This window comes from Lynx canadensis, chromosome B1 (genome assembly GCF_007474595.2).
Source record: "Lynx canadensis isolate LIC74 chromosome B1, mLynCan4.pri.v2, whole genome shotgun sequence".
Classification (NCBI taxonomy): Eukaryota; Metazoa; Chordata; class Mammalia; order Carnivora; family Felidae; genus Lynx; species Lynx canadensis.
Window position 1 is genome coordinate 21653587 of NC_044306.2, and position 72089 is coordinate 21725675.

The window sequence follows — 72089 nt, forward strand, 5'->3', positions numbered from 1 at the left end:
TGTAGTACATATTGTATGTATATGCATATGGAATATAGAATTTTATATCCACCTCCCATTGCTATTGTAGCAAGCTCAAGTGTTGGGACTATGTCATGTGATGCTAACCGTCTCCATATGAGCAGTTTGTCTCTCTGGTAAGTTGCATATCAAAGTGAAAGTAATCTCTTGTGGTTCTCGTGTATTTTCTCCATGTTTAGTACAACACCGTAAGTCTTGAATAACACCATGGGATCCATATGAAGTGCCACTATTGATGCTGGAAGTACACCAAAGAAGAAGCAGAGAAGAGTCATGACATTACAAGAAAAAATACTTGAATTGCTCGATAGACCATAAATTGAGGTCTGCAGCGACGGTTGCCCACCATTTCAGCAAAGATAAATCCAACATAAGGACCATTATAAAAAAAAAGAAAAGAAAAAAAGTCACAAAGTTGGTGCTTCAGCTATACCAGCAGACATTAAAATGTTGTACTTTTTTCAAAACATCTTTTTTTTTTATCTCATATTGAAGATGCAGCTTTTATGTGGGTGCAGTATTGCTATAAAAAAGAAATACTTACAGACCCTAGTGTGATTCAAGAAAAAGTGAAGTCATTACATGACAACTTAAAGTCAAAGGGACTTGAATGATCTAGAGCTAGAGAATTTAATGCCAGAAAATAATGGTTTGATCGTTTTAGAAAGGGGCTTGGCTTAAAAAACCAGCAAGATAACAGGAGAAGCAAATTCTGCCCACCAAGAGGAAACAGGCAAGTTCCTAGACAACATTAAGAAAATTACTGAGGACGGGTGCCTGGGTGGCTCAGTCGGTTAAGCGTCCGACCTCGGCTCAGGTCAGGATCTCGTGGTCTGTGAGTTCGAGCCCCGCGTCGGGCTCTGTGCTGACAGCTCAGAGCCTGGAGCCTGTTTCCGATTCTGTGTCTCCCTCTCTCTCTGACCCTCCCCCGTTCATGTTCTGTCTCTCTCTGTCTCAAAAATAAAATAAAAACGTTAAAAGAAATTTAAAAAAAAAAGAAAATTACTGAGGAGAAAGTATATCTGCCTAAATAGATTTTTCATGTAGATGAAAGTGCCCTATTATGGGGGGCGAAAAAAGCCACAAAAGAAATTTACTAGAAAGGAAGAAAAGCAAACACCAGGATTTAAGGCATGAAGAGAGAGGCTAACTCTACTCTTGGGTCCAAATGTAGTCGGGTTTATGATCAGGACTTTCCTTATTTATGAAGCTGCTAACCCCCAAGCCTTGAAGAGAAAAGACAATCACCAGCTATCAGTCTTATTTTTTTTTTGTCTGGATGGGTTCCATTGATGCCTTGTCCCTGAAGTCAGGAAGTAACTCAACAGTTAGTGACTGCCATTTAAAGTTCTTTGAATATTGGACAATGCCCTTGGCCCCCCGAACTCCATGAGTTCAACAGTGAAGCCATCAAAGTAGTCTACTTGCCCCCAAACACAAGGTATCTCATTCAGTATCTAGAACAGTGGGTCAAAAGGATAGTACCACTGAAGATGCCATCATTGTTAGAGAAAAAGCCATGAAAACTACCAAGCATGAAACAGTAAATTCCTGCTGGAAAAAAGAAGTGTCCACATGTTGTGCATGACTTCACGTGATTTACACCACAGCCAAAAAAGGAAATGATGAAAGAGATTATGGATGTGGCAAAAAAAGGGTGAAGAATTTTGAGATATGGTTCGTGGAGATACTTAAGAGCTAGTAGATGCTACCCCAGAGGAATTAACAGATGGCTTAATGACTTGATTAATCAGACACTGAGGAAGAAAATGTAGAATAAGCAGGGCCAGAAAACAAATCGATGTTAGACAATCCAGCAAAAGCACTCCAGTTTTTCAAGATGACTTTTGACTTCTTTTACAACATGAACCCTTCTATGATATGGGCACTGAAACTAAATCTCATGGTGGAAGAAGGATTAGTATAGAAATAAAAACAGCAAAAAAATGGACACATATTATGATTTATTTCCATAAAGTTACACCGAGTACGCCTGCGTCTCTTACCTGTCATCTACCTGCTCCGCCTTTTCTGCCTCTGCCACCTGAGACAGCAAGACCAGCCCGTCCTCTTCTTCCTTCTCAGCTGACTCAATGGGAAGACAGTAAGGATGAAGAACTTTATGATGTTACACTTCTGTTGAAGAAATAATAAATTATCATCATGCTGTGTAGTTAATAAACGTATCTTTTGGGGCGCCTGGGTGGCGCAGTCGGTTAAGCGTCCGACTTCAGCCAGGTCACGATCTCGCGGTCCGTGAGTTCGAGCCCCGCGTTGGGCTCTGGGCTGATGGCTTAGAGCCTGGAGCCTGTTTCCGATTCTGTGTCTCCCTCTCTCTCTACCTCTCCCCCGTTCATGCTCTGTCTCTCTCTGTCCCCAAAAAATAAATAAACGTTGAAAAAAAAATAAAATAAAAAAAAATAAACATATCTTTTGTGTATGTATATGTATCTTCTTCTAGGAATCTAATAATTCTATGGCAATAACGACATGAGATGTTCTGTGTTGCTACCATCATCATCGTTTAAGAATTCATCATATAGACCATCATGTGCAAGACTTGTACGGAAGTGGATAGCCTGTCCTTCGATAGGCATAAGGTAAATGATATTTAATATAAAATCAATGATATGTTAGTTTTTTACTATTTTATAACTTTGCTTCCCAAAAACTACATTACTGTATACCTCTTTCTCTTATATTTGGAGAAACTGGGTTATCAACCTATGATCACAGGTAAGTGGTTCTTTTAAAAATGTAACATTGCTAGGGCACCTGGGTGGCTCACTTGGCCAAGCGTCTGACTTTGGCTCAGGTCATGATCTTGCCATCCGTGACTTTGAACCCCTTGTCAGACTCTGTGCCAACAGCTCAGAGCCTGGAGTCTTCTTCAGATTCTGTGTCGCCCCTCTCTCTTTGCCCCTCTCCTGCTTGTGCTGTGTCTCACTCTGTCTCTCAAAAATAAACAAATATTAAAAAAAACCTTTAAAAAATGAAAAGGAGAATGTAACATTGTTATGGTACCTGAGTGGCTCAGTCAGTTAAGCGTCAGACTCTTGATTTGGGCTCAGGTCATGATCTCACGGTTCGTGAGGTCAAGCCCTGTGTCAGGCTCTTTGCTGACAGTGCAGAGCCTGCTTGGGATTCTCTCTCTCCTCTCTCTCTCTGCTCCCCCACCCCACTGTCACTCAGTCTCTCTCAAAATCAATAGATAAACTTAAAAATATGTCACATTGTTTCCAATATTGAATTATGAATATGACTGTAATACTATATTCCATAATGATTTTATAACAATTTATGCAATAATGTATACAGGCTAGGCCACTGTGAAACAATCACATTGTTTAAAAATAAGCTACCAAAAAAGCAATTATATTGCTCTTTTCATTATCAATGCATAAATCACCATGCTTGTACATAAATATGAATTTCTCTTTCACTTTGTCTTTTAACTTTTGATGTCTAGTGTTAATAATATGTGTAACATGTACAGTGTTTCATATCCTATAAGACAACATTGATGCAGGTGTTGACAGACAATTCACCTTGTAAACAGATGACATTCACTTATGGTATCAATATAGTATAGTAGAACAAATGTATTTTTCTTGTGATTATCTTAATAACATTTTCTTTTCTCTAACTTATTTTATTTTAATAACACAGTATATAACACACAAAATATTAATTGACTTTATGATATTGGTGAAGGTTCCAGTCAACAGTAGGCTACTAGTAATGTAGTTTGGGGGGAGTTCAAAGCTCTATATGAATATTTGTCTATGTGGGGAATGTTGTTCAAGGGTCAACTATGGTACAGCAGTGACTCCGTCCAGTGAAGGTGATATGAGTCAGAGCAGATTCGTAATGCTTGATGCAGCCTTCTTATTGAATTCTCTAGAAATTAACCATGAGGTCCATGTTAGGAATCACAAAACTCTGCAGTTCTAAGACACTGCAGTGACACTAAGAGATTACTATCCTACTATTCTTAACACAAAGACTCATAAAAATAAAACCCTTTTCTAGTTACATGCATTGATTTTACCATATGTTTGTATATCAGAAGAAATTTTAGGTAAGAAGCCATGAGAAAAACATTTTAATTTTTCAAAACTTTATTTGTTTTTAAGAAGAAGAGATAATCAAGGAAAATCAGCAGAAGGGATCTTCTTTCAATCCACATACCAATTTAGGGACATCCAAAGGTAGATAAGTAAAAAAAAAAAAAAAAAAAAGAAAATTCTTCCCTGTTTACTCATTGTTCTACTGATAATCCAATAATCAAAATTTAGCAAAAAATTAAGCTGGGATTATAGAAGAAGAAGGCAATTATCTAGACTGCTAGTTGCTTTATTTGTTCATTCTGTAAAACTGTCAGTTAATAAAAGGATTCCTCCTGCATTTACCATTTTTTACTCAAGAAATTTCTCTACTGCCTCCCATATAAATTGTTGATTTAGCAGGATTTTTTTTTTCCCTCGATGCTTTGGAGTCTGCAGAGACCCCAAAAGTCATACCTAGGTAACTGAATAGAATGCAAATAATAGTTAAGAGGGTGTCAGAAAACCCGGATTATGTAACACTTATTTCTCTAATTTTTGGGGGTGACTATGGGCAATCATGTAAAATTTCTGGGCTCTAGTATTTGCCATTTATAAAGTGAGAGATTGACAAACTGGATAAATCAGCTTTAAAATTCAGTGTTTATGTTTTTAACATAATATACATTTTATATTTTTAACATGATATTCAATTCTTTTATGTTTTTACTGAAGAATAAGGTTGTTAGTGAAGAAAACGAGTACAAATCTTTCATTTTTGTTTCAGATATTTTATTATTTGATCAACTTCCCATTTTCCAATAGAACCCTTTCCTAAGCTCTCAAAGTTATGATTTCGGAGGAATGATTTCCGTAATTGGGACTCATTGAGATTGCAAATCCAGTGGAGAGTTGAGCAGAAGTTGCTCATAACAAGCTCATACCTTGTTCTCATCCTCAGAGATGACTGGGCAAAGGGCTAACTCAGATCAGGTGTCTGTTTCTGTACAAACACCTGTACAAATTGAAGGGACTTTTCTTAAGCAGTCTCCCAAAAATAACACCTTATTTTGATGGTTACAGAATGTCAATAAAAAGGTTAGGGCTGGGAGGGATATTTTGAGCCCTGATAGGTTGGCCCTATTAGAAATGCTTGACCTTGCAGAGATAGACTGTAAAGCCAATACTTCATATTCTTTTCTTTAAGGCAATTTTTTGAAGGGTGTCTGGGTGGCTCAGTTGGTTAACTGTCCAACTCTTGATCTCGGATCAGGTCATGATCTCACGCTTCATGAGTTCAAGCCCCACGTCGGGCTCTGTGCTGTCAGCACAGAGTCTGATTGGGATTTTCTCTCTCCCTCTCTCTCTGCTCCTACCCTGCTCGCTCGCTCTCTCTCTCTCTCTCTCTCTCTCTCTAAAAAATAAATACACATTAAAAAAATAAGATAATTGCTTGAAATGGAAAACCTGAATGCCTACAAACCAAAGAGTTACGAGCAATGAAGGAAGAATATTTGAAAGCCCCATCCATATACAGAACCCCACTATTTCAGAGCCAAATACATGTAGAAATGAGAGATGGGCCGACAGTTTTTAATACAGCATTTCAGCATGCACAATAGAAATAGTGTGTTTTCTTAAGGAAGTGTTCACGAGGAGGGTCGTTTTGGTCTGAATATGTTTATCTCAATATATAATTTGAATAGAAAGTCAATAGGAACACAACTTTTTGTAACTAATTTGAATCATGCCTTCCTCCCTTAAGATATTACTTCACTAACCTAAGCTTCACAGTGCAAAGATTTGGTTAAAAAAGGAAAGGTAAGCAATTTTTTCTGAATTATTTGAAAAAATAAGAGTCTATGTCATTGTTCCCGAAGGAATTCTAATGTTTCTTTCAGTACTTTTTTTCTCCCACTCCCAAAATATTGTGTGTAACCCAGCATATCCAGCTACTGGATATCTTACCTCATTATCTATGAGCTAAATTTGAGCTAGGGAACATTTCAGATGATTTATATGCTAAGCAGAATTCTCTTGAAAACAAATAAGAAAATATAGAAAAGGTGTGTTAGGGTTGTGTAATAAAATCTTCAATATAAAGATCGTGGGCCTTCTTTTGATGTGCACTAAATAACAGAGCTGGTAAATTAGTGGTTGAAATATTTCTGTCAATAAAATTGATGTTATTTCATACTACTTGTATGAGGCTCACCTCTTTTTACAAACCAGAATAAGCAGTTAATTTGAACTTGTCAATGCAACAGTGTCTGTTGTAGTTCACTCATTCCTCTGATGATAGTAAAAGATGCTTATATTTTTCACAGGTAGACATTTTGTATTTTAAGGTTATAGAAAAACTCTCATAGACCATATTTGTTTAGTTTTGTAGAAATAAAATACGCGTAACATTTTTATAGTGCAATTTTATAACAGCAATTTCTTTAAAACTTCAAAATATAAATATGAACCCATTGTTTAAAAGTTGTTTGCAGAGGTATAATTGTTTGAAGACATTTATCCAGATCTTACAAAGCATTTTAACCTTGAAATCATTACAAAATATAATACGGCTTCAGAATCTAATGATTTTCTACTGAGTGTATCGCTGTGAGGGATAGAAAATGCATTCGTTCTGAATATCATCCGGGCTGCCTCACTGAGAAGTTGCAATATTGTTTGTTTGTCAAACAGCTTGAGAAGCTAGACAATGCTATTAGGAGCAGTATGGAAATAAAAGGTACAGAGATTATTCTTACCTGCTGCTTTGTTATTTGGTAAAGTCACGGCAGTAATGGTTTTCTTATCCTTTCATTCTTAATGAATTGCCATAATAAAATCTGCAGATTACTTTTTAAAAAATCACTGTATAATCACAGCAGTGGAAGAAAATTCATTTCAGAAGCAACATCTAGTCATCTCTTGTGGAAGACATTTGTAAAATGATTTGAGGAATGATGAACTCTCCCTATATTAGACAAATGAGTTTTATACTTTCCTCATGTAACATTTCTTTCAGTGCTTCCTGATTCCCTGTGTAAATGTAGCTTTCTATGAATGATTTTGATGTCCTGTTAAATTGAATGGTTTATTTCTACTTCTTTGCATTTTTTTGTGTTTCCTCATACAAAATAAAAATACTCATATTGGAATTTCAGTGGTTTCATAGACAATCATTACAGTAAACTCTTATTTGGTTTATGGCTGAATAGAGCAAACGTGTAATATCTCATGAATGTAATTAGGTTGAGAAATAATTCAGCTTTACTTTCTTTTTCTATTTTACTACTTTTTTAATTTTTATTAATTAATTTATTTTTTATTTATATCCCAATTGGTTAGCATATAGTACAATAATGATTTCAGGAGTAGAATCGAGTGATTCATCCCCTATTTATAACACCCAGTGCTCATCCCAACAAGTGTCCTTCTTAATGCCCCTTGCCCATTTAGCCCATCTCCCCTCGCCAAACCCCTCTAGCAACCCTCAGTTTGTTCTCTGTATTTAAGAGTTTCTTATGTTTTGTTCCCCTCCCTGCTTTTATATTGTTTTTGCTTCCCTTACCTAACATTCATCTGTTTGAATCTTAAATTCTACATATGAGTGAAGTCATAGGATATTTGTCTTTCTCCAACTACTTATGCTTAGCATAATACACTCTAGTTCCATCCATGCTGTTGTAAATAGCAAGATTTCATTCTTTTTGATTGCTGAGTAATATTCCATTGTATATATACCACATCTTCATTATCCATTCATCCATCGATGGACATGTGGGCTCTTTCCATACTTTGGCTATTGTCGATAGCACTGCTTTAAACATTAGGGTGCGTGTGCCCCTTCAAAACAGCGTATCTTGTATCCTTTGGGCAAATACCTAGTAGTGGTTCAGAGATGATGGCAAATCACAACACACAACTGGCACGAGGTTTCACCACACCTCAGCATCTTTGTTCTAATATTAGCAAATGTGGCTGTTCTCCAGGGTCTACTGAGACCTTTGACTGTGGGGAGGCTGCATGTCCTCTCCCAAATGCCCTCCAAGCAGGGAAAGTGCTTCTCCCCACAGACCTCTTGGATCTTGCTGCCTGCACTTGGGGATACGCCCCTCGTCCCCACCAGAGCACTAGGTATTGAGTTCTGGAATTTCCAACTCTGTGCTCCCCTATTTATAGAGTTCTAATGGTATTGAAACCCTCTCCCTTCTCCCCGTCAGTGGATTTGGGGAACAGATTTCTTGTTCAGTCCCTTGTGTTTCTACTCTTTTTCTTTCTCTCCAGATATTTTCTAGGGGAGTGCTTTTCCTGCCCTCTCCCCCCCCCCTTTCTCTGTCCTCTCTCCACAAAAACAGCTCCCTACCCTCCACAGCTTCTCTCTCCCCCAGTTCACCTCTCCGCACCGTGTACCTGCCAAGTTCTGTGGCTCAAGTTGTGCAGATTGCTGTGTTAATCCTCAGGTCAGTTTTCTAGGTGTGCAAAATGGTTTGGTGCTGATGTAGCTGCATTTCAGGGATGAGAGAAGCCAAAAACTTCCATGCTGCTCCACGATCTTGGCCCCTGTCGAGCACACATACTATTCTCAGCTTTACTTTCTAATTATTCATTGATATCATCCCAGTGTCTCATAACTGCCCTTTTTAGCCAATTGAAAAGTCACAGGATTAGACTTAGACTTTAGAACAGATCTATGTAGGACTCTATTTGGCTAACTTCAAGGATGTGGAGGGAGAAAACAAATGTAATTTAAAATTTTTCAGTATTACAGTTCCATTATATCAGATGAAGTCCACTGTGCCTTAGGAGAGGTTTGAGGTGCGGGTTGTAAAAATAAAATTGGCTGAAGTGCTATCCAGAAAAATGACATTTTGGTATGAGGCTCCATAATGCAAGACCAAGAGAATTCGGAGACATTGATTTGTAAATTTAAAATTTTCTATGTTATATTAATATTTCTCTAGGCCTGAGGTATATCCCTCTCCACAGTGAAATTATCCCAAAACGATGCCAACATAATTAATAGTTTCTGTAGACCAAGCTTACTATTTATTAGTTTACTTTGAAAGCTATTATGAAAAGTTTATTATGAAAATACCTTCCCTTATCCCACACATCACAGCAAAACACCTTCACCTTCATATTCCAAAGAGAAAAACAGTAGTAAGTTTTAACGACAGAATAAAGAAAACAGAACGTGAGAGTATATAAAAACACATAAATATAGAAGTGAAATTCAAGCGACATTTCATTTTGTTTGATGACAGTGTGAATAATGACTTTTCTCCCCCTATTGACAAAACTTATTTTCTAAAATTGTAGAGATATAATACTTTCTTATTCATGTCCTAGTAAGAGCTACCTGCATTATTGCAGATTATCTTTCCCATCATAATGCTTCTTTTACTGATTCTGGATATGTTTTGTAGAGGGAGAAAGGATATTTAGGAACTGAAAATTCAGGTCCAGTTACTCTTAGAAGAACATTGTGGAAAAAACAACAAAGAAACGTTCTGAGGAACACCTACTTAAGTCACCCACAAAGGGATACATATCCTCCTCCCAGTTCCCAAACAGAAAGCCTCTGTTTTACTTTCAAGTGTCTCTTTCAATTTCACTCAGTTAATTTATAGTAAGTAGATCAGCAATACTGAACTGTATCCTAGAGCCAATGAGACTATAATGACACATCCAGAAGGTATTTCTGAACCAGGCTGACCAAAATAGAGGTCACGTGAAGCAAAATGCAGCATCATTTTGTAGCACCCTATCTCTCCAACTAACGTTTTCCCAAAGGAAGGAGAATAGTTGTTTGACTCTTGAAATATGTGGCTCCTCCCTTGTTCTCTCTTCTTCAAGGATTGGCTACACTCATTTGGGCTGAGTTCAGTTCAAGTCCCCACAAGAGAAACAAATCAGGCCAACCCATCTGTTTGCTGTCCTTGTAGCTTCTGTGCCTTCCAAAGTATATGTTAATTCCAAGTTTCATAGTCACTATGGTCTCAGGTTTAGTGCAGGAAGCAAGAAGATCATAATTTTTATTAGTTCTAGTCTGGGTTTCTGTCTGCTTCATCATGGATCCCTGGGATGATGGGACAGGCTTATGTGCAATTTCCTGTGTGTGTGTGTGTGTGTGTTACCACTCCACTGCACTGAAGATAATCATAACTGTGTATATTAGCATTATAATTGAGGATAATTACTTCACTTGAGGATTGTCTTGCATTGATGTGTTCGGCATACTTGGTTATGGGTGACTTTTCCGCTGATACAAGTGAACTTATGCTAGAAAAAATGGGATATAGGTTCTTTAAAAATCAGCCTTTTAATCACACAGAAACGGTATCAGTCCTGGAGTTGTTTATCCAGTGAATAATGAAATTAAGTACGTAAGAGTGTAATTAATTCTAATATAGTTATTTGTTTACTTGCAAATGCCAATATATAACCGACTGTAATAAATTGTGGTACTCAGGAAGCTCAATAAATGTTGAACTAGAAAATTCCAGGAATAAGGTTTGCGTTTGCATATGCGTATGTGCTTGCAGCTTACATTAAATTGGTATAAGGACAGACATTATAGTACAATAATGTAGTTATTGATTTTTAAATGGTTTTAATATTGTAGACCCATAATCAAAGAGGTTAGGAATCCCAAGCTGTAAATATATCCTCAATCCAATTTATAGAAATATATAATGATTTTAAGAAACAATTGGACAAATAAATCATTTCTAATAGTTAACTTTTCAAAAGATTGACTTAATTTATGACCAAACATTCTCTAATTCATCTGTGAACCTTCTAAAAGCTTGAGGTGTTTTGAGAGGAGAGGGAAGATGGCGGCACAGGAGGACGCCGGACTCACCACTCGTCCTGCTGATCACTTAGATTCCACCCCCAACTGCCTAAATAACCCAGAAAACCGCCAGAGGATTAGCAGAACGGAGTCGCCGGAGCCAAGCGCAGACGAGAGGCCCACGGAAGAGGGTAGGAAGGGCGGCGAGGCGGTGCGCGCTCCACGGACTGGCGGGAGGGAGCCGGGGCGGAGGGGCAGCTCGCCGGCCAAGCAGAGCCCCCGAGTCTGGCTGGCAAAAGCGGAGGGGCCGGACGGACGGACTGTGTTCCGACAGCAAGCGCGATTTAGCGTCTGGGAGGTCATAAGTTAACAGCTCTGCTCAGAAAGCGGGAAGGCTGGAGGACAAAGGGAGGGTGAGCTGCGGAGCCCCCGGACGACAGAGCTCAGTTTGGCGGGGAACAAAGGCGCTCGCCAGCGCCATCTCCCCCGCCCATCCCCTGGCCAAAATCCCAAAGGGAACCGGTTCCTGCCAGGGAACTTGCTCGCTCCGCGCAAACACCCAACTCTGTGCTTCTGCAGAGCCAAACCTCCGGCAGCGGATCTGACTCCCTCCCGCTGCCACAGGGCCCCTCCTGAAGTGGATCACCTAAGGAGAAGCGAGCTAAGCCTGCCCCTCCTGCCCCCGTGCAGCTTGCCTACCCACCCCAGCCAATACGCCAGATTCCCAGCACCACAAGCCTGGCAGTGTGCAAGTAGCCCAGACGGGCCACGCCACCCCACAGTGAATCCCGCCCCTAGGAGAGGGGAAGAGAAGGCACACACCAGTCTGACTGTGGCCCCAGCGGTGGGTTGGGGGCAGACATCAGGTCTGACTGCGGCTCCGCCCACCAACTCCAGTTATACACCACAGCACAGGGGAAGTGCCCTGCAGGTCCTCACCACACCAGGGACTATCCAAAATGACCAAGCGGAAGAATTCCCCTCAGAAGAATCTCCAGGAAATAACAACAGCTAATGAGCTGATCAAAAAGGACTTAAATAATATAACAGAAAGTGAATTTAGAATAATAGTCATAAAATTAATCGCTGGGCTTGAAAACAGTATAGAGGACAGCAGAGAATCTCTTGCTACAGAGATCAAGGGACTAAGGAACAGTCACGAGGAGCTGAAAAGCGCTTTAAACGAAATGCATAACAAAATGGAAACCACCACAGCTCGGATGGAAGAGGCAGAGGAGAGAATAGGTGAACTAGAAGATAAAGTTATGGAAAAAGAGGAAGCTGAGAGAAAGAGAGATAAAAAAAATCCAGGAGTATGAGGGGAAAATTAGAGAACTAAGTGATACACTAAAAAGAAATAATATACGCATAATTGGTATCCCAGAGGAGGAAGAGAGAGGGAAAGGTGCTGAAGGGGTACTTGAAGAAATTATAGCTGAGAACTTCCCTGAACTGGGGAAGGAAAAAGGAACTGAAATCCAAGAGGCACAGAGAACTCCCTGCAGATGTAACTTGAATCGATCTTCTGCACGACATATCATAGTGAAACTGGCAAAATACAAGGATAAAGAGAAAATTCTGAAAGCAGCAAGGGGTAAACGTGCCCTCACATATAAAGGGAGACCTATAAGACTCGTGACTGATCTCTCTTTTGAAACTTGGCAGGCCAGAAAGAATTGGCACGATATCTTCAGTGTGCTAAACAGGAAAAATATGCAGCCGAGAATCCTTTATCCAGCAAGTCTGTCATTTAGAATAGAAGGAGAGATAAAGGTCTTCCCAAACAAACAAAAACTGAAGGAATTTGTCACCACTAAACCAGCCCTACAAGAGATCCTAAGGGGGACCCTGTGAGACAAAGTACCAGAGACATCACTACAAGCATAAAACATACAGACATCACAATGACTCTAAACCCGAATCTTTCTATAACAACACTGAATGTAAATGCATTAAATGCGCCAACCAAAAGACATAGGGTATCAGAATGGATAAAAAAACAAGACCCATCTATTTGCTGTCTACAAGAGACTCATTTTAGACCTGAGGACACCTTTAGATTGAGAGTGAGGGGATGGAGAACTATTTATCATGCTACTGGAAGTCAAAAGAAAGCTGGAGTAGCCATACTTATATCAGACAAACTAGACTTTATATTAAAGTCTGTAACAAGAGATGAAGAAGGACATTATATAATAGTTACAGGGTCTATCCGTCAGGAAGAGCTAACAATTATAAATGTCTATGTGCCGAATACTGGAGCCCCCAAATATATAAAACAATTACTCATAAACATAAGCAACCTTATTGATAAGAATGTGGTAATTGCAGGGGACTTTAACACCCCACTTACAGAAACGGATAGATCATCTAGACACATGGTCAATAAAGAAACAAGGGCCCTGAATGATACATTGGATCAGATGGACTTGACAGATATATTTAGAACTCTGCATCCCAAAGCAACAGAATATACTTTCTTCTCGAGTGCACATGGAACATTCTCCAAGATAGATCATATACTGGGTCACAAAACAGCCCTTCATACGTTTACAAGAATTGAAATTATACCATGCATACTTTCAGACCACAATGCTATGAAACTTGAAATCAACCACAGGAAAAAGTCTGGAAAACCTCCAAAAGCATGGAGGTTAAAGAACACCCTACTAACGAATGAGTGGGTCAACCAGGCAATTAGAGAAGAAATAAAAAAATATATGGAAACAAACGAAAATGAAAATACAACAATCCAAACGCTTTGGGATGGAGTGAAGGCAGTCCTGAGAGGAAAATACATTACAATCCAGGCCTATCTCAAGAAACAAGAAAAATCCCAAATACAAAATCTAACAGCACACCTAAAGGAAATAGAAGCAGAACAGCAAAGGCAGCCTAAACCCAGCAGAAGAAGAGAAATAATAAAGATCAGAGCAGAAATAAACAATATAGAATCTAAAAAAACCGTAGAGCAGATCAACGAAACCAAGAGTTGGTTTTTTGAAAAAATAAACAAAATTGATAAACTTCTAGCCAGGCTTCTCAAAAATAAAAGGGAGATGACCCAAATAGATAAAATCATGAATGAAAATGGAATTATTACAACCAATCCCTCAGAGATACAAACAATTATCAGGGAATACTATGAAAAATTATATGCCAACAAATTGGACAACCTGGAAGAAATGGACAAATTCCTAAACACCCACACTCTTCCAAAACTCAATCAGGAGGAAATAGAAAGCTTGAACAGACCCATAACCAGCGAAGAAATTGAATCGGTTATCAAAAATCTCCCAACAAATAAGAGTCCAGGACCAGATGGCTTCCCAGGGGAGTTCTACCAGACGTTTAAAGCAGAGATAATACCTATCCTTCTCAAGCTATTCCAAGAAATAGAAAGGGAAGGAAAACTTCCAGACTCATTCTATGAAGCCAGTATTACTTTGATTCCTAAACCAGACAGAGACCCAGTGAAAAAAAGAACTACAGGCCAATATCCCTGATGAATATGGATGCAAAAATTCTCAATAAGATACTAGCAAATCGAATTCAATGACATATAAAAAGAATTATTCACCATGATCAAGTGGGATTCATTCCTGGGATGCAGGGCTGGTTCAACATTCGCAAATCAATCAACGTGATACATCACATTAACAAAAAAAAAAAGAGAAGAACCATATGATCCTGTCAATCGATGCAGAAAAGGCCTTTGACAAAATCCAGCACCCTTTCTTAATAAAAACCCTTGAGAAAGTCGGGATAGAAGGAACATACTTAAAGATCATAAAAGCCATTTATGAAAAGCCCACAGCTAACATCATCCTCGATGGGGAAAAACTGAGAGCTTTTTCCCTGAGATCAGGAACACGACAACGATGCCCACTCTCACCGCTGTTGTTTAACATAGTGCTGGAAGTTCTAGCATCAGCAATCAGACAACAAAGGGAAATCAAAGGCATCAAAATTGGCAAAGATGAAGTCAAGCTTTCGCTTTTTGCAGATGACATGATATTATACATGGAAAATCCGATAGACTCCACCAAAAGTCTGCTAGAACTGATACATGAATTCAGCAAACTCGCAGGATACAAAATCAATGTACAGAAATCAGTTGCATTCTTATACACTAACAATGAAGCAACAGAAAGACAAAGAAACTGATCCCATTCACAATTGCACCAAGAAGCATAAAATACCTAGGAATAAATCTAACCAAAGATGTAAAAGATCTGTATGCTGAAAACTATAGAAAGCTTATGCAGGTAATTGAAGAAGATTTAAAGAAATGGAAAGACATTCCCTGCTCATGGATTGGAAGAATAAATATTGTCAAAATGTCAATACTACCCAAAGCAATCTACACATTCAATGCAATCCCAATCAAAATTGCACCAGCATTCTTCTCGAAATTAGAACAAGCAATCCTAAAATTCATATGGAACCACAAAAGGCCCCGAATAGCCAAAGTAATTTTGAAGAAGAAGACCAAAGCAGGAGGCATCACAATCCCAGACTTTAGCCTCTACTACAAAGCTGTAATCATCAAGACAGCATGATATTGGCACAAAAACAGACACATAGACCAAGGGAATAGAATAGAAACCCCAGAACTAGACCCACAAACGTATGGCCAACTCATCTTTGACAAAGCAGGAAAGAACATCCAATGGAAAAAAGACAGTCTCTTTAACAAATGGTGCTGGGAGAACTGGACAGCAACATGCAGAAGGTTGAAACTAGACCACTTTCTGACACCATTCACAAAAATAAACTCAAAATGCATAAAGGACCTGAATGTGAGACAGGAAACCATCAAAACCTTAGAGGAGAAAGCAGGAAAAGACCTCTCTGACCTCAGTCGTAGCAATCTCTTACTCGACACATCCCCAAACGCAAGGGAATTAAAAGCAAAAGTGAATTACTGGGACCTCATGAAGATAAAAAGCTTCTGCACAGCAAAGGAAACAACCAACAAAACTACAAGGCAACCAACGGAATGGGAAAAGATATTTGCAAATGACATATCGGACAAAGGGCTAGTATCCAAAATCTATAAAGAGCTCACCAAACTCCACACCCAAAAAACAAATAACCCAGTGAAGAAATGGGCAGAAAACATGAATAGAAGACTTCTCTAAAGAAGACATCCGGATGGCCAACAGGCACATGAAAAGATGTTCAACGTTGCTCCTTATCAGGGAAATACAAATCAAAACCACACTCAGATATCACCTCACGCCAGTCAGAGTGGCCAAAATGAACAAATCAGGAGACTATAGATGCTGGAGAGGATGTGGAGAAACGGGAACCCTCTTGCACTGTTGGTGGGAATGCAAACTGGTGCAGCCACTCTGGAAAGCAGTGTGGAGGTTCCTCAGAAAATTAAAAATAGACCTACCCTATGACCCAGCAATAGCACTGGTAGGAATTTACCCAAGGGATACAGGAGTACTGATGCATAGGGGCACTTGTACCCCAATGTTCATAGCAGCACTCTCAACAATAGCCAAATTATGGAAAAGCCTAAATGTCCATCAACTGATGAATGGATAACGAAATTGTGGTTTATATACACAATGGAATACTACGTGGCAATGAGAAAAAATGAAATATGGCCTTTTGTAGCAACGTGGATGGAACAGGAGAGTGTGATGCTAAGTGAAATAAGCCATACAGAGAAAGATAGATACCATATGTTTTCACTCTTAGGTGGATCCTGAGAAACTTAACAGAAACCCATGGGGGAGGGGAAGGAAAAAAAAAAGAGTTTAGAGTGGGAGAGAGCCAAAGCATAAGAGACTGTTAAAAACTGAGAACAAACTGAGGGTTGAATGGGGGCGGGAGGGAGGGGAGGGTGGGTGATGGGTATTGAGGAGGACACCTTTTGGGATGAGCACTGGGTGTTGTATGGAAACCAATTTGACAATAAATTTCATATATTGAAAAAAAAATTAAAGCTTGAGGTGTTTTATTATTATTCATTACCTTTTTCTGGCGGTGTTTATTTTTTTGTTTGTTTTCATAGCTACCAAATGCCAGTTTTAAAGTAAATTTATTTAGCTCAGACTAAATGAATATTACCAATTAGTCAACAGTCTCACATTAAACAATTTTGTCTTATTTCCCCACCTTGTTTGATTTTCTAATTTTTGATTCTTTAAAAATTGTGTATATACTTTGTATTAATTTTATTGGTACAGTATTCTAAATATACTAATCTTGTTTTCATCCTAATTAGACTGTCAGCAAAGGGAATTAGTATTAGCTCATTTGTAGGATCAACTTAGCATTTACATATCTCAAAAACAAAACCAAGAAGTTATGAGTATACGGCAAGGATAAGGAATGAGAGGGTTAGTCAAGGCAACTAAGAAAACAGAAGTTAGCAGAATTGAGAATAAAACTTAGGTTGAAGCTTGCGGACATCCACTGTAAAAGGGAACACATGATCCTTTGTTTTGCTCTTGCCAAGTAATCAAGTGGAACTTAATCATTCAAAAGGTAGGAAAACATTACTGTGATGCTTTCTAAAAGATACTGCACAAGATTTTAAAATTTTCGCTAAAAAAGCATATCCCTGCAATAGCTAAGAATGAATTGTTTCAGCATAGTTATGCATTAAATGAATTTCCGAGATTACTGGTAATCGTCCTTTATTTCTTCTTATCTTTCATACTTAATATCATTTAATTCACCAAATACTATTCCATATATTCATCAAACCACCATTATATCATACTGCCACATAATTATCTTTCAAATTATTATCACCTGTATCCACGTACAACACCCTCCTAAAGTATCCCCTTTCTGCTTACTGTTGCCCTCCAATTTATTCTTCCCATTGCAACCAAAGTGAATTTTCTTAATATACAAATCTGAAAATAGTTTCCCTTATACCTATTACCTATTGTAATTAACAAAACTCTGAATTTGCATACAAACATACAAAATACCATCAACATTTACTCTTTAAGTCTGATGGCTTTACTTCTCCCGGTTGTGATTACAGATGCAATGTAAGTTACTAAACTTAAAGTTCCTCATGACTCCTCCTATTCCTGGTGTTCTCTTATATTTGGACCTTTACCATTGTATCTTTTCTTCTTACATCTTCCCAGCTTCCTAAAAGAGTCCACTATCTCTCATCAAGAGTCTCCTTTCAGATAACTATCCTTGTTAAAATGTAGGTTAGAAGTCCCATCAATGTGTTCTTCTAGTATCATGTGCTTATCCCTAAAACTGCACTAATTTGATGTAATTGGAACTGCCACATTAATGCTGTCTCCTTTTCTAAGCTCCAGGTGAAACACTGAATGTTTTCACTGATGCTTTTTGGAACTAGAGTCAGATTGTGTAGGCTCATATACTGGCTCAAGCTCGGAAGAACTGTTAAATGCTCTACGATTATAATCGAGTTATTTACTCTCTTTATGACTCAATATTATCATCTGTTGAATGGAAATAACAATAACGTTTACTTCTTAAGGGGCTTGAAAGTTTCAATAAATTAACATATGCTGGTTATAACAGTGTTTGGCACATAGTATATTCTAGTGCTTATAAATACTACATGTTTTACTTTATGTCTAGCACAGAATACATATGTAATAAGTGATTGTTGAATGAGCAATTATTCCCATTGTAAAGTATCCTGATTCTGATTTGATAGAGTTTGCAAGTCCCGAGAAGCTAAATAGATGAATTAATATGCCATTTGGACAACCACTCTGGAATAGATGGTCTCATTCCACTTTTTAAAAGGGCTGTAGAGCAGAAAATTAAAAATTTATGTAAGTGCTAAAGACTAAGCAATAAGTCTATTTGAAATACACTGTTTCAACAGAACCAATAATATATAAAATACTTGTGGTAGACTTTTGCCAATGAATTGATCGTTAAACATTAAAATACAGTTGGTTTGATTTAGTAATAGACACAAATGTTCTTTCTTTCCATTGCTCTAGGAATGGTGAATAGGCATAGTATACTTTTTTGTTCTAGACGATTTTAGAAATTCAGTAGGAAAATATTCATGCAGTTAATACTTGAAATTACCATTTTAACTTAAGAGCATTTTCATCACGTTTCTAAACTTTTCAGTTATTATTTTTTCAGTTATTTTTCTGCCCCTTTCTCTCTCCCCCTCTTCTTCTGGGTCTCTTATTATCAATATGTTAGTATGCTTGGCAATATCCTACACATGTCTGATGCTCTATTCATTTTTATTCATTCTTTTTTTTTTCTTTCTGTACTTCAGATAGGGTAATCTTAATTGACTTATGTTCAAGTTCACTATTTTCTCTTTCTACCTCCTCAAATCTGCCGTGGAATCCTTCTAGGAAATTTTTCATTTCAGTTATTCTTCAACTCAAGAATGTCTATTTAGGTCTTTTTTTCCTTCAAGTTTTTATTTAAATTCCAGTTAATTAACATACAGTCTAATATTAGTTTCGAGCGTAGAATTTAGAACTTACAACACTCAGTGCTCTTCACATGCATGGGGCTTTCTCAATTCTCAAGAATATGTTGGAGCTTTTCTTTAATTAAAAAAAATTTTTAATGTTTTTATTTATTTTTGTGTGTATGTGTGATAGAAACCGAGAGTGCGCGCGCACGACAACAAACACGAGCAGGGGAGGGGCAGAGAGAGAGGGAGACACAGAATTTGAAGCAGAGTCCAGGCTCTGAGCTGTCAGCACAGAGTCGGACACAGGGCTCAAACTTGTTGTGACCCTCGAGATTTTGACCTGAGCTGGTCAGACGCTTAACTGGGCCACCCAGGTGCTCCTGTTGGAGCTTTTCAAAACGAAGTATGGAATGCCATTCTCCAGATCTTCCTTTTATCTTTTAGACTAGCCTTTTGTTTGCTTCAACTATTATCACTGCCTTAGGTGGTTGTGATGTTAAGCAATTATTTTCAACAAATGTCTTGGGAATAAGGCTTTTTTTTTTTTTTAGTGAATATACTCTATCAGGTCAAATAATGAGAAGCTCTGTTAAGCTTTTGCAGGGAGCTACCAGACAGATCAAATATATGGGGATGGGCATTCTGAAAGGCTTCAAACCCAGTTTGTCACCTCTAGGGGCTGCTAGGCTGCTTGTTTTCACAGTTAACCTTAGTTGCAAAGCTGCTGGTTTTCATGGTTTTGTGGAGAGTGATAGGGATAGAGCAAGCCAGAATGCCACATGGCTCTTGCTGTTCTTACTGAGATTTAACTCATTGCCTTGAATAAATGCTCCTGAGATTGTTGGAGGTCTTTGGTTCAGTTTTGAAGTTTTGAAAGAGTGAATTTTGGCAATCTTTACTAGAGTTCTTATTGTTTTCATGGAATAGCAGATTTTGGAGGTCCTTTCTCTGCCATTCTTAAAATTGTCCCCCTCAAATTGTGTTTCATAACTTTTTTTTTCCACTTTGCTACTGTGACGTGGCATAGACGTTGAACCTGTAAACTTTTGGAAGCAGGTATTTAGTCACTTACTGAAAGTCATCTTGTCTACTCCTGGATAATCTTTCCTTTAAACTCTATCCTCAAATAGCTCAACTACCATCAGTGTTTTGAAGTCTTTAGAAACTGTGTAGATGTTTTAATTTGAGCTGCTTTTCCCCCTAAGATGCCGGAATAAAGCCCTGGGATCCTATTTCCTCTTGAGTAGCCTTTCTAGCTTCATCTGGAGTCATTTGGTGCTGGTACAATAGATCTTTTGAAAATCTGGGTCAATGTGTTTAGCTTTTCCAACAAAATCATTTTTTTCTAAATTCTTTTATGGTTACAAGGATTAAAAGATAATATATATTGCATAGCAATATGCATATTCTTTGTGTAAGCCTGTTAAGCACATTAAGAAGGCTGATGGGTTTACCCAGGATTTCTCCAACCTAGCAACTTCAAGTTCCGGTACCTACAATATTATCATCATAGTTCAATAATTAATGGGAAGTAGATCTTTTCAGTGGAACTGACTCTTTCAGAGCAATAATTATCATTGGGATGCAGGCATGTGAGAGTCATTTGTATCTGAAAGTGGAAAAGTATGAATTAGTAGTTAAGTGATTGTTTAAAGCGGAGTAAGCATCACCATGAAATAGATGAATAATATCAAGTGAATAAAGCATGAGCTCTCATTTGATTTCATAATCCGATTTAGCTTATCTTTTCTTGTAGAGTGAACTCATGGGGAGAAATACACATTTGTTTTACTATGCCATCTTTTTGGACGTTCAGTTAAAACACAAAAAGAAGCCAGACCAACACGTGTGCCTGTGGGCATTTTACAGAGTTCCCTTAACCTACAGAAACTCTTCTGATAAAAGTTACTGCATCAAGGCTGAGTCACTCACTCACTCACTTTCTCAATTACTTTCTTGGCAAGACAAATATGTTTTTGCATGCAAAACCTGGTGTTGTATTTAATTATCTCTGCAGATACAATACATCAATACAATTTTAATTAAGTTCTTCGTGTATCTTGGAAGTAATCTGTTCAGATGACTCTTGGAACTTTTAGGTAACAAAGATACCTCCAGGCAATGTCTCAAATTTCTTTTTCCTTCTTTCTTCTTCTCTTCAATCAAATAGAACACTATATTTTGATAATGCATTGTGATTCTATTTTATACAAAAATTGCATATGTTAATCATTTAGCCCTACATATCTATAACAGTGCTGTCTATACTTGAGAACTCCTTTTTCTGTTCTTATAATAAAGTAATAAATTCCAGTTAAAAAAATCAACATTAGAATTATTCTAATTCACTCACACTCTTGATCACATTTATTTCTGTCATGTGTATACAAATCTGCTAGTATTTGAGGCATGATTTGCAACCACAGAACATAGTAAAATGACTGGAAATAACTCAGAATCATGATTTTGCTATTTTAGGATAATATTATAATACACTGAATTAGTTCTTTATATATTCATAATATCAAGATAAATAATATGTTGAAATAGTTTAGAAATTATCAAGCACAATTCAAACAGAAGGTAAAATGACTAAGTTTAATATTAAACTCAGTATTTTTACTAAAGCCTATAGGTTTCTTTGTAGAAAAATGGTACAATGCTGTGCAGGTAGCTATAATAGCAGTAGAGATTTTAGAAAATAATATAAGATCTAAGTTTTGCTTTTATTTCTGAGATAAGCTGAAAGAAGTATTACATTGTGCTAAGACTAGGTAAAGTTCCCCAATATAAGAAATTAATTGCTCAATTACAATTATTAAGGTAATGAGATTTTCATTAAAAAGTACATTTGTCAATACCTTTGTTAATATACATATTAATTGCGTATATTTGTGGCTATTCACTTTCAAAGGGAAGAATTATTGCCAATTTCACTGCTTTTAGGGAGAAAATGAGAATCTGTTTTGGTCCCTTAAAATATCCTAGGAAAAATAAAAACTTTTATAAGTAACAGTACAGCATGAAAGCTAAACTAATGTCAAAGAAACGACCACTTTAGTAACAAACTAAGTGACAATTTAAGCTCATTTATTTTATAAGATGATCAATGTCTTTCTTATACGCTATCATATCTTTACTACTAACATTATATCATTCTTATGAGGTCTCAGCTGAATACATATTTCTATTTCTTAGATTTTGTTTGCTTCCCAAAAAGCTACACCTGACCTAATCTTTTGGCCTATTGTGACCTCATTTTTCAAAATACACATGAAAACTGCTCATCTCATCACCCATTGAAAAAGCTCCTGCTGGGGCGCCTGGGTGGCGCAGTCGGTTAAGCGTCCGACTTCAGCCAGGTCACGATCTCGCGGTCCATGAGTTCGAGCCCCGCGTCGGGCTCTGGGCTGATGGCTCAGAGCCTGGAGCCTGTTTCCGATTCTGTGTTTCCCTCTCTCTCTGCCCCTCCCCCGTTTATGCTCTGTCTCTCTCTGTCCCAAAAATAAATAAACGTTGAAAAAAAAAATTAAAAAAAAAAAAAAAAGAAAAAGCTCCTGCTTTTACTTCCCATAAAATCTAGAGACTAGACAGCTCTAACTTGGGAGAATTGATTCGGAAGCTTAAGTACATGTTGTTAGATTGCCATTCCCTTCTTGATCTACCATCACGATTTTGATGAAATTTACTAACCATGCCTAGAAGGTGAGAAAAACAGGAGAAAAAAAAAAAAGATGATTGTCCTATATAACAGAATTCTATATTCTGGTCTATATCCTTGTTCACTAAACTCAAAGCAAATATATCACCAACACAGCTTTGCCTAAGCCACCCAGAATTTCTACATTATTATGTAGGAGAGGAGGATTTGGGTGCAGATGGGGGTTGGCAGGGAGGAGGGGGACTGAAATAGAAAGGAATGTGGTCATAGTTGAATTTAACATATCTCGTTTTAGAAAGTGTACAAACTTTGGATCATGTGGAAACATTGTTAGGTCCTCTCCAGGGACCTGAAAAAGGCCTGTGAAACTGAAGGTAGGTTCAAGGGAAACTGAAGGTAACTCTGCATGGTGAATCTGGCCTTCTTAAACTACAGAATTAAAACAAATAGTTTTAAAAACAAAGCTGCTTCATACTGAAATCCCCAATGCCAAAATGGTAAATGTCAGAATTTCTCATAGTACCTCTGTAGGCAGAGTTCAAGATCATGTGAGATTATACTTGTAATTAGTTCTATCTACTTATTATATTATTAGTAGTCATCCATTAATGCCAATAATACTAGTGCTGTTAATATCATTAATATAATACTAAAATACTAATAATATCAGTGTACTAATAATGTTAGCATTATTAGTGCCATTCTCACACAGGCATTCCTTGCAAAAGAACAGTTCTGGAATAAACTATGCCACTACACTGCAAGTATTTTCTCCTGTGAAACAGACTTAACAGGTATTTTCTTTTACAAGGCTTAAAATTATGGGTATAGGAGTTCAGAGAGGCGTTTTCTAAACCTTTATCCTTAATACTATATGGGCTGCAATTTCATCTCCAAAAAAAATTATGGAACAATGTATTTTAAATAGGTACGTTTACATATATTGGAGGCTGAATTCCCTAGAAGAAAAGTGAAATGGTTATGTGGAAAGTACTATAGTATACTAGAAACATTGCAGACTTTGGAGGTAGGGAAAAATTTAAATTCCATTGTGAATTTAACAGACTAGCTATAAGTAGTTGCTGTTGACAAAATAAAGAAAATAATGCCACCTTCAAGCTTTATTGAGAAGATTAAAAAGGTAATGCTCGTAAAGCACCTGGCTCAATGCGACAGAATAGATGGAAAACAAATGTAACTTCTCTTTGCTTTCTTCACATTAACAGTTAAAACTATCCAGCATTGTTTTTCTAATCCAGAAATACTTTCAATGTATGGTGCATGAAGATTTTAATCCACTCGGTCTTTAATAATTTCTTATTTTTTCATTAATTGTAAAAGAGCAATAATACAAAACACTATGCTGTTTTAAAGTAAAGCAAACAAAATTGCAGATATCAAAAGGGAAGCCTTCTTCTGATGTGCTGTGAATTAAGTTGTTACCCAGGCAGTCGTGAGTGTGCATTCAGAAAATAATGTTTTGAAAAACTCAAGGCTAATCCTTTAGGAGGAAAAAAATCAGTGATGTATTGTAGACATAGCTACTTCAGTTATCATTCATAGGAGACAGGAAACCATGCGGAAGAAGTAAACACTAGTTCAATAGCTCAAATCTTAGAAATAAAATGTACTGATGGAAATGACACCCATGAGAGTTAATAAAACACTAGAATACCTTTTTTTGTGGAAAACTGTAGAAAAGAAATGGAATTGAATATCATACTTGTAACATCAAAATGTAATTTTCAAAACAGTCAGCAGACCACGTACTTGAATTTTGTTCTGAAGTTTTGGCAAGAACACTAATCAGAACACAAGATTCTCAGAAACAATTTCTTACCGGCATATAGACCACTGTTGTGAAAACAGGAAATCCAGATAAGCCCAGTTGAACACAGTGGCAGATTCTTTAACTTCAACAATTAATACTGATTGAGAATGGCTGTTACAGTGGACTCTCGAAAGTTGCCCGAGACGTAGCCTCAAATACCATGTAGTTTCCCCCAAAAAGTATTGATGGGAGCATTTACTGATGTCTTACAAACTTTGTTTGTTTCTGTACAGATCAGAAAGAATGACAGGTTCATTTAGGATGTTCATGTAAAATTAAAATTTCAATTTCAATTTAAATGAAATGTAAAATTTCATTGTTTTAGCCAAAATATGTTTCCTGCTTTAACATTATCACTTTCTTAGACTTCTTAACCTTTCCCTTATTTTGGTCATCAGCACTTGGAAGGAATTGGCTTTTTTTTTTAAGCTCAAGGACATATGTTTTATAAAAAGAGCAAATATTTAAAAAAATTTTTTTTCAACGTTTATTTATTTTTGGGACAGAGAGAGACAGAGCATGAACGGGGGAGGGGCAGAGAGAGAGGGAGACACAGAATCGGAAACAGGCTCCAGGCTCTGAGCCATCAGCCCAGAGCCCGACGCGGGGCTCGAACTCCCGGACCGCGAGATCGTGACCTGGCTGAAGTCGGACGCTTAACCGACTGCGCCACCCAGGCGCCCCAAAAGAGCAAATATTTTAATTAAACAATTTTTTCACAAATGTTAGTGCATATGGAACAAAGAGTACATACATGGCCCAAGTGAGATGCAAGTGTAGGTGATTTGGGGGTTAACATTATAGCCAAGGGTCTGTATACTACATGAGATATAAACTTTATCTCAGCTCTACATGTCTGCATATCATGGGCCTTTAGATTTTCTTTCAAGAAGGTAAAACCCTAAGTAATATACCACTATTTACTTTTGGTTTAATGGCAGCATATTAGTCAAATTCAATGGAATAATGATCAGCAGATTTGCAAATTTAGAACCAAAGCATTTTTCTGTACTTGTCCAAATTCATTAAGAAACCAATGAACGGTTGTTATTATCATTATTACATATTCTGTTTTCACATACAAAAAAGCACTCTGTTACCACTTTTATTTCTAAAATTGTTTAAAGAAAATATTTTATCCCCCGTGTGAAAAAGAACACTGTGACAGAATGTAAGGGGGATATGATTTAACCCACAGTATCCCTTCCATGTGCTAGTTCTTCCACCTTGGCAATGTAAACATAAGATTCTGAGATGGTCAGAGCCTTCATTTACTATTATTTTATTTTATTTGTTTCATTTATTTTATTTTAATATTTTTGGCGATGAAAACTGCCACTTGGCCATAATCTTTAAAGATAAGCTTTCTGCCAAGACAACTGTTGCCTTATTTCAATGTCTTGATTATTGGATATATTGGATGTACTCCTGCTGTCACTGTGAATGCCTCAATTTTATCCACTGCTGTAGTTATTCTGATTTCATTGTACTTTGCTCTCCTATAACTCGTTTGTTTTCATCCTGTAGTTCATATTTTTTTCTTCTTCTGTATGCTTTTTGCTTTTCCATTAGTTTCTACTTATACTCATCCCTAATTCCTGGGGTTTCCTGGTCTTCTTCCCATTGTTTTCAGTAATAATGAATTGCAAAATAGTTTACTTGCTTACAATTGGTTAGAAAGTAATTTATCTATTTCTTTTATACTCTTTAAGACAGTATACCAATTAAAATACTCTTGATATACAGTTGGATTTGCTGCCAGATTAAAATTATAAAACACTCAGAGTTCCATATACAACTGTGAAGATTTCTGTAGCAGTCTACATGGCATATATTTTTATTGACTATAATAACATAGGAGATCTCTAAGGGTACAATTACTTATGGTTCACCCACGTCTGTTCCAAGATGTTTCCTACAGTTTGAAGTTACAAAGAAATAACGACTGTGAATATCTCTGATTTCAAAGATTCAGAGTTTGCTGAGGGTTCAGTAAGGTTATGCCAAGCATAGGTCTGCTCTTTTACTCTCTTTTAATTCACTCCAGTTAGGCTTTTGCTCCCATTACTCAATCAGAAATGCTCTTATAATTAACATCAGTGACCTTCATATTGTTAAATCCATTGTTATAGGCAGTCTTCCTTACTTAGCAGAAATATTTGGCAGAAATATTTGATCCCTACCCCTAATACTCTGCCATCATTTATCTCCCTGGACATCACACCCATTTTGTTTTCCTCCTTCTTTATAGTCTCAATTATTGATTTCTCCTTTCCCCCCGATCTCTTCAAGTGTAAGTGCCCCAGATCTCAATTCATGAGTCTCTCCTCCTCTTCCTTTCCTTCCCCTTGTCCATTTCTCTTGTTTCTCTATTTATCTGTATCCCCTTGGTGATCTTATGTAATCTCATGGTTGTTTATATCAATCATGTGTAGGTGACTCTCAAATTCATGTTTCTGACCCAGATTATTCCCTTGAAATGCAGACTCTTATAGCCAACTGACAAGTTAACATCTTTAGCTTGATGTCTAATAGACACCTGACACTTATTGCTGAATAGAATTCCTGAATTTTCTCCTAAAGCCCCTTCACCTATAGCCTTCTCCATCTCTAGCAAGTCCAATCTTTACACTTTGGGGGGCCCAAAATTTTGGAGTCATCTGTGATTTGTCTTTTTCTCACATCCATGACAATGTTCCAGGAAATCTGATGACTCCAGAATCTGACTACTTCTCATCACCTGCACTCCTGTCGTCTTGATCTGAACAACCACTGTGCTATTTCTGCCCGTTATCCCATGGTCTGTTCTGAACACATAAGAAAGAATGTTTTGTAAAATAAAGTTAAATTTCATGTTAATTCAGTGTCATGGTTATGGTTAGGGTTAGGGTTAGGGGTTAGGGGTTAGGGTTAAGTTTAAGGGTTACGGTTAAGTTTATGTGTTAGGTGTTAGGGTTAGGGTCAGGATTTATGGGAGGTTTATGGGAATGCTATTAATATCTAGTGGATATAAACCAAGGATGTTGCTAAATATCTTAATATTGCAATATAGGCTCTGGCTATTCGTGTATAAAGAAATAATGGGTCTAGGATGAGCATTTGAGAAATGTAGATGTAGATCCTCATTTCCAAATGTTCTTCTCTTTTTTAAATCCAACCCTGGCATTTAGCTAACTTCTGGAGACATAAGTCTTCGAAAACCTCACAGCCCTTTCACTTTCTGGAACATCTACCTCCTAGAAATTTGCATGGTTTGTTCCTGTGCTCCACCCTATTTCTGTTCAAATGTTGTATCTCACTGAGACTCTCTCTGATCACCCAGTACAAACTCCAATGCCCAGATACTTCTTCTTCCCTAAGCAATTTGTATAGGACTGATTACCATCTGACGTTGTCTAAATTATATTTTTGTCTACTGTGTGTTTCTCCTCACTGGAATGTAAACTCCAATTGGGTAGGTATTTTGTCTGTTTTGTTTGCTGCTTTTGCCTTTAGAGCAGTGACTGGCACAGAGAAGAAAACTTAATAAATATTTGTAGAAATATAAGATAGCACATGAAAGCCGATGACGTCAGCAGGGTCTTCTGATAATGAAAGATGAGCACTAAATCCAGTCATTGTCTGAAGCAATCTGAGAACAGAAGAATCAGTGTGAGCTGTCTGGTGAAAAGGGTTGTGCTTGTCTCTTGTGTATTTCAGACAGCACAACATGCTCAGAGGCCATGGAGTTAGAGGAAATGTGTTCCCTTGGAGAAATCACAGGAATAAAGCCTCAGAGGGCATACTGTGAAATAATGACAAAGACATAATGACTGTGAAAGAAATCAAGTGGGAGAGTTAAGTAGGAAAAGGAACATGCCGGGCATCCAAGCTACTTAAGTCTGGGCATTCATTGCATGCAGTGGGAACAAGGGAATCAGCCAAGCAAACATTTTCAGCCAATGAGTAGCCTTATCACATATAAAGTTTTGAGTGACCAGAAATGCTGTGCAATCAAAGATGAGCTGGAGGAGAGGCAGGTTTGAAAGGAAGATCTTCTAGGGACCAGCTCTTGTACTTAGGAGAAGGGATGATCATGTTTTTAAATATTTTATTTCTATACAAATGCACGTTTTTAAAAGTTTTCTTAAATAGACCTATATAACTTTTGATAAGAAAATAGAATGCTTTATGGGGCAACTGGGTGGCTCAGTCAGTTAAGCATCCAACTTTTGATCTTGGCTCAGGTCATGATCTCATGGGTCGTGAGCTCCAGTCCCACATGGGGCTCTGTGCTGACAGCACAGATCCTGTTTGGGATTCTCTCTCGCTGCCTCTTCCCCGATCATACTCTCTCTTTCTCTCTCTCAAAATAAATAAATAAACATTAAAAAAAAGAAAATAGATACTTTAGTTTTAAATAATGCACAGGTTTAAATTTTAAAAAAATTCCTAGAAATAAGGAAAACATGAAAATGGTGCTATATAAGTAAATATCTTGGAGGAATACTAAAATAGTAAAACATTTTCTTGAAATGAGATAGTCTCATTAGTCTCAGATTAATGACAATCAAGGCTTCTTATAGCATTTCTTGTGGGTTGAGTTTCTTCATGTTACATTTACTTTCCTTTGCTTGTTTGCTGATTGGTGTGTGTGTGCAAGAGACAAGAGAGACAGAAAGGGAGAGTAAGCAAGAGGGGATGTTCTGCTTTAAGTTAAGGTTATTTTTCTCCTGTTCTTATTTCATTGGCTCCTATGCTGCTGGTAACACTTTGGTGCTTAAAAAAATGAACTCACCAATCTGTGCTACCAGGGAAGAGTCCATAAATTGTTGTCCTGAATTCCCGTGGTAACTTACAGGAAAATTTTTCATGTCCAGTGCCCTTGATGTCCTGCAAATGGTGGAAAAGAATATTTTCAAATCACTTGCATCAGGAATCCATTTAGATGGTACCTACTCTACAAAAGGAAAATTGATAGCATCTACATGACAAATCTGAAGAGAACCTGGGAGAAGCTTCTGCGGGGAGGCAACACTGTTGCCATTGAAACCCCAGCTGATGTCAGGGTCATATGCTTTAGGGATACTGGTTGGTGAGCTGTGCTGCATTTGGCTGCTGCCCTGTGGCCGCTCCTATTGCTGGAAACTTCTCTAGCTCGATCTAGGCAGTTCACTTCTGGAACCTTAAGTACCCTCATCCAGGGAGCCTTCAGAGAGCCGAGACTTCCGGTGGTTACTGATCCCAGGGCTGACCGCTAGCCTCTCCTAAATTAACCAGCCTGTCATTATTCCGTGTGATACAAACTCTCCTCTGCGCTCCGTGGTCATTGCCATTGCCACCCCCTGCAACTTGTTAGCAAAGGAAGCTCACTCAGTGGCCTTGATGAGGGGCAGCCGGGCAGGGAGTTTCTGCACCTGCGTGCTCCAGATCTCGCGGGAACACCGACGGGAGATCACACCTGATCCCTATTTCTGCAGACGTCTTGGGGAGATTGAGAAGCAAGAACCAGCTGCTGCTGCAAAGGCTGTGACCGAGGAGGAAGGTCGGGTAGGTGGACTGCTCCAGTTCCCGAGGTTCCTGCTGCTCAACCTTAGGTTGCAGACTGGCCTGAAGGTAGGCGGTTCCCGTCTGTGCCCAGGAAACAGTGCCCTGCTCCGGCCCGGGGCCGGTGGGGGGCGGGGGGGACGTCTGCAGCTCCCCCTGCGGGGGCCTCTGCACGGGTAGGGACGGCCGGCTAGTATCTTATGCTGTTTTTCCACTGACTCTTAAAACAGAAAATAGAAATGAGGTTGAAGAAAAGTGCACGATTTCTAAAACAAACAAACAAAAAAAAAAAACAATGACAAAACACCCCACAAAACACAACATACACACACACACACACACACACACACAGTCTCTCTCTCTCTCTCTCTCTCTCTCTCTCTCTCTCTCTCTCTCTCTCTCTCACAAACCATATGGCCCCTCTAGCAATTTTCAGTGGTCAGTATGAATTGTTAGAGAAATCCCCCTTCCCCAAACTCCCTGTTTATCGGGCCGCTTCTCAGCGAAGCGTTTTACAGCTGTGAAATCATTCCGATTAGAAAAAAGTCTCCCTCAACATTTGGGTTTAGAATTTTAGGCCCAGCATGTATGAGTACTTGAAATGATTGTGTGTATTTATTCGCTCTATTGCTTGGCGGTTAGGTTTCAGGTCATCCCGTCTCCCTTTTCTAGAATAGGCGACGCTTTCAGGCTTTGTTTTACCCTTGTCCGTAGAAGAGCGCCTGGTATGAAGTACCTGTTCCCGTGAGTAGGTTTTGGCTGCCTGCATTACTATTTTGATATTGGAAAATGGCCTTTGAAAATAGTTGTTTTGAAACAAAGCTGTGAGTTTATTATGTGGGCCTCAAAGTGTAGAAAAGTAATAGTAACTGCCAGAAAAGAGATTCCTCAAGGAATATAGATTAAGGCAGTGCTTTCTCCTTACGTGTGGAAGCTTAGAAAGCATTTCCAGGGTTTCAGGTCTTCTATTTAACAAACCCCGTGAATAACCTTCCTCCCTTAAGCAAACCTGGTAACCATTGTAATCCCGTGTGCTCATCTATACAATAAAGGGATTGAATTAAATCATCTTTCTGTGCTTGTAGGACCAGCTGGACAATAATGTGAGCTTGCAATCATGTATTTATGTTCTGGTTAAAATTTTATTTTTGCGTCTATAACTTGGGGCCCAGTCTTTACCTTTTGGGGGTCTTTAGTTCCCTCATGGAGAAAGTGAGAGTATTTAAATACATGATGCAGTTCAGGTATCTATGAAATTCTGTAACATTTATACTTCTTGAGTTATAGCAGTGTTTAAAGCCTTGAAAATGAATTAGTTGCACTGTCTTGCGTTTCAGTTTTTGTGGGATGAAAAAGTTAGGGAGCTAAACAATTTTGCAGTGCACATGTTCTCAGATCGTTGTAAATTTGGTTCATAATTCAAGAAACAGGGTGGTTTATGAGGTAAGAGGATGGTTTGAGGACAGTGATAATTCAGAAGCCCTAAGAGGTTGGAAACTAAAAATTAGTACTGTTAAACCTTGGGTTCTTGTGTTTCTATTCCAGATACTCTGGTTTTCTCATTTTGAGACTATTAACAAAAGCACTTGTATTGATTTTTACTTGTCATGTAAATTGCAGGAGTTAAGACTTGAGAAGTTTTACTGTGAAAGTCAGGAATTTAATCCATTGTAAAACCCCACTGATAAACTGTTTAGAAAAGAAGGTGATAGACACCAGGACTACTTTATTATAAGTCACAGATGGTTAATTTGATCTTGATTAACATTATAGTACAACCAAAACCCACAACTTTTTATTAGAGAACCTTTGGGATTATGAGAAGCTATGAGTCACAAATGCTTGTGAAAATTCAAAGCCCAAGGTTAGCAGGTATTTATTTCCCAGTTACAACAAATTATCTCCCCGTAGTATTGAAGAAAAATTTATACTTCTATCTTTTTAAAGTTGAGTTTCTGGTTAAATCTCTTCACCAAAATGGACAGTGTACCTTTCTCTTACATTCAAAGGTTTGTTTAGTGATGACTGTGGAATTATAAACTGGAGGATGTGAACATTCATCATTGGAAACAGCATTTTAAAATAATGGTTTTTATAGGAAACTGTTTACATACTTTTGGATATCATGCCTGCCATTGAGACTTTTTATAATCACAAAAATTTGAGGTAACTCAGTGTCATTTTGCTATCATAGCTCTAATAATTTAGTGTTGGACTGTGCAGAGTCCTTAAAATTAGGAATAAATAAAGGCATCTCTCTTTATATAAAGCTATCATAGAAGTAAGACAAGTAGTTCTTGATTAAAATACAATGCAGAATTTTGATTATATCTGTAACAACCAGTTTTAGGAACAGATTTTTGCATCAAAACACAGTGAATGTAGATAGAAAAACTTGAAAGAAAAAGTTGAACATTTGAAAAAAAGAGAAACTTAAATCTGAATATGGTGTCAAGACATTTTTTTGCTCGTTATGGCCCCCCAATTTCTTTCTAAGAGTTGGAATAGTATTTATTTCTTTAGAAATATTTCAAAATTTATTGGAATTAGAAATTCATTTTATTACTTTCATTTTACCAGTGCTAAATAATATTTCCTTACATTATAACAATTATAATCAGCTAATCGTTCATTAATGGATGTCTCTGTAGCATAATGGCAAAATACTATGGTAACTAAAACAATGATCCAAATACTTCATTCCAGATATATAAGGTTTACATGTTGACATCAATAGTTTAACTGAACTATATTATTTAAGTTTATAAATGGTGTATTTGTAATGCCTTCCTCAGGTCAACATGTTCTTGGCTCCCAAAAAATCTTCTGTGGTGTCTGTAAAGAATAGAGGTGCTTTATGTGAAGAAAACAAGTAACGATTACAGTAAATTCTTGTTTTATTGCCCTCACCAGAGGCCATTAGAAAAATTACCAGCTATAGCTGCCTCCCTTTGCTCAGAGGGTTCTTCCAGCCTGTACCTCTCACCTTCAAATTTACAAATTTATTTTTCATTCCTCACTCCTTTTCAATACCTTTGTTGGCTGATGTTCTATTCTCTTTAACCCCTTTAGATTGCCTTGGGTATTGGATTTTCTGCCTGGCTTTGATTTCTTCATAGGATGCTGTTCCTCAAATTAGTTCTTTGCACAAATGCTCTGATAGGTGACACCTAAATCTGCCCCACACTCTCTGGATACTTCACCCCTGTTGATGACATTCACTTTTCTGGGAGTGAGCACCATGCATTATTATGAATTATGCTTGCCATCAGTGATAAATTTAACCCTGAGTAAAGTTTAATAGAAAGAAAGCTCTTAGGCAAAAGAATATATTTTAAAGAAAGGGTGAATTTTGTGCATTATTTTCTCCTTAAATAAATGTATCAGAAAAAGAAGGTAAAGTCAGTATATTTTTAATTGTCGATGAAATGTTAAACCATTACTTGCTACATACAGCTTGTTTTATTTTCTTCATTTCATAATCACAAAGTTAAATCAAAAGAGTAGAATCTTTTGAGTGATATGTATAGAAAATATTTATTTAAGAAATTGACCTTATGCATTTGTGGGAGCTGGTTAAACAGTCTTTATGAAGCTGTTTTGTGTCTGGTATAAGGTCAACAGGGCTGGCAGTCAGAAAAAGAAGATGATAGTAAATAGGGTAGAGAACGGACAAACCGGGACCCATGAGGACAAACTAAAACCTTACTCTATTTCTAGGCCTACAACTTTGGTGATGAGAAGATCTTCTAGGAGCACATGGTGTTCTTCACAGGACTAAAAACCATGCGGCCCAGTGAGGATCCTACAGGACCCGGAGAAGCCACAGGAGCTGTGGACTCGCTGGTGCCTCACAGTACCCTGGTGAGTCGGCAGATAGTGACAGTGTGTGCAAACTGCATCAGTGCTGGGTATTCTGAACTTTCAAGCATGAAGAACATAGCTACCGCTTTACTTCTGTCCACCGGTCTTGCATAAATTAGCTCTCGTGGCCTGCGTTAACTTGCAACCGTGCGTGGAGGCAATGTTGCGAAACATAATCCAGTTTAGCTAAGTTGACAGTCCACATCCACCCACTGTATGCACAGTTTGCTGTATAAATTTACATGGCCACAGACTGTGTGTGATCGTTTTTAGTGCGCTCCCCATTCTCGCCAATATTTGGTATTGTTCATTGGTTGTATCTATTTAGTGTAAAATTGTATCTCATTATTCATTGTGGTTTTAACTTGTATTTCCCCGATTAATGAGAAGTGAACATACATTCATATACTTACTGACCACTTGTGTTTCCTCTTCTGTGGAAATGCCCATTCTTATCTCTTGGCTCATCTTTTATTAGATAATCTTCTGTTCACTGATATGGTAAAAAACTTCATGTAATCCTATTATTAACTCTTTGTTGATATTTTATTTGCGAGTATCTTCTCCTAATTTGTGGTTTGTCTTTTCATTTTTAAAAGGTGTCCTTTAATGAATGTATGTCTTTCTTGATTTTGCAGTGGTGAATTTTTTGAGTTGTTAATATCATTATTTTCTGTGTTTTGTTTAGGAAATCCTTCCCTATTCCAAGGCTATAAAACATTCTAAAAGTTTCACACATTTATTTCATATTTCTTGTTTAACTACTTGCTGAGAGAATTCAATTACCATTGCCGTTGTTTATCCTGTATGGATAACCAGTTGTCCTAACACTAAATATTGAAAAGTTGTTCCCTTCTCACTAATCTACAAATGTTATATATTAAGTTTCCATATAGGTTAGATCTGTTTGGAGAGCTTTATGTAAATTACTCTTAGCTTTATAGTAAGCCTTGATAATACTTGTTTGGCAGTACTTTGGTTATTAGTGGATGTAAGGTCTTTCAAATAAATTTTCAAGTTAGGAGTAACTAAAGGATTGTATTATATTGTTTTATTCAAGTTACAGTAAATGCGTAAGTCGGTTTGAGTTGAACAAATATATTTTTTACAGTGTCTGATTTTCACACATGAAATGTCTTCTCCAGTTTTAATCTTTTAATATCTTATGCAAAATCTTATAATCTGTTGGTAGAAAGTTCTTGTCTAATTTTCTTAGGGTTATTTCTAGGTAGCAAATAGACCTTTTTTATTAAAGACGGCTGCATCAAATAATTAAAGAATTTATCAAGTATTTTTTTAATATTTTTTTCTCTAGATATTTTTGGTTTATAACAATTATGTATCTCAAATAATGATATATATTTTTTATTTCCATTTATTATGTCTTTTTTTCTGGCCTAATTATACTGTCTCGGGCCTTTACTACAATTTTTAAAATTATTTTTTTATTGTGGTAAAACACATAAAATTTATCATCTTAACCATTTTTAAGTATAAAGTACACTAGTGTTAATTACAGCCATTGTTGTGTAGCAAATCTCTATAAATTTGTCATCTTGTAAAACTGAAATTCTATATGTATATAGCAACTTTCTGTTTTTCTTCTTTCCCCTACAGTCCCTGGCAAACACCATTCTACTTTCTGTTTCTAAGGGCTTGACTCTTTTACATATTTCATATAAGTGGAATCATGTAGTGTTAGTCTTCTTGGAATTGGTTGCTTTTACTTGGCAAGTGTCCTCAAGGTTTATCCATGTTGTAACATATGATAAGATTTCCTTCTGTTTCAAGGCTGAATAATATTTCATTGGATGTACGTACTACATCTTATTCATTCATTTGTTGATGGACATTTGGTTCGCTTCTACGTCTTGGCTGTTGTGGATAAGGCTGCAATAAACGTGGGTGTGCAAATATCTCAGATCCTGTTTTTAATTGAGGAATGGAGTTGCTAGATCATATGATAGTTCCATTTTTAATATTTTGGGGAGCCTCCGTACTATTTTCCATAAGAGCTGCACCGTATTACACCCCCATCAACAGTAATTCTAAATTCTCCACTACCTTGCCAATGGTTGTTAATTAATTAATTAATTTATTTATTTATTGACAGCAGCCATCCTATTGGGTGTTAGGTGATATGTAATTGTGGTTGTGTTTTCCTGGTGATCAGGGATACCAAACATCTTTTCATATACATGGTGGTCATTTTGATACCTTCTTTGGAAAAATGTCTGTTCAAGTCCTTTGCCTATTTTCAAATTGGATAATTTGTGGGTTTATGTTAATTTATATGAAATTTTTATATATTCTAGATAAAAAACAACATATTAACATATGATTGCAAATATTTTCTATAGTTCCACAGGTTATTTTTCATTCTGCTGATTATTTCTTTTGTTGCACAGAAGTTAAGTTTGATCTATTCCATTTATGTATTTTTTCTTTTGTGGCCTGTGTTTTTGGTGTCATTTACAAGAAATTGTTGCCAAATTCAGTGTCCTGCAGGTGTTTCTGTGTTTTCTTATAGAAGTTTTGTAGTGTCAGGTCTTATGTTTAAGTCTATAAATGATTTTGGGTTAATTTTTGTATATGGTGTAAGACAAGGGTCCAATTTCATTCTTTTGCATGTAGATATCTAAGTTCTCCATCACCATTTGTAGAATAGACTATCCTTTTTCCATGTATAGTTTGTCACACTTCTCAATGATCGTTTAACCATAAATGTGAGAATTTATTTCTGGACTTTCTATTCTGTTCTATTGATCAGTGTGGCTTTTTTAATGCTAGTACCATTCTGTTTTGATTACCATAGCTGTGTAGTACATTTTGAAATTAGGATGTGTGAGGTTTCCAGTTTTTCTTAAGAGTTTTTTTTTTAATTTTCTTGGCTATTCATGGTCTTTTGTGGTTCCATATGAATTTTAGAATTTTTTCAGTTTCTGCAAAAAGATGCCATAAAGTTTTGATAGTTGTATTGAATGTGTAGATCATTTTAGGTAGTGTGGATAATTTAACAATATTAAGTCTTCTGATCCATAATGTGGAATATCTTTCCATTTATTTGTGTATTTAATGACTTTCAGTAATGTTTTTTTTAGTTTTCAACATACTGGTCTTTCATCTTCTTGGTTAAGTTCATTCTTAAGTATTGTATTGGCACTTTTAATGGAATTTAAACAAAAAATTCTTCCATAAAATGTTTTTTGTTAGTGTGTAGAAATGTAATTAATTTTTGCTTGAGTTTGTTAATTAGTTTTAACTGTGTGTGTGTGTGTGTGTGTGTGTGTGTGTGTGTGTGTGTAATCTTTAGGATATTCTACAATATCATGTTTTCTGTGAACACAAATAATTTTACTTCTTCCTTTCTGATTTAGATCCATTTATTCCTTTTATTGCCTAAGTATTTGGGCTAGGACTTCCATCACTATGTTGAAGAGAAGTGGTAATTTATTCAAGAAATAAATTCCTCTTGTTCACGGTGATTAATACTTCTGATGTGTGGTTGAATTGAGTTTTCTAGTATTTTACTGAAGATTTTTGTGTCCTTATTCATCAGGGATATTGTAGTTATCTTTTTCTTATAATATCTTTGTTTGACTTTGGTATCAGAGTAACGTTGGCCTAGTAAAATGATTTTTGAAGTGTTATATTCCCTTTAAGTTTTTAAAGGATTGATGTTAATTCCTCTTTAAATGTTTTGTAGAATTCTCTAGGGAAGCCATCTGGTCCTGGGCTTTTCATTAATTTTTTCTCTCCCTTTTGATTTATATGGACATCCATAACTGGAAAAAAAAAGTGTCTCTGTACAGCCTCCCGAGACACATGAGAGATTCATCCATCTGTGCACTTACTAGAGAGTGGACTGGACTGTGGAGGAGGTGGTGGAATTAGGAGCAGCAGAGGCAGTGATGACAGAAAAGGCAGTGAACCGACACAACTACACAAGGAGGTGTAGAGGAAAGGCACTGAGTGGGGGTCTGCCTGACTGTAGGTGCTGCAGTTGCAGCTGGAGACCATAGTGAGGAGGGGGAAGGAAAGGAAAGGGAAGTAGACAGACAGAGAAGACTGCAGAAGGGCATCTCCTGCTGTCTGCTCTGGGAGGCAAGAGGATGAGCCATAGTTCTTAGGGACCCCCTTTCCCACCTGAGGATACCCGCTAATGGGCCTTGGGAACAGCCAATGCCTCAAGCCATTGGTACACATACCTCCCCCACTCTGCCATCATGTCTCCCCCCCCCCTTTTTTTTCTTTTAAATGTGAGTATGTACTGTCCACTCAGTAAGAGGAAGCAGAGACTTCTGTGATAGGTCACCTTCTGGAAAACAAAAGGAAGGCTCTTAACTACCAACTTGTTGAACTGTTAGAATCAAAGTAAACAAAAACTTGACTAAGTAAGAAAGGTGTTTGCTTCTTGAAATGCAGTGGCAGAGGCACTTCTCATCAAACACCATGAAAAATCATAATACGGATCACAAAAATAAAATTTCCAGCAGTTGAACCCAAAGGCGCAGAATATTATGCTCTAACATAAAAAAATTTTAAATTGTTGTTAAGAAAAAAATTAACGAGATGCAAGGAAAGTCCTAAAGGCAATACAGTGATCTCAGGAATAAAACTGATGAACAGAAGGAGTATTTTACCAAAGAGATTAAAATCCTAAGAAAGAACTAAAGAAACTCGACAGCTGAAGAACTTGATAAATGAGATAAAGAATGTGTTAGAATGCATTGGAAATAGAGCAGATCATATGGAAGAAAGATAGCAAGCTCAAGCATAGAAACAGAAAAATAGTTGAAGTGAAAAAGGAGAGAACTAAGATTTAAAAAAAAAATATTTTTAAATGTTTATTTTTCAGAGAGAGACAGAATACAAGTGGGGGAGGGGCAGAGAGAGAGGGGGACACAGAATCTGAAACAGGCTCCAGGCTCTGAGCTGTCAGCACAGAGCCTGACGTGGGGCTCGAACTCACGGGCGATGAGACCATGACTTGAGCTGAAGTTGGACACTCAACCGACTGAGCCACCCAGGCACCCTGAGAACTAAGATTTTTTAAAAGTGAAGGAACATTAGAATTGTCTGGCTCCATTAGAAAAGCCAATATAGGAGTAATGGGTATCCCAGAAGAAGATGGGAGGGCAAAGGGAGCAGAGATCATATTTAAAGAAATAATGGTTGAGAACTTCCCAAACCTGGAGAAGATACGTAAGTCCATGACGCTAATGGAACACCTTATTGTCTCAATGTAAAAAGACTTTTACACTATAACTGTCAGAATTCCAAGATAAATAATTTTAAAATCAGCCTAGGAAAAAAAGACAGTAACCTACAAAGGTGTGCCTATTAGGCTATTAGCAGGTTTCTCGACCAAAACTCTAGAGGCCAGGAGGGAATAGAATGATATCTTAAAAGTATTAAAAGATCAAAACTGCTAGCCAAGAATATTCTATTTGGCAAAGTTATCCTTCATATATGAAGGAGAAATAAAGGCTTTACCAGACAAAAAAAAAAAAACAAAAAAACAAAAAAGCTGAGGAGTTCACCATTACTAGACCTGCCTTTGAACAAATGTTGAAAGGAGCTCTGTAAGCTGAAATACGAGAGAAGTACACAAAACTTTGATTAAAGTGATTAGTAGTCAGAATTAGAATATTTCGACTCTTTAACTCTTTTTTTTTTATTTTTTATTTTTGGGACAGAGAGAGACAGAGCATGAACGGGGGAGGGGCAGAGAGAGAGGGAGACACAGAATCGGAAACAGGCTCCAGGCTCTGAGCCATCAGCCCAGAGCCCGACGCGGGGCTCGAACTCGCGGACCGCGAGATCTCGACCTGGCTGAAGTCGGATGCTTAACCGACTGCGCCACCCAGGCGCCTCTAACTCTTTTTTAAAAATAGTTTATTAGCGGCGGGGTGCCTGAGAGGCTCAGTTGGTTAAACCTCTGGTTTGGGCTCAGGTCATGATCTTGTGGTTGGTGGGTTAGAACCCTACATGGGGCTCTGTGTTGACAGCTCAGAGCCTGGAGCCTGCTTTGGATTCTGTATATCTCTCTCTGCCCCTCCCCCGCTCGCAATCTGTCTCTCGGTCTCCATCTCTCTCAAAAGTAAATAATAAACGTTACAAATATTTAAAAAAAATTAAAAATAAAGGAGGGGCACCTGGGTGGCTCAGTCGTTGAGTATCTGACTTTTGATTTTAGCTTAGATCATGATCTCACAGTGCCATCTGACTGAGCCCTGTGTCAGGATCCACACTTGCATGGAGCCTGCTTGGGGTTGTCTCTGTCCCTCTCTCCCCCTCCCTCTCCCCCTCCCTCTCCCCCTCCCTCTCCCCCTCCCCTCCCCCTCCCCCTCCTCCCCCTTCTCTCAAAAGGAGAAAACAAAGGAAGAAAAAAACGGAGAAAAAAAAGGAGAGAAAACAAAGGAGCGAAACACGGGAACAAAAAACGGATAGCAAAAAGAGAGAAAAAAGGGAAAAAAACCTCCCCCCCGAGAAAAAAAGCCCCCCATACGCCCTCTCACCAAAAACTCCCTCTCCCCCTCCCCTCTCCCATCCCTCCTCCTACCTACTCTTCTCCCTCTCTCTCCCTCTCCCTCCCCCCCTCCCCCTCTGCCTCTTCTCCACTCATGCACACACACACTGTCTCACAAAATAAATGAACATAAATACATAAATATTAAAAAATAAGACATCAGAAATAACTACAACTTCCTTACAGAATCACAGCATAAAAGAGGTAACTTGTGACATCAAAAATATGAAAAGAGAAGAGTAGAAGGATAGGATCTTTATAGGTGAGTGAAGATTAAATTTGTATCAGAATAAAAAAGACTTTTATCTATAAGATGTTTTATGTAAAATTCAGGGTAACCATGAAGCAAAAATCTAGAGCAGAGACAGGAGACTTTTTTTTTTTTTTTTTTTTTTTTTTGGTGCAAAAGTGATATTATTGAAGCACAGGGACAGGACCTGTGGGTAAAAAGAGCTGTATTGGAGTTGTGAAGAGTGTTTATATACTGTGGGGTTGGGGGAGGTAAAGGCCAAAGGGAGGCCTCTGAGAGGACTTTCATATGCTAAGGAAGATTCATAAAATACTGGAGGCCTTATTATTCTCAAGCTAAGGTTGTTTTCTCTCTAGAAAGCTTTAACAGTAAGACCTTAAAAAAAAAAAAAAAAAAAAAAAAAAAGCCTGAGCAAATCACCACGGAAAACCTCCAATGTACACAAGCTAGGCTGAGATAGAGGGGAAATGACAATGGAACAAAATAGCCAAAGGAAAAAGATAAAATGGCACTAGTAAACCTTTACATATTAATAATCACTATAAATGTAAAAAGATTGAACTCACCAATCAAAAGGCACAGAGAGCCTGGATGGATTAAAACAACAACAACAAAACAACCCTAAACAACCAAAAAACAAACAAAAAAATAAGACCCAAATATATGCTGCCTACAGGAGACTCATTTCATTTCTAAAGACTCATATGCTGAAAGTAAAAGGATGGACGATGAATTTCCAAGCAAACAGAAATGGAAAGAACGCGGCCAAAGCTACTTCCATTAGACAAAAGAGACTTCAAGCCAAGAAGTGTAAAAAGAGACAAAGAAGGTCATTATATAAAGATGAAAGGAGTCAGTATATCAGGAAAATATAACAATTATAAATACTCCCAACACCCAAGTACCAAAATATATTAAGCAGTTAATAACAGGTCTTAAGGGAGAAGTGGACAACAATACAAGAGATTTCGATACCCTACTATCAGTAATGGATAGATTGTCCAGACCAAAAATCAACAAGTAAAGTTTGGAATTGAGCCACATTTTAGAAAATGGACACACACTTCTAAACCACCATTGACTCAATAATTCAAAAGGGAAATAAAAAAGTATCTCAAATGAAAATGAAAGTGCAATATATCAAATACTGTGGTGCAGCAGAAGCAGTTCTGAGAGGAAAGTTTATGGCAATAAACACATATATTAGGAAATTAGAAAGATCTCAAAGAATTTAACTTTACCTTTCAAGGAACTAGAAAAAGCAGAATAAGTACAAAGTTAGCAGAAGGAAGGAAATAATAAGGCCAAGAGCAGGAATAAATAAGATAGAGACCAGAAAACCAATATAAAGGATCAAAAAAACTAAACTCTGGTTCTTTGAACAAATAAACAAAATGGGTAAACCTTTAATTAGAAAAAGAAAAACGGAAGACTTAAATAAAATTAGAAATGAAAAAGGAGACGTTACAACTGATACTGTAGAAATACATAAAGCCATAAGAGATTACTATGAACATTTACATGCCAACAAATTACATAAGTTAAATGGATACATTCTAGAAACATACAACCTACCAAGACTGAATCAGGAAGAAATAGAAAATCCAAACAGACCAGTAATGGTTGAACCAGTGGTCAGTAAAAGATTGAATCAGTGTTTAAAAAAAAAACCTCCCAACACAGACACTCCAAGACCAGCTTCACTGAAGAATTCTACCAAATACATTTGAAGGATTAACACCAGTTCATTGTCAAAGTCTTCCAAAATATTGAGGAGGAAAGAATACTCTCAAACTCATTTTGTGAAGCCAGCATTGCTTTGCTCCCCAAATCAGATAAGAGCACCACAAGAAAAGAAAACTGTAGATTAATATCCCTGGTGGATATAGATGCAGACTGAACTCAGGAACATGTTAAAAGGATAATATACCATGACCAAGTGGGTTTTATCCCTGGGATGCAAATATTGTTCAACATATGCAAAGCAATGAATTTAATACACCACATCAATAAAATGAAAAATCAAAATCACATGATCATTTCAATAGTTACAGGAAAAGCATTTCACAAAATACCTTTCCCTGATAAAAACCCTTAATAGAGTGGTTATAGGGGGAACGCCCCTCAACATAATAAAGTACATTTGTGACAAAGCCATAGATAACATTAAACTTAACGGAGAGAAATTGAAAGTATTTTCTCTCAGATCAGTAACAAAGCAAGAATGCCCACTCTCAGTATTCTATTCAATATAGTGCTGAAAGTCCTAGCTAGAGCAATTTGGCAAGATAAAGATATAAAAGGCATCCAAATCAGAGAGAAAGAAGCAAAATTGTCCTTATTTGCTGATATGATCCAATATACAGAAAATCCCAAAAGAATCAGGCAATAAACTATTGTAATTAATCAATTTCTGTAAAGTGTCAGGATACAAAACCAATATACAGAAATCGATTGCATTCCTTTACACGAATAATGAAGCATCCGTAAAAGAAAGAAAACCACCCCATTCATGATAGCATCAAAAACAATAAAATACATATGAATGAATTTAACAAAATAAGTGAAAGATTAGTACAATGAAAAGTATAAAACTTTGCTGAAAGAAATTGAAGACCTAAATAAATGGAAAAACATCCCATGTTTATGGATCATAAGAATGAATATAATTAAAGTGGCTATATTACTCAAAACTGTCTACATATTTAGTTCAGTCCCCATCAAAATACCAAAGATATTCTTCACCAAACTGGAAGCAATCCAAAGATTTGTATGGAACCACAAAAGCCCCCAAATAGTCCAAGCAATTCTGAGAAAAAAGAACAAAGCTAGAGGTATTACACTTCCAGATTTCAAACTGTACTATAAAGCCATAGTACCAAACGCAGTGTGATGCTAGCACAAAAGTAGACACATTTACCAGTGGAACAGAAGAGGGAACCTAGGATTAAAGCCCAGCATATACAGTCAGCTATTTGACAAGGGAGTCAAGAGCATCCAATGGGGAAAGCATAGTCTCTTCAGTAAATGTATTGAGGAAACTGGAGAAACACATGTAGAACGTGAAATTGGACCCTTATCTCATACCACTCACAAAAATTAAAATGGATCAAAGATTTAAACTTATGACCTGATACCATAAAACTAAAAAATAAAGAAGTTCATTCATACTGATTTTGGCAATAATTTTTTTGGACATGATGCTAAACACAAACAACAAAAGAAAAAAATCAATAAATGGGACTACAGTAAATTTAAAACTTTTGCACAGCAAATTAAACACCACCATGAAAAGACAATCTATAGGAGAAAATGTTTGTATATCTTGTATTAGAAAAGGGACTAACATCCAAAATATATAGAGGAGTCATGTAACTCAAAAACAATAAACAGTCGAAATAAAAATTGGGCAGAAGTACTAAATAGACATTTCTCCAAAGAGGACATCAAAATGGCCAACTTAAGGAGTGAGATAGTGCTTAGCGATCAGGACTAAACCTTCTGTTGGCATAGATTGAATGTGTGGAATTAATTTAACAGACAACTTTGAAGAGTTTCTTTGTAGCAGACTGTGCTGAGAGTTGGAAATACCTCAGTAGCTGCAATTGACAAAAACCTGCCTGATAACTCAGAGATCTGGCCCACTCAGTGCTGGGTTTGGGGATTGTCAAGGATTAGCTTTCTAATCAGAAAGAAAACAACACGTTTTCACATTGTACTTCCTTTTAAAAATCATCTTGGCAATGTTATGGACATCATGTAGAACATAATATTCTAAAAGTTTATTCTGATTGTAAAAACAATGCATGCTGGCTGAAGAAGTACAGGGAAAAGAAAATAAATATGACCAAATAATGTAACTATCTAATATTAACTTTTATAGGCTAACATTTTGCCCCCCAAATTAACATAATTTTGAACATGTTGTCTTGCTGTCTTTTTCTATTTTATATTTGAATAAATACAAAATTATTAAACACCTACTGTGGAAATACTTAAAATATCCACAAGTATAAAAGATCCATTGGTTACAAGGTTACCATCCAAAGTTTAGCACTATTAATGTCTTATACATGTTTTTTGGTAACATTTATACACATAGTGTTTTAAAATTTGCCATGTCTAGAAGTGAATGTCTTTATTTTCTCATTTAAGTTTCCATCCTTTGGTTATTCACTTATGCATTTCCCTAATTGAGGCTGGTATAATTTATAAAGTTGATTGTATAGATCTTGCTCTATAGTTCTGTTTTTCAAATGATAGATTTGTTGAACTGGAATATATTTGGGTGAATGAATCTGAGTTTTTGGTGCGTAAGTACACAATGTCTAACGGCTTTTCATAATATTCTTAAATTCTCGAAAGTAGTTTCTTGAGAGATTTGCATGCCTATATTGTGCTAATAGTGGGTTGTAAAATCTTTTAGAATAATATTTCAGGCAAAATGGTTCTCTTTTTCTTATACTGAATGTCCTGTTTCTATTCGTAGTCTAAATCTTTTCCAGTCTCTTAAGTGGCTATTAGAATTCTTCACTAGGATGAGGCTTTAAGGGAGCATTCTTTTCCCAGCATAAATGTCTAGCTTTGGGGTTGGCCAGTGCAGGTTATGGAATCAAAGCAAACCTGATAGTCAGTGGACTCTGATGTGCACTCAGGTTGACGGGACGGGTAGACCATGAGTTCTACCCACATTTGAATTTTGGCGTTACGTCCTACCAGATGTGTAACCTTGGCTCTCTGTGTATCAGTTTCCTCATAGGATATTACACTTATTGTACTTTTCACCTATAAAATTTCTATTTGATTTTTTTTTATATTTTTTCTTTCTTCAGATTGTTTATTTTTTGAGACATCGTTCTCCTGGTTTCCTTCAGTTGTTTGTCTATGGTGTCCTTTGGCTCTTTGAGCATCTTCATAGGTCATGAGGAGATGTTTTACAGATGATGTTAAGAGAAAAAAATGATAATATATGTGAAGCATTTACAGTAATTCTTGGCTCATCTATAGTAAGCTCTCAGTAAATACCAGCTTATTATTATGTTGGTTGCTCTGACCCACTCTTGGCTTCGGTAACATAAAATTTTTTTAAGTAATAGCCTGAGGAATGTTCTTGCAAAATTCCTGTCAATGAGGTTACCATTGTTATATTTAGTTTTATGTTTTTCTGTCACTGATGCTTATAAAATGACTCAGTAGCATATAAAACTCCTTACAGAAACCAGTAAAAACTCTTCTCATAATGGTGAGGCAAGGCCAGTCTTTTTACAATGCCATGGTAAAGGAAATTGATACTGGCACAAGATGAGAGATGGAACAACAAAAACAAACTTAGAATCACTCAAAGAGTCATAAATCAATGGAGAAGAGAATCCTTCTTCTGTCATTCTCTTGGATACTTGTTAACCAAATGACAAAGCTTCCTACCCAGTCAAAACAATTTAAATTCTTACCTTGAAGGAGAGGGAGTTAAGATGACAGAGAAGTAGTGGGACCCTGGGCTCTCCTCACCCCTCAAACACAGCTGTGTTGAGGTCAGATCACTTGGAATTCCCAGGAAACTGATGGGAGGACTGGCAGAATGATCTTCATGGTTGTCAGGTGACCGCATAACAGGTATGAGAGGTTCTATTCTGGAGGAATGGAGCAAGTCCAAGTGGTGCTAGATGATTTAAGATTTTGAGTTTTAAATCCTAGTCATGTGCCAAAGATAAAATGTAGGAGGACTGTGGCATAGGGCATGCTGACTGCTCTCACTATTCTTTGAGGGCTTCCTGAACAGTAGAGGGTAAGAGATCCCCTGTCTGGGGGAGGGGGGGAGAGGGGCGGTGCCTTTTCCCCCCAGTACCAATATGGTGGGACTTCAGAGAGCAACACAGTGGCCCCCAGTGGAGGCGGGACCCGCCTACACCAAACCCACCCCACTGTGCCTGGCAACTGCATGTTTACTGGGCCAGGTCTGACTGACGATGAGTCAGTGCAGCGGGCCTGTCCTCCAGAAGACCAGCCCACGCAGCACCCCACGTACACCAAGTGTACTGATAATCGAGTTCTTCAGAAAAACATCTGCAGTTCTGATGGATATAGGACCAGGCTTACTTGTTCTTCTTTTTTTCCTCCTTTGGAATCAAGCTTATGGTTTTTTGTTGGTTTGATAATTTGCTTTTTCATTTCCTTTTCTCTTGTTTTTTGGATCAGGCTGCTTCTTTTCCCTTTTAGATTTTATCTTTTCTTTTTCTTTGGATTCAGGCTTACAGTTTTTTTATTGTTTTGTTTTTTTTGTTCCTTTTCCGTTTCTCTCTCTCTTTTTTTTCTTTTGATCAGGCTTTTTTTGTCTCTTTTTTTTCCTCCCCCCACCCACCTTCATTTCCAGGCTTATTTTAACAAATAAATCAAAGCACACCTAATTAAAGATCCAAACGCTCCCCACTGCAAGCAAGGAGGAGCTCTGCAGAAGACTGACCAGTGGAAAAGAGTAGCCAAAATGCAACAGCAGAGGGCACACAACATATACTAGAAACACTTATGGAAATACCAGACCCTGGACGGTGTATGATCCCTTTTTACCATAGCAGTACTCTCAAGTGCAGGAAACATGACAAGCTTTCAAAACATGCAAAAGAAAGAAACTTAGCCAAAATGACAAGATGAAGGATTTCTCCACCAAAAGAAAGGTCAGGAAGAAATCACTGCCAGGGACTAGTTCAAAACAGATAGAAGCAATATATCTGAACAAGAATTTAGAACAATAGTCATAAGACTACTAGCTGAGCTTGAAAAGAGCATAGAAGACACCAGAGAAACCCTTTCTGTAGAGATCAAAGACCTAAAAACTAGTCAGGCTGAAATAAAAAAATGCTACAAATGAGATGTAAAACCAACCGGATATAGTTACAACAAGGATTGAAGAAATAGAGAGAATAGGTGATACAGAAAATAAAATTCTATAAAATAATGAAGCTGAAAACAAGAGAGAAAGAAAACTAGCAGATCATGAAGGTAGACTTAGGGAACTCAGTGATTCTATAAAACAAAACAATATCCATATATAGAAATTCCAGGAGAAAAAGGCTGGGGAAAAGGGGCAGAGGGTTTATTTGCACAAATTATAGCTGAGAACTTTCCTAATGTAGGGAAAGGAACAGGCATTCAAGTCCAAGAGGCACAAAGAACTCCCCTCAAAATCACAAAAACAAGTCAACACCACAACATATCGTATTGAAACTTGCAAAATACAAAGATAATGTATTCTGAAAGCAGCTAGGGACAAATGGGGCTTAACCTGCAAGGGTACACACATAAGGTTAGCACCAGATCTGTCCACTGAAACCTAGCAGGCCAGAAGGGAGTTGCAGAAAATATTTAACGTGCTGAATGGGAAAAATATGCAGCTAAGAATTCTTTATCCAGCAAGACTGTCATTCAGAATAGAAGGAGAGATAAAGTTTCCCAGACAAAAACGAAAGGATTTCATGAGCACTAAACCACTAAAGAAATTTTAATCAGCGCTCTTTGAGTGGAGGAAACAAAGAAGTAAAAGCAACAGAGACTAGAAGGGACCAGAGAACATCCCCAGAAATACCAATTCTACAGGTAACGTTAATTTTCAGATCACAACGCTATGATACTTGAAGTCAAACACAAGAAAAAATTTGGAAAGATCTCAAATGTTAAAGAACATCCTACTAAAGAGTGAATGAGTTAACCAGGAAATTCAAGAAGATATTTACAGAATACATGGAAATGAAAATGAAAACACGACAGTCCAAAACCTTTGGGATGCAGCAAAGGCAGTCCTAAGGGGGAAGTTTATTGTAATTCAGGCCTATTTCAAGAAGTAAGAAAGCTCCCAAATACATAACTTAACATTACACCTAAAGGACCTAGAAAAGGAACAGCAAATAAAGCCTAATGCTAGCAGAAGAAGGGATATAATAAAGAGGAGAGAAGAAATAAATGATACAGAAACAAACAAAAAAACCCAAGAGAACAGATCAATGAAACTAAGAACTGGTTCTTTGAAAGAATTAACAAATTGATAACCCCTAGCCATACTTACAAAAAGAAAAGAGAAAGGACCCAAATAGATAAATTAACAAAGGAAAGAGGAGAGATCACAACCAGCACCATAGAGATACAAACAATTACAAGAGAATACTATGAAAAATTATATGCCAACAAACTGGGTAATGTGGAAGAAATGGACAAATTCAAAGATACTCATGAAACAGGAAGAAATAGAAAATTTGAACAGACCCATAACCAGGAAAGAAATTGAATGAATAATCAAATATCTCCCAACAAATAGGAGTCCTGGGCCAGATAGCTTCCCAGGGGAATTCTACCAGACATTTAAAGAAGAGTTAATGCCTATTCTTTTGAAGCTGTTCCAAAAAATAGATATGGAAGGAAAACTTCCAGGCCAATATCCCTAATGAACATGGATGCAGAAATTCTCAGCAAGGCACTAGTAAATCGAATTCAACGGTACTTTGAAAGAATTATTCACCATGATCAAGTGTGACTTATTCCTGGGCTGCAGGGCCCATTCAGTATTTACAAACCATTGTGACGCAGTACTTTAATAAAAGAAAGTATAAGAATCATAGGGTCTTGTCAATAGATGCAGAACAAGCATTTGACAAAATACAGCATCCATTCTTGATAAAAACCTTTAATGAAGTAGGGATAGATGGGACATACCTCAATTTTGTAAAGGCCATATATGAAAGACCCACAGCTAATATCATCCTCAGGAAAAACTGAGAGCCTTTCCCCTACAGTCAGGGACAAGACAAGGATGTCCATTCTCACAATTACTATTTACCATAGTATTGGAAGTCTTAGCCTTAGGAATCCGAAAACAAAAAGAAATAAAGAGCATACAAATTGGCAAGGGAAAAGTGAAACTTTCACTATTTGCAGATGATGTGATACTCTATGTAGAAAACCCAAAAAACTCCATCAAAAATTTGCTAGAACTAATACATGAATTCATCAAAGTCACAGGATAGAAATGTGCAGAAATCTGTTGCATTTGTATACACCAGTCATGAAGAAGCAGAAAAAGAAATCAAAGAATCAATTCTTTACAAAGAATAAGATACCTAGGAATAAACCTAACTAAAGAGCTAAAAGATCTGTACCCTGAAAACTATAGAATGTCTATGAAAGAAAGTGAAGAGAACACAGAGAAATGGAAAAATATTCCATGCTCATGGATTAGAAGAACGGACATTGTTAAAATGTCTGTACTACCCAAAGCAATCTACACATTTAATGTAATCTCTCTCAAAATACCACTTCACTTTTCTCAGAGCTACGACAAACAATCCTAAAATCTGTACTGAACCACAAAAGACCCTGGATAGCCAAAGCAATCCTGGAAAAGAAAACGAAACTGGAGGCATCACGATTCCACATTTCAAGATATATTACCAAGCTGTAGTCATCAAGACAGTATGGTATTAGCACAGCAATAGATACATATATCAATGGAACAGAATAGAAAACCCAGAAATGGACCCACAATCAAATGGTCAACTAATCTTTGACAAAGCAGGAAAGAATATCGAATGGAAAAAAGACAGTCTCTTAAACAAATGGCATTGGGAAAACTGAAGAGTGACATGAAGAAGAATGAAACTGGACCGCTTTTTTACACTATACACAAAAATAAACTCACAATGGATGAAAGACCTAAATGTGAGATAGGAAACCATCAAAATCCTACAAGAGAAAACTTGCAGCAACCTCTTTGACCTTTTTGAGAAGGTGACTTCTTGACATGTTGCTGAAGGCAAGGGAAACAAAAACAAACATGAACTGTTGGGACTTCAAGACAAAAAGCTTCTGCATAGTGAAGGAAACAGTCAACAGAACTAAAAGGAAGGCTATGGAATGGGAGAAGATATTTGCAAACAGCATATCTGATAAAGGGATAGTATCCAAAATCTATGAAGAACTTATCAAGCTCAACTTCCAAAAAACAAAGAACCTAGTTAAGAAACAGGCAGAAGACATGAATAGAGGCTTTTCTAAAGAAGACATCCAAATGGCTAACAGACCCATGAAAAGATGTTCAACATCACTTATCATCAGGGAAATACAAATCAGAACCACGTTGAGATGTTTCCTCATCCCTGTCAGAATGGCTAAAATTAATAACACGAGAAACAGGTTTCTTGTGGCGAGGATGCAAAAAACAGGGGAACCCCCTTGCACTGTTGATGGGAATGCAAACTAGTATAGCCACTCTGGAGAATGTTATGGAGGTTCCTCAAAAAAACTAAAAATAGAATTACTCTATGACCCTGCAATTGCACTATGAGGTATTTACCCAAAGGATACAAAGATAGATATTTGAAGGGGTACATGCACCCCAGTGTTTATAGCCAAACAATAGCCAAACTATGGAGAGAGCCTGAATGTCCATTGACTGATGAATGGATAAAGAAGAGGTCATGTGTGTGTGTGTGTGTGTGTGTGTATCTACACACACACACACACACACACACACACACGCGCGCGCGCGCGCGCAGAGGAATATTACTCAGCCATCAAGAAGAATGAAATCTTGCCAGTTTCAGTGACATGGATGGAGCTAGAATGTATTATGCTAAGTGAAAAAAGTCAATCAGAGAAAGAAAAATATTGTATAAGCTCATTAATAAGTAGAGTTTAATAAACAGAACAGATCAGTGTGCCTGGGTGGCTCTGTCGGTTAAGCATCTGACTTTGGCTCAGGTCATGATGTCACGGTTCGTGAGTTTGAGACCCACATCGGGCTCTGTGCTGTAAGCTCAGAGCCTGGAGCCTGCTTTGGAGTCTGTGTTTCCCTTTGTCTCTGCACCTCCCCTGCTTGCTCTCTGTCTCTCTCTCAAAAAGAAAGAAAGGGAGAGAGAGAAAGAAAGAGAAAAAGAGAGAGAGAAAGAAAGAAACAAACAGATGAATATATGGGAAGGGGTGGTATAAAAAAGAGGAGAGAGGGAAACAGACCACAAGAGATTCTTCACAATAGAAAACAAATTGACGGGGGGCGCCTGGGTGGCTCAGTCGGTTGAGCATCCGACTTCAGCTCAGGTCACGATCTCACGATCCGTGAGTTCGAGCCCCGCGTCGGGCTCTGGGCTGATGGCTCAGAGCCTGGAGCCTGCTTCCGATTCTGTGTCTCCCTCTCTCTCTGCCCCTCCTCTGTTCATGCTCTGTCTCTCTCTGTCCCAAAAATAAATAAACGTTGGAAAAAAATAAATAAAAAAAATAAATGTTAAAAAAAAAAAAAACAAATTGACGGGTGATAGAGGGCAGTGGGAGATGGGTTAGATGGTTGATGGGTATTAAGGAAGGTACTTGTGATGAGCACTGGGTTTTGAATGTAAGTGATGAATCACTGAATTATGCTTCTGAAACCAATATTGTACTGTATGTTAACTTACTAAAATTTAAGTAAAAAAGATAATTTTTTACTTGAATTTATAAATTTATTTAAATTTCTTAATGATCAAAGGGTTATATTTTTAAGTCTGCCAAAATTTAGAATAAAGTTAAAGCAAATTTTATCAAAATTTTCAAATGGATATTTTCTCAAGTTATAAAAAAAAATGTATTTTAAACTGTTTACATTTAACATAAACATAAAAAGTTTAACATTGAAAAACATTCGCTACAGATATGACCTATAATTAATGTCATTATTATATGCAAAACTCATAGAAATACATAAAGTATTTCTCTGTGATCAGCCAATTCTCAAAGAGAACTCACTCTAAATGGAAATAGTAGGTTAAACAGGAGATGAATTAGCTTCCAGATGTTGGGGTTTGCACATAGTCTAATTTAAGCTTCACAAAAACCGTGTGAAGTACAAATAGGTTTCCATTGAATTGGTGAAGAGACTGAAACTAAGAGAGGTTCAGTACCTTGCCCACATCTTCACTTTGGTAATAATAGCTAAGGCCACAGTCCTTCCCTATAAATGTATGCCAAATTCAGTCTCATTAATAATCTTATTAACACAAAGTTAAATAATTGTATGATACTTCTGTCTATTATAGAGTGTCAGCTTAAAAATATCAAAACTTGTATAGGTATGATAATGTCATTCATGAGTTAAAAAAGGAATACAAATATAAATAAACATGAGATATACTTTTGAGTCCTTTTGCGCTATTAATGATTGTGAAGTTGACAACATGAAAAATTCTTCGATATAAATGTTAAGTTAAAAATAAGATATTAGGGGTGCCTGGGTGGCTCAGTTGGTTAAACGCCTTCCTCTTGATTTCATTTCAGGTCATGATCTCATGGTTTGTGGGTTCAAGCCCTATTTTGGGCTTTGCTTGGGATTCTCTGTGTCTCTGTCTCTGCTCTTCCCCCACTTTCTTGCTGTCTGAAAACTAAATAAACATTAAAAAATAAGATATATAGAATTTATCCTGTAATCCCATCTAGCTTCAAAAAGAGTAGTGAACAAAAAATATTATAAAACAAACCATGTAGACGGTTATTCTTCATTCGTCTAATTCTCCAATTTCCCTGTCAGGCATTTGTTTTTTCCAAAGTGAAACTCTAAGTGTCAGTTTGAAAAAAGAATGTAAAAGCATGGGATGTATTTCTTAGATTAAAAAATAAATCTGTTAGTATTAATTTCTTTCCATCCCTTCCTTACCAAGGCAACGGGCTCTCTTTTCCAACTTGAAGTGTAATAAAGGCCACCTGGGTTATTTTCATATTCTCTGCCAACTGGCACAACAAGAATGTAGATTCGTATTTTCACTGGGGAATTGGGGGCAAGTGGTGACAATACTCCTTTATACCAGAGACAGTTTGCTGCTGTAACTCATGATTGTTTAAATTACTTCAACAGTGTAAATGTTGAAGTTACAAATTTTGACAACTCAGAATCCTTTGATATATAATTTGAATGTCATCAAGACTTACTAGCCAGTGAGTATAAATGACATATTAATAAGATCCTCAGTTTTATTGATTTACTCACACCTATATTAAGCGGAAACTTAGTCTTCAGATGATTCTGAACGTGTCCAAGGAGTGCTCAGTAGTAACATGTGTGACCCAATTAAAGTGCTCTTGGAAAATTATATGGGAATTAAATATTTGTAGATTCATATAGAATACTAATGTTATTCTTTATAGGGTCCTAAATATGACTGCCTCATCCTTTTCATCCCTCATTTATTAAAACAGCCAGTATGGAAATATAAATTCTTCTTAGACAATTCTGTAATGTATAATTATCTTCTCTTTTTTTGCTAGCTATTTTTTCTTGGAGGAACTTGCCCTTTTTAAAAGGTGTTTTCATCTACAGTGTTATGTTGTCAGATTGCCGGTTGTCATCTTTTATGAATGCTGTTCTATGACAACATACTTGTTTTTAAAAATGAATATGTCTTTCTGGACGCATACTTTGCCATTGAATTTTGATTATCTAAGTTTATAACACAACGGTGAAATTTGCTGCTAAGAGAAGTCCAAAGATTTATATAAAGAAAAAGTTGAGACTCATTTTATTGCAAAAAAGATTTAGACCATAATCAACTCTACATATTGAATACATGAAAATAAGTGCCAATCCAAAGAAAAGAAATGCAATTATTTTAAAAGAACAGACAAAAATAGTGCCTTAGTATTTAAAAAAAAAAACAAAAAACTTGACCCTCCAGTTATACCCTACTCACCAAAAATGTGACCACTTATAGGTGGATTTTGATGCTCTTATCATTTTTTCTGAAAAAGAGATATTCAACCATATAGGAATGGGGGCCATTTTAGAGTCTATTTATCATGGTTTTTATTGTAAGAACTATCATATGGATAATAAACAGCTGTATTTATGTAATTATACAAGTGAAAAGGACACATAATTAATTATCTTTTTTAAAATTGCTTTTTGGTTACCTGCTATTTATTCAATGGGAAATGTGGGGATTTTAATTAATAATTACAGTAATAACAAGTATTGAAGGTATATCATAGGACAGACTTTTTAAGATAGAGTACTTCTAATTTTAATGAAAATATTATGAATAAGAAAATTGAAGCTTAGGATTAAAAAAAATTGACCGTGGTCAAAACGCAAATACTGTATTTCATCCAACTTAAGATGCATTGATTAGAAGACATACCATTTTCTCACATACCACTAAAAATGTTGATAGTAGTTATTTTGTGACATAATACTCTTTTCTGACTTGAAATTTCATACATACTGAAGGATCTCCTTTACGCCTAATTTGGCATATATATCTTCATATAAATATGTTTTACATATTTAAAAGGAAAATACAGGTCAATGGATTAGTTAAGATATTCTTAATATTTGTTCATATTCAGAGCCTGATTTTTCTGAATCAACATTTTGATGCTAATAAACCACGTTTTTTGCACACATAGTCCTCTGCGGCTCTGTCATACCAGAAAGTTAGTGGAACAGCATTTTTTTAAGGAATCCATAAAATAATTTAAATCTTTTTGCATCAAAATTAAATCCGGCTTTGCAAGTAGGTAGAACTGTTCTACTCCATTATCACCACTAGCTCACAATCACTTGCTTCTAGAATTAAAATGTATTTTACCACTGTGTCCAAGTTTGTTTTCCCAGTCACAGACACACGTTTTGCTACTTTGCCCCAAACCTCTGGTGTTTACTCATATACAGGCAATGACAACTGCATCATGACTGGCTGAATGTTTCTTGTCTTCAAGAATTGTGAAATGTGAAAAACAAATGTGCTTCACAGAAAAATGAAGTGCAGTAATGGTTAGACCCACAATTTAGACTCTGATCCATATTATTTCAAAGCATATTTTTCCTTCATCTTACTGACTCTTTAAAAATGGCAGTCTACATAATTAAAGACTGCTAGATTAGACTGTGGGCCTCTTTAGATATGTTTAGCTATTTTTTTCCCCTTGTGACAGCAAAAACAACTGAAAATATGTTATTTCTTGTATTTTGCAAATGGTCTAAAGGACGTGTTCTTTCTCAAAACAAACTTATTTTTATAGGTTATATTTAGGAGACTGTACAGGTATTCTGAACTCAATACTATCTTATCTCCAAAGTGGCTTTGATTGCAGATTTCTGTCAAGATATAGGATTTAATAAAAAACAACCAAAACAAATACAAAGCTGCTATTTATGAGAAAATCAGTTCAGAATATTAAAGCTATTTGTTTTTAAGACCTCTCCTAAATTTGAGTTTCTAACTTAAAAACAAGTCTTACTCTTGTTACTTTGTATTTTATTCATAGATTATAAATGATGGATTGCTACCATAAAAAGTTCTGGACTTAATATAATAAAATTAATATATTGCAATAAATTAACACTTGGAGTCATTTAATATTTACATGGTTATCTGCTGTAAAAAATAAGCTGAAGTACCTGTGTTATCTTAAAAGAGAATGTAGACAGTGGAAGAAAAATGTGGACTTTTCAAAATGAAATATTTCACTTACACAGGGAAATATGCTGGTATGGAATATACAAGCTGGTTTTCATGACTCTATAACATAAAGTTACCTTTTTTTCTAGTCACTAGAACTTTGTGACTAGTAATCACACTTCTCTGGGTCCATTAGTAGCTAGACTTTGAGTACATACTGGCTAACTTGGCCTTATATTGGCTCCCAATGACTATAGATACTGAGACTGTGTGTCTTCTGTCCTGTGATAGTCTAGTGACTCAAGTCCAGGTTTCTGCTAGGGAACCACTCAAGTTGCTTTGACAGAGCCCATGGGTGGCCTCGTGGCTCATCAAATAATTCATTGCATCACAGGACACTGAACAGCTAACCTCCACTGCCTGACTCACTGCACATGACCACACTGGGTTACCTAGTTTATTTGATGTAGGCATGCTTCTTAGTGGTAACACAGTAAAATCTGTCCTTGTTGCTGTCCTCAGTTTATTTAATGTACTCCCTTGCTGTATGAGCTCAATTGTAAAAAAGAGAAATAGGGAGTTATATGTATAGATAGCTCTTGTACTTTGATATCATGTTTCTGTGATCACATTTATCTGAAAATATAAAAAGTTCCCTACCTCATATTAAAATTTTCTCCTTCTTTCCAACTCTAATATCTGTTTAAGCCTTACTGAAAAAAAAAAAGACCTACTGTAATTAAACAATAAATGAAGCTATGAGCTATCAAACTCCATTATGATAGAATTTGGAAGTATTTTTTCAATAGAGTAACTTGGCTTATAAAGCTATATAATCCTATTTTTGTGAATGACTGAATCTGAATTTACACCTTTGTTTATCTTGGTCTACCGAATTCCTTTCTCCTGTGCCTGTGGTTCTGGAGGATTTTGTAACCACATCACCAGATACAAAGAAACCACGTTACAAAAGCTTATGTTTCCTTTTATGGAGATATGATTAAATGCTAACAGCATATACAGTACCCATGTACTCTGGCAAAGCATTGAGCTGGATGTAGGTCTTTTCCCAATGAAATTTTAAGCTCTTGATAGTCCTGCCTTCAGAGAGGTATAAGAGTAGGAGTAAACATCTGCTTCTGGGCATGGTGGTACAAAGCAAGGAACATCTAAGGTCTATCAGTATACTTGTTGGTTCTAATAATAGAGCAGCAGTATTTTGTTCCCTGTTAGTATGGATCAATCACTTCTAACACCAAAATATCTTTTTCTGTATACTTACTTGGTTTCAATCTAAGTGTTCACGCTGCTGGAAACATTATTGTGTTGCTTGGTAGAGATTGTTTTTCTTGAATACCAAAATATCTAAACAATATGATCCAGGGTCATGGGAATTAGAAGCAAATAATGGAGAACAAACAGGCTTAATGGAAGGGTTCTGGGAGGGGGGATGGGCTAAATGGGTAAGGGGCACTAAGGAATCTACTCCTGAAATCATTGTTGCACTACATGCTAACTAATTTGGATATAAATTTTAAAAAATAAAAAAATAAAATTAAAAAAGCAAATATTTTGCTACTGAGTCATGAACTGCCCTTCCATTGAGTTCTAGACTATGAGAGAAACAGTAACAAATCTGGGATGCTTATACTGCAACCAGGACCTGCCAGGAATCTTTATTGTTTTAGATCCCACTAATGCTTTTTTTCTGGCCATCTTGATATGTCAGTAGAAGTACAAAAAAGAAATTGGTATAGGTTGCTTTAAAAATTGAAACAATTCACTAAATATGGTACTTCTCTCTTAAGAGTACAAGGTGCAGCAATTCTCTTCTCACTTTCTCAGTTGAAACTTGATTGATGAGGCCGTCTTCTATTTTCAGATAATGTATATATGTACATTGTATGTATGGACCATATTTATTCATTCATCAGTGGGCACTTAGGTGGTATCCATGTCTTGGTGGTTGTCATTGATGCTGCAGTGAAAATGGAGGTGTGGATATCTCTAGTAGATATCTAGTAGTGGGAACACTGGATCGTATGGTATTGATTGCTATTTTTAATTTTTTGAGGAATTTCTATACTGTTTTCCACACTGGCTACAGCAGTTTACATTCCCACCAACAGTACATAAGGACTTCCTTTACTCCACATTCATGGCAGCATTTGTAATCTTTTTTTTCTTTTTGATTATGACCATTCTCACAGGTGTGAGGTGAAGTCTCATTGTGATTTTTGATTTGTGTTTCCCTGATGATCAGTGATGTTGAACATCTTCTCATACACCACTTGGCCATTTGTATGTCTTCTTATGAAAAAAAAAGTTTCATGAGTTTTTTATGTGTTTTGGAAATTAATCTCTTACCAGATAAATGACTTGCAAACATTTTTCCTATTCTGTAGGTTTTCCCTTTCATTTTATTGATTGACAGGCAGATGGTTTTTAGTTTAATATGGTCCCGCTTGTTTATTTTGTTTTAATTGCTTGTGCTTTTGTTTAAGCCTTACTGAAATATTTTGGTGTCATATGCAAAAAAAAATACTGCCAAGACCAATGTCTAGGAGCTCCTTCCATACATTTTTTCCTAGGTATTTTATTGTTTCAGGTCTTGCATCTAAGTCTTTAATTCATTTTGTGTTAATTTTTGTGAGTACTGTAATATAGGGGTCCAGTTTCTTTTACATAGGAACATCCATTTCCCTAGCAACATTTCTTAAAGACTATCCTTTCCCCTTTAAGTATTCATGGCACCCTTCTTGAAAATTACTTGACCATATATGTGTAGGTATATTTCTGGGTTGTCAATTCTGTTTCTTTTGCCTATATGTTTATTTTTATGCCAGTACTTTATGATTTGGATTATTACAGCTTTGTAATATAGTTGGAAATTCAGAAGTGTGGTGCTTCCAATTTGGTTTTCTTTTGCAAGATTGCTTTGGCTATTCAGGGTTAAGTGCCATATAAATTTTCGGATTATTCTATTTCTGTGAGAAATGTCATTGGAATTTTGATTGGAATTGCGTTAAATCTGCAGATGGCTTTGAGTAGTATGGACATTTTAACAATACTGATTCTCTGATCCATGAACAGCGGATATCTTTGCATTTATTTGTTTCTTCTTCTGTTTGTCTCATCAGCGTCTTACAGTTTTCATTGTACAAGCCTTTCACATCCTGGTTGAATTTAATCCTAAATATTTGATTGTTTTTGATGCTATTGTAAATGGGATTGTTTATTTTGTTTTTAGATAGTTTTGTGTTAGTTTATAGAAATGCAACTGAAGTTTGTATGTTGATTTTGTATTCTGCAACTTTACTGAATTTATTAGTTGTAACAATTTTTGGTGGCGTATTTGTGAGTTTCTATATATGAGATCATATCATCTGCAAACAGATAATTTTACTTTTTTCTTTCTGATTTGGATGCCTTTTGTTTCTTTTTCTTGCCTAATTGCTTGCTAGGACTTCCAGTTTCACGTTGAACAGGAGTGAACAGTGGGCACCATTGCCTCATTCCAGGTCTTACAAGAAAATCTTTCACCCCTTTACCATTGAGTAGGATGTTAACTGTGGGCCTGTCCTATATGGCCTCTGTTCTGTTGATGTGTGTTCCTTATATAATTATTTTTTTGAGAGTTAACATAAAAGGATGCTAAATTTTGTAAAATCATTTTTTGTTTTTAGTGTTTATTTTGAGGGAGAGAGCGAAGCAAGTGCACATGAGTGGAGGAGGTGCAGAGAGAGAGGGGGATGGAGAGAGAATCCCAAGAGGCTCTGCTGTCAGAGCTGACAGCACAGAGCCTGATGCGGGGCTTGATCTCATGAACCATGAGATCATGACCTGAGCAGAAATCATGAGTCGGATGCTCAGATGACTGGGCCACCGAGGTGCCCCTGTCAAACACCTTTTCTGCATGTATTGACATAATCATATGATTTTTATCCTTTATTCTACTAATGTGTCACATTCATTCATTTGTGTCTGTTGAACCATTCAGCATCCCAGGAATAAAGCCCACTTTACCATGCTGTATGATTTTTTTAAATTATCTGTTGAGTTCAGTTGGCTAGTATTTTGTTGAGAATTTTTTCATCTCTATTCATCAGGGATATTGGCCAATAGTATCAGGAAACACTGGTGTCATAAAATGATTTTGAAAGTGCTTCTTTCTTAGTAATTCTTTGGAAGAGTCTAAGAAGTGTTGGTGTTCATTCTTTAAATATTTAATAAAATTCACCTATAAAACCATCTGGTCCTGGGCTTTTCTTTGTTGGGAGCTTTTTGATTAATAGTTTAATTTCATTCTTTATTGATCTGTTCAGATTTCCTATTCCTTCATGATTCACTCTTTAGTACCTTATATATGTGGAAAACTTTATACATTTCTTCTAAGTTATCCATTTTTTGCATGTAATTGTTCATAGTGGCCTCTTATCATCCTTTGATTTTTTTTTGATTTAATAAAGTTTTATTTTCCAAAATGTACAGTTGGTGGGATCTGTTCTTGCATATTCACCAGCAACTGGGGCATCTCCCTCCTTGGTGTTTCTGGTATAACTTACTTGAATTCTCTGCTTTGAAACCAGTTTAGTAAGGGGCGCCTGGGTGGCGCAGTCGGTTAAGCGTCCGACTTCAGCCAGGTCACGATCTCGCGGTCTGTGAGTTCGAGCCCCGCGTCAGGCTCTGGGCTGATGGCTCGGAGCCTGGAGCCTGTTTCTGATTCTGTGTCTCCCTCTCTCTCTGCCCCTCCCCCGTTCATGCTCTGTCTCTCTCTGTCCCAAAAATAAATAAATGTTAAAAAAAAAAAAAATTAAAAAAAAAAAAAAAAAAAGAAACCAGTTTAGTAAGTCTTTTACTGAGGTGCTCCTGAAGGGCTGCCCTGGCCAGGGAACCTCAAATCTTCAGTCTCTCAGAGACAATAAGCTGTAGTTATAAGCTTATAGTTCGAAGTTTCCTTACAGAGTTTGTCATGTGTTACTTTGTCAAACAAGACCAAGTTGTTGAGACTGTCTTGAAATTTGCCTTTGGATCACTTCTTTTTGGCCTTGTCCCAAGATTTGTTCACTGGATCTTTATCTTCTTTAGCTGACCATCCAGCATCTTTCTTCTTCTTGTAGTGTTTGGGTGGCATGTAAAACTTGGAGATTAGCAGCTACCTCTGCAGCCTTGCTAAAATGTTGGATGAAAAACCATCCTTTGAATTTTTGTAATATCAATTGTAATATCTTCTCTTTTAGGTCTCATTTTATATATTTGAAACTTCTCTCTTTTTTTCTAACTAAAGGTTTGTCAGTATTGTTTAAATTTTTAAAAAATCAGGTCATAGTTTGATATTTTCTATTGGTTTTCTGGTCTCTGTTTCATTTATTTATGCTTTAATCATTGTTATTTCCTTCCTTCTGCTAAATTTGACTTAGTTCTGTTTCTCTTGTCCTTGATGTGTAAAGTTAGGTTGTCTTTGTTTTTTTTTTAATTCCCTCTTAAACTACTTTTTGCTGCATTCCATAGGTTTTGGCATGTTATGTTACACTTTGTTTCAAGATGTTTTTCCCTTTTCATTTCTTCTTTGACCTGTTGGTCAGAATGTATTGTTTAATTTGTACATATTTGTGCATTTTTCAATTTTCCTCCTGTTACTGATGTCTCGTCATACTTTGTGGTCAGTAAAGATACTTGTTCTTAACGTTGCTATGACTCGTTTTGTGATATAATGTATCATCTATTTTGGACAATATTTCATGTACATCTAAGAGGAATGTATATTCTGTTGCTATTGGGTGGAATTTCTTTATATATCTCTTAGGTCCATTTGATTTAATTGTAATTTAAGTCCAATGTTTCCTTATTGATTTTCTGTCTGGGTTACTTACCTTTTGTTGAAAGTGCTGTATTGACATTGTCCGCTATTATTGTGTTGTCTATTTCTCCCTTTAGATTTCTCAGTATTTGCTTTTAAAATATTTAGGTGCTTCAAAGTTGTGTGCATGTGTATTTGTGACTGTATATCCTCTTGATGAATTGTTCCCTTTATCTTACAGAATGACCTTCTTTCTCTCATTACAGCTTTGTATTGAAGTCTCTTTTGTCTAATATAAATGTAGCTTCCTCTGCTCTCTTGGTTTTTCCTTGCATGGAGTATCTTTTCTAACCCATTCCTTTTAGTCCTTATGTATCCTTAAAGCTGAAGTGAGTCTTTTGTAGGCAACATATAGTTGGTCTTTTTTTTATTCATACACTAACCCACTGCATGACTTTAAATGGAGAATTTAGTCTATTTACATTCTAAGTAATTACTTATAGGTAAGGACTTAGTAACGATATCTTACTGTTTTTTTTTTCGCTGTTTTAAAGTTTCATTGTTCTGTCTTCCTCTCCTAGTGCCTTGCTTTGTGAATTAATAATTTCCCACAATGATATTGATTCTCTTCTTTTTATCTTTTGCATATCTACTGTAGGTTTTTGCTTTGTGGTTGCTATGAGTCTTACATAAAACATCCTACAGATATAACAGTCTATTTTACGCTACTTTCAATTGCATACAAAAACTTTAATCCTTCACATTTTATATTTTTGATGTCACAATTTACTACTACTTACATTAGGTGTCCTTTAACAAATTATTATAGCTCTTTTTAATACTTTTGCTTTTTAACTTTTATACTTGAGTTAAGTGATTAACACACCACCTTATTACAATATTAGAGTCTTCTGAATGTGACTATATGCTTACCTTTACCAGTGTGTTGTGTATCTTCATATGCTTTAATGTTACGAATTAACATCCTTTGGTTTCTTCTTGAAGAATTCCTTATAGCTTTTCTTGTAAGGCAGGTTAGTGATGCCAGTCTCTGTGCTTTAAATTTTTTTGGGATCATCTTTATCTCACCTTAATTTCTAAGGGACTTTACCAGGTAAAGTATTGTTAGGCAGTTTTTCTTTCCAGAACTTTGATTATATTATCCATATCCACTGATAGCCTTCTAGGGATTCCCTTGTATGTGAGAATTTCTTTTTTCTTTTGTTACTTTTAAAATTCTTGATTTTAGACAGTCTTATTATAAATTTGGAAAAGATACTTTTCTGTTTTAGTTTTTGTGTGACCTGTTAGTTTTATGAACTTGTGTCCAAATCTCTCCACTAATTTTAGGAAATTCTCAGCCTTTTTTTTTTTTTTCTTTAAATAGGCTTTCTGTTCCCTTCTCTCTCTCTCCTGATTCTGAGACTACAGTAATACATAGATTGTTTCTCTAAATGATATAATTCATGTAGGCTTTCCTTTGTTCTCCTATGACTGGATGATTTCACAACTCCTGCCTTCCACTTGATGTTCTTTCTTCTGTTTGATGCATCTGTTGTCAATGCTGTCTTACATTTCATTTCATTCATTGTATCCTTCAGCTCTAGAATTTCTGTTGGGCTCTTTTACATGATTTATGTCTCTGGTAAACTTCTCATTTTGTTATGTATTGTGTCTCTAATTTAATGAAATTGGCTTTGTGTGTTTTCCTGTAGCTCACTGAGCTTCTTTGAAACAGTTACTTTGAATTCTTAATCAGGCAAATTGTAGATTTCCGTACCTTTGAGTTCAGTTACTGGGAAATTATGGTGGTCCCGTGAGTACTCATTAGCTCCCTGTCACAGTTCACTCCCCCTGCCATGGAGAGCTCACACAGGGAGCTGGCCACAGGGTGGGGTAAGTGTGGAAGGTGCCCGAAGCACTAGTGGTGCATGTGGGCCATTTGGGGGCTCTATAAGTGAGGCATTCCTAGGGGCTTGTGAGTGGGCTTTTTGATGGAGTCTGCAGGAGAGCTGATAGGATCCATGTCTCTTTAATGGCACTCGCCCAGATGTTTCACATTCCGCAATCTTGCAGCATACCTCAGTATTCTAGATGAGGCAAGAAAGAAGTGGGTGTCTTTGCCAGAATCCCACAGAACTGGCAAGGCCTGGAGCTTATTCACGTGCTCTCAGCTCTCTTCCTGTGGAAAAAATAACTGGCCAGAAAAGTCTCTCTAGGCACGGAGTTGTGCCGCACTGGGGAGGGATGATGTGAGTAACATGAAACTGTTCCACTTACCCTCTTTATTATGTCAAATTTCAGACTTTCTTTGCTCCAGCAGTGTGCTAGAACTTCTCCACTGGATTCCTGGACTTCCATAAAGGATCTCTTATCCATGGATAATTGTTTAAACTGGAGTTCTTTTAAGGGAGAACAGTAGAAAATTCTTATTCTCTCTTGATGATGCCATCCCCATTCATTCATTCATTTTATTCATTCATTCGTATTGTGTATCTGTATGTATAGGTATGTGTGTGTGTATGTGTTTGTGTGTTTTTTTTTCTTACTACATAAAATCATTTTTTGCAAACAAGGAATTGTTTGGGAATTATCTTTGAGATGATCTCCCTCACAATCCAAATACATATTTCTACTGAGTCCAATAAATTTTAGCTCTCAAATATTGCTTTACTCTACCACTATCCTGGTCAAATTCTATATTCCATCTTGCCTGTAGTAGAGCATCATTTATCTCCTGGACTATAGCAGGTATCTTTGCAATGTCTAGTATTATTGAATTTGTCATATCCTGTTATCTCTAGACAGATTAACCATTTCAAAATAAAAATAACATGCCATTTTCTCTGCTCCAAACTCTTTAGTTGACCTTAAATAAATATCTTTACCTAACTTAAAAGGAGCCACAAGGATTGGTCTCTTCCTACTTTTTTAGCTTTATCTCATATAATATTCTCCTTCATTCTTTCCAACTTGCCTTATAAAAACTTGCATTCCCTGTCACCCCAGTGCTTTGCACGGGATCATCTCTCTGCTTTTAATGTTCTTCTGACACATATTCACTTGCTTTTCTCTCATTTGTTCTTCAATTTTGAGCTCAAACATACTCTTCCCTCTTACTGGATCATAGATTATAACACAAGTATTGTTTTCTTTATAACACTTATTATAGCAACAATTGTAATTTTACAACTGTGAAATTATTATTTGTTTGCAAGATTGTTGTATGTTTGTACAGTTGACTCAACTGTATGTTCCATGTGGGCCGAAATTGTATCTGGCTTATTCATAATTGTATCCATTGCGGTTAATGCTGTGCTAAGTAGCATCTCTAATTTCAGAATTTTTCTTATCTTGGAACCAATTAGAATTTTCTCTTTGCCAAATATCTGAGTTCAAAATTTACTCAGTAGCTCCCTTTGAGATGGTATAATAAATTCTTTTTTAATTGAAGGATATACATAAACTATAAGATGATCTTCCAGGGGTACCTGGGTGGCTCAGTAGATTAAGTGTCCAACTTTGGCCCAGGTTATGGTCTTGCAGTTTGGAGTTTGAGCCCAGCGTGGAGCTCTGTGCTGACAGCTCAGAGCCTAGAGCCTGCTTGGGATTCCATCTCCACCACCCCCCACCCCGCCTCTCTCTCTCTCTCTCTCTCTCTCTCAACTAAATAAACATAAAACAACATGACTTGCAAAGAGTGTTCTGCTGAACATCAGTTCATCCACATACCTCATACCAAATGGTTAAATAATTTTGAAAACATCACATAATAGAGCACCTCCTAAAGAATTTTGCCATGTTCATCCATAAGGACTTTTCCTGCATACTTCATTGAAAAAGACTATTTAACTTCATTTATTTAACTGCAGAATTCTGTCTGCTAAACTCACATATGCATATTACAGGTAATATTTGATGCACATCTGGGAAAGGTGCCAATAAGAATTAAATCAAAATTGGGGCTCTTGGGTGCCTCGGTAGGTTGAGTGTCTGACTCTTGATCTTGGCTCAGGTCATGATCTCATGGTTTATAAGCTCGAGCCCTGCATCAGACTCTGTGCTCACTGTGCACAGATTCTTGGGATTCTCTCTCTTCCTCTCTCTATGCCCTTCTCTTTCTCTCTCTCAAAATAAACAAACTTAAAAATAATTAAATCAAAATCTGTCTGGAGAAAGTGAATACCAGAAGATCAGTTAGGAAGATTTTCGAGTCTGGTCAGGCAGTCTGGATTTAAGACTTACCAGTGATACCCGCTTTCTGTGTGAACTCAGGCAAATTGTCCATGGGCCACTTCTGTCCACTATCATATGACCCTTGAAGAACTCCTTACAAATCTAGGAGCTGTGAAAACTGCTGAAACTACCTGAGATTTTCCTTTCATCATGGACAAAGATATACTACATTACTCTTATATATAGGGGGTAGGAGTTTGTTGAAGAAAAACATTGTCTTGTTGCAGAATGATAATAGGGTCAGTAATCATGTGGGAATTGAATTTTTCCTAGTTCAAGTTCAATTAAAAAACTCTATTTCTGTCTTATATAAATCTATTTCAGTGAACTATATTAAACCTACAAAAATTAATTATTTTTTGTTATCAAAACTATTATTATCTATCTCTACTTATTCTTTTACCCTTTTTGCTTAATTTACAGAATATGAATGGTGTTACTTGAAGATCTTTCTAAAACAGTAACTTGAATCCTCTGTATTTCTTCCTCCCCTCCTGTTCACTATATTCTTTGCTTTTTTTTTTTTTTCCTCCCTAAGAATTAATGAGCTTATTTTTACATCCTGGTAGAATTTTCTCGTTATCTAAAGTACTCTTCTAATTTTTAATCTCTCTCATTATTTCACTGCCATACTGAAAAGCCTCCATTTTAACATTTCCATGTAATGTGAGAGGAAAGAGGTAGAAGAAATACATTTTACATGACCTTTCTCAAGTACTATAGAAATAGCCATAGGAATTTATTTTATTTTTTTAATATGAAATTTATTGTCAAATTGGTTTCCATACAACACCCAGTGCTCATCTCAATACGTGCCCTCCTCAGTGCCCATCACCCACTTGCCCCTCCCTTCCACCCCCCATCAACAGGAATTTAAACATTATCCTGATGTTGGGGCATGTGTATCAGCTTAAAGGCTATCCAAAGGGGAGCATTGAAAAACATTTCTGTTAGGTATAATGCTATGATGTGAATATTTATGTCCCCCCAAATTCATAAGGGTGATGGTAATAGGAGGTGGCACTTTTAGGAGCTGCTAGGTAATGAGGATGGAACCCTTATGAATGGGATTAGTGCTCCAGAGATCCCTTATCACTACTGCGAGGATACAACTAGAAGTCTGATACCTGAAACATGGTTCTCATCTGATCATGCTGGCACCCTTATCTTAAACCTCCAGCCACCAGAACTGAGGGCAATATATATCTGTTCTTTATGAACTACCCAGTGTTTATATGTACTTAGAAGTTGATTTTCTTTGCAATGGCAGAAGTGCTAGATTCCAAGGGAAAAGTAGGAATTCCAAATTAGAAGGTGTGGCAGAAACCCTTTAATTCCTCAAAATCTGGAAGAATGAGAGCTATATAGAACAGGCTTTGGAAAAATTGGGAACCCACCAGATAAATTGTGTTTGTCATCGTAGAAGAGTATTTAAGAGCAACAGCACTGAGGGCCCAGGAGAGGTGCAGCAGCTATACTTAGGGATCTGGTGATGGAGTGACATTACTCTTTGACACAAAACAGCAGATTTTGGAGGGGGACAGAGTTACACTTAGAATGGAGGTTAAACTTTTGATGGAATAAAAACTTAAATGAAACATATCCCCCTCTTCCCAAGCACACCTGATAACTACAAGTAAACATACAAATTTACTTGTATATAAGTATACAACTGTAAATATAAAACTGTATATTTACATTTTAACAAATTGGGAAGATTTTTTAAAGTCAGAGAATAAAATCAGGTATCATAACTAAATTTATGTATTCATTTAACTACGTAAAGTTAAATATGTATCACGCAAGTAAACATACAGATAACTATATATTTACATTTTAGCAAACTGAGAACATTTTGTTAAAGTCAGTTAACAAAATCAAAAATCATAACTAAAATTATACATTTAACTATGCAAAATTAAGTATTTAAGTACCTCACAAATATAAATAAATATCTATTTAGATGGAAGATAAATGGAAAGTCAGCAAACATTTACAACCTATATAAAAATATAATATTCTTCAAATATTAAAGATTAAAAAAGATGAATAACAAAAGGAAATGGGTAAAGGGTTTGAGAATATCATTCACAAAATACAGATAACAAAATAAAACTGTTCAACTGCTTTAGTAATGAAAGAACTGGCTCATTTCAATAGTTTTCTCTGATATATACATACATTGAATCCTGTGATGTCATGAGTATTATAGACTCCAGTAGTTCTAATAAGGAAAGATAAAAATAGATGTTCTAACAATATTTTCATTTTATTTTATTTTTGAGAGACAAAATACATGGGTAGGAAAAAGTCTGTAAGTATATGCAGCAATGTGTTTCTTGAGGAATTTAGAGGGTGTTAACTCCAGATGGGATGGTTATGGCTGGTTTCTTTTTTTTTTTTTTTTGCTTAATATTTAAGTTTTCAAAATATGATGTATGTGAACCAGTGTACTATACAAATTTATAAATTTGAAACTAATATATACTTTTAGATGGATTTAGTAAGAAATATAAATCAGAGTAGACATATGAGAATACATTGCCTTAACAAAAGTCATCTGAGATTATATCACAAAAAATGATCGAGACTAGATAGCTTTCCAAATTTATCTTCTTCAAAGATTAAGAAAAAACCACCCAAATGGCAATTGGCAAGCAACTGAATAAATATATTTCAGTATGTTCACACAATTGAATATTATAAAGCAGTCAAATTGAATGAAGAGGACTATAATAAAGAATAAAGATAAATATTTTCATTATACTACTGATTGAAGAAAGTAAATTACAGAAGGAGCCAAATAAAACACGAAACTTCTTGTAACGAGAAAATTAAAGCTAAGCAGTCAGTTTTTAGAAATACAATGACATGATTTTAAAAACTGTGATATAGAAGAAGCACATCACAAATAATGCAGAAGAGTGGGTATCTTGTGTGTGGGGGTATGTGTTTCTAGGTTGAGGGAGGAACAATGAAATGGATGTAATTTCTTGCTAACTCTGACCTCAGGTGGTGGGTACAAGGAAGTTTGTCAATTGTTGGTCATCAAACAAAAAGGAGACCTATATTTTATCAATTTGAGATTGTGTCATGAAACATTTATCTCATAAGTTTAAGTTTGTGCATAAGAAGACCACTTAAAATAAAAATTTAAATAAAGAATAATTTCCAAAATGAATATTTATTCATTACAGTATATATTACTGGATATTTGTTGGACATTAGAAAAATGAGAAAATATTTTTACTTCATTTTACAAAGGTATCATCATTCTATCAATATAGGTTAAAATAGAAAAGGAAAAACACAATAAATTATTGTCACTTAATCTAGCTGTATGTGGAATGACTATGGCAGATTTACCAAGAATTTAAACATAATGATTTGAGGATAGTCAAATTTTAGGAAGTCTAAAATATAATTAAAAGACAAAGAAAGGGACTAAATCATCATCTTGTTGACTACTAGAGACATTTGATACACTTTACTATACATTTTAGGAAAACAAATTATTTTTAAGCCAAAACAATTAAATGTTTTTTTTTTTTAATTTTTTTTTCAACGTTTATTTATTTTTGGGACAGAGAGAGACAGAGCATGAACGGGGGAGGGGCAGAGAGAGAGGGAGACACAGAATCGGAAACAGGCTCCAGGCTCTGAGCCATCAGCCCAGAGCCCGACGTGGGGCTCGAACTCACGGACCGCGAGATCGTGACCTGGCTGAAGTCGGACGCTTAACCGACTGCGCCACCCAGGCGCCCCAACAATTAAATGTTTGTACTTAAGGAAAAATACCAATGTACTCATTGATTTAAAAATTGGAAATATTTACATTTATATATGTATAAAAATATATATATTATATATATACCTTATATATATTATATATACCTTATATATATAATATATACCTTATATATGTAATATATATGTTATATATAATATACAGATACCTTATCTATATAATATATATACACCTTATGTATATAATATATATATATATACTTTATATAAAGTATTCTATGATATATAAAAATACAAAAGAGAAAGACTGGTATAAGTTGTACAATGTGTATACCCACAGTATAATTCAAGAAATAACATGTTACCAGCATTCTGGAGGCCCAGGTACCACCCCCCAGATTGCATTGCTCCCTCTGTCATGAATTTGATGTTCAGTATTTCCATGTATTTATTTACTCTTTTATTACATAGATATATACCTGAATCATAATAGTGTCTGTCTGTTTGAATCTTATATTTCAATATTATGTAAATGATGGACGTGACACCAAAAGTATCTTAAATGATTAGAAAAACAACACATGTATTTCTATAAATATTTCTCTCCGTGTATCTGTCTCTCTATATTTCAGCAACTTGATTTTTTTCTACTCAACATTATTTTTCTGGCAGTAATTCATGCTGATAACTAAATGTTCATTATTTTTCACTGTCCAGTGGAACTTCATTACACATGCAGTTAATTTTCCTTTTGTTTAACTATTACAAATAAAGCTGCTATTCTTGAAAATGTTTTTGGAGTATAGTATATGTGTTTAACATATAGTTTTATAACACATGTATCTCAGTACAAGTCCTAGGTTATACGATAAATACAACTTCAACTCTATATGTTTTTTTCTTCCAAGCAGTTAGTATAATTTACACGTAAATCATTACTTTGTAAGAGTTCCTATTCTGGATTTTTTTTTTTGTCAGTACTTACTGTGAGAATTTTTATCATTTAATAGTTTGATAAGGTTAAATTGTATCTCAATATGGTTGTAATCGACATTGATTAAACAAAAGTTTGTGTTTATACACTTTTGAAAACTATAAATCTTCCTCTAAACTCTGTTTCAGCTGCACTCCACAAGTTATGTGTTATGTATTCATTCAGCTTAAAATATATCTAATTTCCATTTAACGACTTATTTAGAGGTACATGGCTTACTTTCAAAATAATTTCTTGAAGATCTAGTTACCTTCCTATTTATGATTTCTTATTTAATTCCACTGTGGTCACACTAAATAACCTTTATGATTTTAGTTCTTTGAAATTTGTTGAAACTTTGTTTATGGCATAGCATATTATGCGTACTGATGAATGGTTAATTTCGTAAATGGTCTATTTTGTCAAATGTTCCATGTGCACTTATAAAGAATGTTCATTGTATAAAGGTTGCGCCGTGGGTTCTATAGGTGTATATCTGGCCAAGTTGATTAATTATATTTTTAAGTCTCTTGCATCCTTACTTCTCATTACTTGTTTTATTAGTTACTGACAGTGAGGTATTAAAATACACAGGTATAGCCCTGAACTTACCTATTTCTCCTTTTAGTTCTGTAAACTTCATACAATTTGAGGTTATGGTGTTGGGTATATACAGTGTTAGTATGGATGGTCTTCAATTTACGATGGCTTCGCTTAACAGTTTTTCAACTTTACACTGGTGTGAAAGTGATGCACATTCACTAGAAACTGTACTTCACACTGTATTTTGATCTTTCCCCCGGGATAGTGACATGTGGCACAGTACTCTGTCTTGATGCTGGCCAGTGACACAAGCCTCCACTCCCGGTAGAACTGTTCTTTCCCCATACACCCAGTCCGTGTTTTACTTTGAGCATGGTATTTAGTGAATTACGTGAGATGTTCAATACTTTATTATGAAATAGGCTTTGTGTTAGATAGTTTTGCCC

At 36.4% G+C, this 72089-nt stretch overlaps 2 pseudogenes; one reads left to right on the forward strand and one right to left on the reverse strand.

Moving 5' to 3' along the window:
- Positions 1-2511: 2511 nt before the first annotated feature.
- LOC116738047 lies at positions 2512-30488 on the forward strand (annotated as a pseudogene).
- Positions 30489-60792: 30304 nt separating this feature from the next.
- LOC115511455 lies at positions 60793-61478 on the reverse strand (annotated as a pseudogene).
- Positions 61479-72089: the final 10611 nt, after the last annotated feature.